Genomic DNA, 72,089 nt, shown 5'->3' with positions numbered 1-72,089 from the left:
TGTGACATCAGAGCATACGAATGCCCTTGGTCATCTCTGGTCTGTGATTGGTGGTCAGCCTCATGGACGTCACAATTCGTGCGTAGGTGTCTAAGATGGCGACACTAATGAACTATCGAAGTAGTAATATTGTAGATTAATGGACGACAGGCGGACGTCCTTGGTGCTTAAGTCTAATTCTGAGTTCGACTGACTGAATACACACAAGCATGTACTGTACACATTCACCCCCAAGCACACACCCACACAAAACCGACATGTGTTCAAACGTACATGACAATATACACACATCTCTCTCTCTCTCTCTCTCTCTCTCTCTCTCTCTCTCCCACGCTAACAGTGCAGCACATAGGATCGATACATGGGAGGCAGGTGTACATGGGAGGCAGGTGTACACGGAAGACAGGTGTACATGGGAGGCAGATGTCTATACGCAAAAGATGTACGCAAATAACAGACACACGCACACACAATAGATGTTTATAGGGGGTGGTGCTGGTAGGGGAGGAGGGTGGTGGTAGGGGGGAGGAGGTGGTGTTGGGAGGGGGGAGGAGGGTGGTGTTGGGAGGAGGAGGTGGTGTTGGGAGGAGGAGGAGGGGGTGGTGTGAAGGGAGGGTGGTGTTGGTAGGGAGGAGGTGGTGTTGGTGGGGAGGAGGGTGGTGTTGGTAGGGAGGAGGGGGTGGTGTTGGGAGGAGGAGGTGGTGTTGGTAGGGAGAGGAGGGTGGTGTTGGTAGGGGAGGAGGGGGGTGGTGTTGGGAGGGAGGAGGGGGTGGTGTTGGTATGGGGAGGGAGGAGGGTGGTGTTGGTAGGGGAGGAGGGGTGGTGTTGGTAGGGAGGAGGGGTGGTGTTGGGAGGGGGAGGGGGGGTGGTGTTGGTAGGGGGAGGGAGGTGGTGTTGGTGGGAGGAGGGTGGTGTTGTTGGGAGGAGGAGGAGGTGGTGTTGGTAGGGGAGGAGGAGGTGGTGTTGAGGGGAGGAGGGTGGTGTTGGTAGGGAGGAGGAGAGTGGTGTTGGTAGGGAGTGGAAGGGTAGGGATGAACAATATATGGACAAGAGATTTAATAGCAGCTTATATGTCATGTTGGGGGAAGGGAGGAGTGTGTGAATGTGTGTGTGTGTGTGTGTGTGTTGTCAGTTACCCGTTCTATATTGTTTCTTCCTCTTCCTTCTCCTCCTACCTGACCTCCCTCTACACTCCTCCCCCTCCCTTCTCTTCACCTCACCCCCACCACCCCTCCTCCTTTCACCACCTTCCAAGAATGGTAAATGTCTTGTGCGAAAAGCCTAGTTAAAGTAACGAGATTGATAACGAAAAAAATCTACTTTCCTGTAAACAGTTCACACAAAACGATTTTTTGTGGGGTACTGTCTAATGTTTCTCACTGTCTCTCACCCGTCTCTCACCCGTCTCTCACCCGTTTCTCACCTGTCTGTCATCAGTACCCATCAAAGTCATTATATAGTGACGTCAACATCTGATGGTCATGATTTGGTGATGTCAGCAGCTGGCGGGGTTAACATATGGTGATGTCAGGGGCTGATGAAGTCATTATATTGACTTCATTACACCATAGCCTGTGTGTGTGTACCCTGACATAACAGTGGCAGGATTCACTGTGTACGTATGCGTGGGTGTACGTGTACATGCTAGCAGGTATGTATGTTTCTACCTGTGACTGTACGTGCATCTAATATACTATCGGACTAGCCGTGTGTGTGTCTGTCTGTCTGTCTGTTCTGGGCAGCCGAAACGGCACAATCGTTTTCATCAAACTTGGCGGAAAAATCAAAACATTCGTAGAGTGAAACAAACCTGGTCCCATGTCGATGGTTTTCTCTAGGAAGGCATTAGTTAACCATTTTATTTACGATGGAAAACGATGCAAGTCTATGGACTTGGTGCACCTAATTAACGATGCAAGTCTATGGACTTGGTGCCCTCATTCGTTGTATGCGCTCACGACGTTCAAACTCTCACAAGGGCACGAAGAGCCCGCGATCACTTATATATGCGGCTATAGAGGCGTCCGTGCGTGAATCATCAAACACTTACAACTAACATTAATCTAATATGTGTGTTGGTGTAGTGAAGGCGGCAGTAGGTGGGGGAGGAGGAGGCAGAAGGGAAGCAGGGAGGGAGGGAAGCAGGGAGGGAAGCAGGGACGGAGGGAAGCAGGGAGGGAGGGAAGCAGGGAGGAGGGAGGAAGGAAGGGAGGAAGTAGGGAGAGAGGGAGATCTTGCGTGTGTCTCTCCTTTCCTCCCTCAATTCCCCTCACCCAGACGGCAGGAGGTGAGGGGAGAACCTTACCTGAGTAGATTGAATAACAGGTACAGGTATATATAGCGTAATGTGCCCCGTCTGTGGCCCCTGGTACCTGAAGGAGGGTTATTAACGTCTCAGGTAGTCTCTCCCTTCCTCAGGTATTTCCAGCCACTAATGTGCAGGGGTCCAGGGGGTGTTCAGGGTGGGGGTTGTTCCAGAGAAGGGAGGAGGAGAGAGGGAGAGAGAAGGAGGGGATAAAAAGGGGAATGGAGGGAGGGAGAGAAAGAGTGAGGGAAGAGGGGACTAGACATCTTTCATACTCCCACACTCTCACCTGGGAGGAGGGAGAGAATATGATTTGATGACGTGACCTTCCATGAATGAAATTAAGAGGATTGGCCTCTCTCTCTCTCTCTCTCTCTCTCTCTCCACCCACATCTTCCATCCCTTTCCTTCTACCTTTAATGCCCCCCTCAGCCCAAGCATCTTAATCTGCACTCCCTCGAGGGCGCAGAAGTGAGGGGCCACATGATAGAGGTGTGTAAATGGAAGTCAGGGCTAAACAAAGGGGACATTACAAAGGTACTCAAACTATCCAACCAGGAGCGAACTCGTAACAATGGTTTGGTAATAGAGTAGTGGATGAATGGAACAAGTTACCAAATATCATCATTAACTCTAATACGCTGGGTAGCTTCAAACACAGGTTGGGTGGATATATGAGCGATAGGGGTTGAGTGTAAATAGGACTACCCAGTATAGACCAATAGGCCAGCTCCTCCATTCTTATGTTCTTATTTTAACCAATCACAAGCCAACACAAGAGGATGTGGGCGGTGCTTATTTTACCTATACTAAATGAACAGGTAATACGCATTACTGCAATACGTGTGTAAAGAGACGTATTTTAAAGATTCCTCCCTGTGGTAAAACACTGTTGGTTAGTCAGTTAGGTAAGACAGGTAAGGAGAGAACTAACGCAGCCTAAAAGCTTTTTGTCCTTCAGGTAATATAATGATTAAACTTACCTGTGATGGTGAGGGGAAGGGAGGAGAGAGAGAGAAAGGAAGGGGAAAACGAAGGGAAATAGTGGTGTGAGGGAGAAGAGGAAAGAAGAGACGGAGAGAAGAAGGAAGAGAAATGGAAAGGGAGAAAGGCGGGAATGATGGGGATGAGGGAGAGAGATGGAAGGAGAAGGGGTATCAAGAGGGAGAAGGAGAGAGAAATGGAAAAAAGGAAAGGAATAAGAAGGAAAATGGTTGGAAATGAGGGATGCTTAGATGAACATATCCACCAATCACCAAGCGTCATGCATTACAGGCCAAAAAATAAACAACCAATCACAAGCAAGGATACAAGCCTTCAAGATGGCAAAAAAAAAAAACCACAGATAATTTTGCCATTCGGACCTTTAAGCCAATCAATAAATATATTACTTAGACGAAGTTAAAGTGTAAAAAAAAAAGAATATTACGGTTTTATTTCGATATATGGCTTCAATAACAGTCAATGACAAGTTCCCCACCAACCAGCATCAGGAGTGTAACCGATCTACCAGCTGAGAATTTAGGAAGATCTGATGTTGAATATTTTAGCGGTATTTAAAGTAATATTCGCTTGAGTTTTGATTATTATTATTATTATTATTATTATCATCATCCTCCTCCTCCTCTTCCCCTACTATCATCATTCTCTCTTTCCTTCAACATCGCGTTTTAATGGTTAAAAAAAAGGGGGGGGGGCAACAAAGGTATAAACAGCTTGTGTATTAAAAGTGAACATTTACGTCTGAGCTTTTTAGATCACTGTCAATAAGCTGTTTGACTCTCTGACGTCACGGACTGGGATGAAAGATGAAAGGAGGATTTGACGGAGGTAGGGATTTAATGAGGGTAGGAATTTAATGGGATTTTTGTTTTGATGAAGGTTAGAATTTAATGGGAGGAATTTAATGGGGATTTTGTTTTGATGGGGTAGGAATTTAATGGGGAGAATTCAATGGGGATTTTGTTTGATGGGGTAGGAATTTGATGGGGAGGAATTTAATAGGGCTTTTTGTTTTGATGGGGTAGGGGTAGAATTTAATGGGGATTTTGTTGACCAAGGAAAGAATTTTATATCGCTTTCCATATTATCATTTCCCTTCAGTCTCTCGATTCAGAAACATTAATAAAGGTAAAATACAGTACAGGTATTAGAGCGACAGGTACAGGTACAAAACAGGTCATATACAGGTACAAAACAGGTCATATACAGGTACAAAACAGGTCATATACAGGTACAAAACAGGTCATATACAGGTACAAAACAGGTCATATACAGGTACAAAACAGGTCATATACAGGTACAAAAATATATTAGTTCAGACACTCATATACGCAGACAATCACACACACACACACACTGATCATTTGTGTGTGTGTGTGTGACCTCTTGCCTCCCTGTGTGTGTGTGTGTGTGTGCGTGACCTCTTGCCTCCCTGTGTGTGTGTGTGCGTGACCTCTTGCCTCCCTGTGTGTGTGTGTGTGTGTGCGTGACCTCTTGCCTCCCTGTGTGTGTGTGTGTGTGTGCGTGACCTCTTGCCTCCTGTGTGTGTGTGTGCGTGACCTCTTGCCACCCTGTGTGCGTGGTTGACGTCAATGTGAATTTGTAACTTAAAATACCACGGTGGGAATAACAAGGCGAGAAGGTTGTCACAATAGAGTTTACTGGGTAGTCGTTTTTGTCCTTAAATCCGCTCGTTAATCCGGATCGTTTGTGCTATCCGCTCATGACGTCATAGCCCTTGTTGTTGTTTTTATGACACTGTATGGATAACTCCCACAGTTCTTTGTTTTCCAATGAATACGTACATAAAAAAATATATATTTTTCTCTTACTGTACAGGTGTTAAATGGTAGAAAGCAGTGATGTAATAGAATGAAGCAAACAATTTCATAGCGAGTCAGTCAAGGGGACCCAATATGGAAGAATTGCAGCTTGTTAAGTGAATCACGAGATAAGAGCTCTAGTGACGTTCATGATTTACGTCAGACGCTCAGAGTGCCACGTATGCTTCTTTAAGAAACACCATTCACCACAGCCCATTACCACCCACCACAGCCCATTACCGCTCACCACAGCCCACCACCTCCCGTAGTCTCCTCAGCGTAGTGCAAAACTTTCTCTACATCAAATAAAATCACTTCATAGATGGGCTGGAGATTCGTTCAACTTGTGATAAATAAACGGTTCCCGCCATATTTCCCTCAGTAGGTATTTACACTGAAGAAGGTAAACAAACTTTCCCGCCATTTCTGTCTGTTTACCGTCTGATAGGAGATTTTTTTTTACGGTTTAATCCGTCAAGATTTTACCTGCCAGACACCTGTATTGGTCTGATATTGATATTAATACAGTAAACCCTCTCAATAGCGGACTTCTCAATACAGTAAACCCTCTCAATAGCGGACTTCTCAATACAGTATACCCTATCAATAGCGGACTTTAATACAGTAAACCCTCTCAATAGCGAACTTTTCAATACAATAAACCAGACTAATTCTTGCAAGCCCTGTCCAATATTGGGAGGGTTCTGTTAATGAGAATATCCGCTATTGAGAAATCCGGTGAGGTCGTTAAGGTAGGGGTCGTTTTAAGGTTATCCTTGAGAAAACATGACCATAAGTACGACCCCCAAGAAAGGCAACCAGAGCGAAAATCCCACCTAACCACAATAAGAAGTTCGACCTTAAAGACACTATTAGATGAGGCTTCCAACCTGACTTCACCTGCCTTACCTATTTCTCCTCCACAAAAGACTCAGTGTTTACCTGGGAACACCTAATTACAGGTACACGCTTTTCCTCGCATTAATTACACGAAATCCAATTTTTTCTCGATAATTTGGGGTATATATATAGGCGAGGGTGGAGGAGGAGGGAGGGAGGAGGGGGAGGGAGGAGGGAGGAGGGAGGAGGGAGGGAGGGAGGGAGGGAGGAGGAGGAGGAGGAGGAGGGTAGAGGGAGGGAGGGAGGGAGGGAGGGAGGGAGGGAGGGTAGGGAGGGAGGAGGGAGAGGAGGAGGGAGGAGGAGGTAGGAGGGGAGGAGGGTAGGAGGAGGGAGGAGGGAGGGAGGAGGGAGGAGGGAGGGAGGAGGGAGGGAGGGAGGGAAGGAGAGTGAAGGAGGTTTTATGAAGTCTGTAATTATTGGATTAAATTCCTGTCTTTCGGCTTCCTAACATTGTGTGTGTGTGTGTGTGTGTGTAATCTACGTCTCCCCTTTCCCTTGGTTTAATCTGTTCCCAAAAATAGCCAGAGAGAGAGAGAGAGAGAGAGAGAGAGAATCACCATCTTTATACATTTGATTCTTTCCCCAACACCACCACCACATCAGAATGGAGGAAACAACCACAAAACACACCCAACCCACCCAAACCACCCAACCTGTGTTTGAAGCTATCCAGCGTAATAGAGTTAATGATGATGTTTGTAACTTGTTCCACTCGTCCACTACTCTATTACCAAAACCAAGGTTGACCTATCTCACGTGGTCATACACCTAGTCAACGGAAAGATGGGGAGACGTGAGGGGGTTTGATGGGGGGTAAGGGAGGTGGGGTGGGGGGGCAGAGGTGGGGTGGGGGGGTAAGGGAGGTGGGGTGGGGGTAAGGTGAGGTGGGTGGGGGTAAGGTGAGGGGTGGGGGGGTAAGGTGAGGTGGGTGGAGGGGGTAAGGTGAGGTGGGTGGGGGCAGAGGTGGGTGGGGGTGGGGTGGGGGGGTGAGGTGGGTGGGGGGGTAAGGTGAGGTGGGTGGGGGTAAGGTGAGGTGGGGTAGGTGGGGTGGGGGGGTAAGGTGAGGTGGGTGGGGGTAAGGTGAGGTGTGGGGGGGTAAGGAGGTGGGGTGGTGAAGGTGGTAATGAACACAAGAAGATCCGCAGACTCCTGACCTAGCCTGACCTCACCTCACCCCACCAGACCTCCAGGTATGTTACGATACATATGGTTAGGTGTGTCTTAATTATTTACCACCATTAAGAAACAGTGGTCATGTAATTTACGCGTCTCTCTCCCACCTAATAAGAGCATAATTATCTCCTCTTCCTCAACTTCTCCTCTAATAATAATGTCCAGGAGACATTATTATGCTTATATAAGAAGCACATAATGAAGTCTAGGTTCCCCCTCATCCCCTCCCCCCAACCCTCGCCGGATTGGTGGAGGTGACGCAAACACGGTGATGACGAAAGTATGACGTCACGATGTAAATAAATAACAGCTGATGAGGGTGAACGATGTCCTCCATGGGATTATTTTTTCTGTCATTTAATTGGTGGAATGGACCTTCCCCCTCCCCCCCAAACACGGTGATGACGAAAGCATGACGTCACAAGGTAAATGAACACTATAATGAGGAGGAAGAGGAAATTACATAGATAAAAAGATTTCTCTCTCTCTATACTATCATAGTGACAATACCGACGCCATAAGGAACAAGACACCTTGATAAATCTTTACATCGATGGTGGGTATTGATTGGTTATCCGCCTCGTGACGTAACAGGACCACCGTGACGTAACAGGACCGCCGTGACGTAACAGAACCGCCGTGACGTCATAACCTTGTCAGGGATGGATGAAAAATGTGATAATTCATTAACCGAAGGCTTCAATAACCGGCTGTAGCGTGTGTTATATGACCCACTTAACCGGATTATCATATATAAGGTGATTACAGTGAGTCTATTCAAGTACAGGATATTATTACAGGTACAAAATATGGGGATCACCTGAAGATTAGACACCCTAGCTTATTTTACCTCAAGATTAACCATCGTAACGGTAATTTAACCTAATCTAACCTAACATAACGCTAAATTAACCCAACGTCATTGGGAAACCTCTTTAGTGTTAATCCAATACCTGGCAACCGTATGTATCCGGTGTTGCCATACAATGAGTTCATAAATAAATGATCTTAATTAAGCTATCACTGTTAAGGTAAAGTCTCTGGATAGTTTCACCGCCATTTTGTATATCAGTTTCTCTTAGCAGATCATTTAACATTGATAAATTAGTCTTTAAAATATTCAGGAGGAAATGGTGGGCTGCTGTGGCTGAGTGGATACTACATTCATGTTCTGTCCTAAGGGTACAGTGGTTCGATCCCAATTAACCCAGATGTAAATGTGGAAGTGAAGGCTGTCGAGTGTAGTGCGTTGTGTACTGAGGGCATAGTGTAGAGTGTTTTATATCTACCTGTACACTCTCCTTAATGACCCGGCAGGTGTATGGGCCCCTCATGAGCACAGGTGTAATCTTACTGATACACACACACACACACACGCAATATACTGTCGTGTGTGTGTGTGTGTGTGTGTGTGTGTGTGTATGTTTAAACATCAGTACCACACGCCCACACCACACAATAAAGAGCAAGAAGAGAACACAGTGCTATCCATTATGGCCCCCAAAATAACCCATAATGCGTGGGTAAATAGAGGCGGTCACTTGAGATATGATTAGCACTTGGCAAAATGTGGAATGACGAGCGGGCTGACGTCATAAGTAAGCAGAGTAAGTCATATTTACGTCACCAGAGAGAGTACTAGCACGAACAGCTGGTTTATATATAGGTAAGATTGTGTGATGTCGCAAGGTGGTGAAAGAGAGAGAGAGAGAGAGAGAGAGAGAGAGAGAGAGAGAGAGAGAGGTTAGGTTGATTCGCTTTATCTGGTGTCATAAATGATTTTGTCCCGTAGTCACTCAACAGATTGTAAATAGATCTGCCTCGGTACACGTCAAGGGGGGACTGGTCGGTGATATTTTTGTACATTCACCCTCGTCACTCCTCTCTCACACAACACGATACTATGTTATGTATCTAAGACGAACACACACACACGGGTACACACTTAAAGAAAGAGTTTGATACGGAAATACTTGATAAATAATAATAATAATCCCCCATTCCCCCCCCCCTACCCTCCTACCCTCCCCGGATGGAAAAACGATCACGTGACATCAACATCAACTACTACTACCACTATCACCATTACCTCAACTACCACTATCACCACCATCACCAACAACAATACTGACTACTTTGCACTGTCGATATTCTCCTGTTACCTGGTTAATGACGTCACTGAGCTGTCAACATTCCTGGATGGTGACGTCAGAGGAGAGGTGCCGGGTTCACCTGAGATTTCATGCAGAACCTCGACACTCTCACCCCCACCCGGCCCCCACCTCTCGCCCTGGATATAAACATTCACTTATATTAGTCGCCTGAATACTTAACTACTTATGAGGGGGAAAGAAAGTGAATATTTAGTAACTTATAAAGGGAAAGGGATGATAATATATGACCTACTTAATATGAGTTGTGTGTGTGTGTGTGTGTGTGTATGTGTGTGTGTGTGTGTGTGGGCTGGTACCTGGAAGAGCTGTCTCTTACCTACCTGGAGATAATTAAAGTAATTCTGTGGATCACCTTAGGGTCCGCTGAGAGTGGATGGCAGGGTAGGAGGATGGTTGGGTGGCAGGGTGGCAGAGTATCAGGGTGGCAGACATCATGGAGAGTGGGTGGAAGACCTCCAAGACTTCCCTTCATATGTGTATCTCATTCACATTTTTTGGGTGAGAGAAAATATTTGTGTCAACAACAACCCACACCCCTCCTCACCCCCACCCCCTCACACCCTCACACCCACCCCCCTCACACCCTCACATACAGTTGACCTACATTCACATCTCCAGGGGGCCAGAGGTCGTCATCATCCCTCGTTCACGCCCACAGCCCTCGTTCACGCCCACCTAACACGCTCTACATCTGTCTGTCTGTTCTGTAACTTCGAATTTTCTACAATAAATCACATAACTTTACGATGGATGAAGACTCTACCTAACTTTCCTCCTCCTTCCTTCCTTCCCTCCTTCCTTCCTTCCCTCCCTCCCTCCTTCCTTCCTTCCTCTTCCGGCTCCTCACCGCCCATCTTCACCAGGCAGCCGGTATAGTCTAGTTCCCTGCCTTAATGCATTCACCAGAGGGAGCTAATGACACCAGCTGGCCTTACACGTGGTCACCTGCTGCCTCACGTGTAGGTAAACCCAATTACAGGTGAGACACAGGTAGACAGGTGGAGGGGATTACAGGTAGACAGGTGGAGGGGATTACAGGTAGACAGGTGGAGGGGATTACAGGTAGACAGGTGGAGGGGATTACAGGTAGACAGGTGGAGGGGATTACAGGTAGAGAGGTGGAGGGGATTACAGGTAGACAGGTGGAGGGGATTACAGGTAGACAGGTGGGGGGATTACAGGTAGACAGGTGGACGGGATTACAGGTAAACAGGTGGATACAGTGACTTACAGATACAGTAATGATAAGAATTATGTTGTGTCCAGGTACAGTCACAATACAGGTGTTACAGTAATGGAGGTAGATTAATTACAGGTCTACAGGTATTCTCATTACAGTAATACATAACTACAAAATCACATACACACGATACTTCATACCTACACACCCACATACATACATAGAGTCGTATCAAAGAACATCACTTCAACACACACACACACACACACACACACACACACACACACACACAGGTGACTCAAGTTAGTTCACACATTGCTGGGTTTACCTGTGTGGCTTCCTGGCCTGTTGTCATGTAAGGTAGTCCACATGTATGATAATATCTATGGTCTATGGTCTATATGTATGTATGTATGTATGTATGTATGTATGTATGTATGTATGTATGTATGTATGTATGTAAGAGGCGTCGTCAGTTGTTGATTTGTCTGAGTATCTCGAGGGTAATCAATGCAGGTGAATTGGATGGATCTGATTGGTTGATTACTTAGTTGTGGGCGGAGCTAGAGACCAGAGAGAGACGTGGTTATGAGTACATGTGAATTAGATGGCTCTCATTGGTTGATTATGAAGTTGCAACGGGAGTTAGATTGATTTCATTGGTTGATTACTTAGTTGTGGGCGGAGTTAGAGAGATAGTTGTTAAAGAGGTAGCACAGGAAGACTTATACTGGAGTGTGTGTAATGCTGACTAAATCCTGTTATGGCTGGAGCGAAAACCTGTCTCTTATAACCAACCACAATCCCTTTACTCATAACACACACAGTCTTGCAATACACCACATCCCTACACCTACCACAGAGCTACACCACACCTACCACAGAGCTACACCACACCTACCACAGCTCTACCTACACCACACCTACCACAGCTCTACCTACACCTCACCACCTACCTCACCTACCACAGAGCTACACCACACCTACCACAGAGCTACACCACACCTACCACAGCTCTACCTACACCACACCTACCACAGCTCTACCTACACCTCACCTACCTACACCATGTACTGAGTGTATGTCTGACGACGTAATCAACTCCTACCTAAACTCTTGTTGTGTTCTTGTGACGCAATGTTGACTGGTCTTAAAGAGTGTTTGTCGATGATTGAATTTTTCTTGCCTAACCTAACCTGACCTGACCTGACCTAACCTGACCCGACCTAACCTAACCTGACCTGACCCAACCTGACCTAAACTGACCTGACCTAACCTGACCCGACCTAACCTAACCTGACCTGACATGACCTAACCTGACCCGACCTAACCTAACCTAACCTAACCTGACCTGACCTGACCTGACCTGACCTGACCTGACCTAACCTAATCTTCATAAAACACTCTATAAAACATTAAGTAGCATTTTATAATGTAGGAAGACCCACATTACCTTCTTCGTCGTCGCCTCCTCCAGGAAGAACACCTGGGGGGCCCCGCCATATATGGACGAGCTCCTCCAGGGCGAGAGTCTTTGTGTTTATCTACAAGAAACCTTTGTATGTCAAGGGATTCTCAACCTAACCTAACCTAACCAAACCTCAGGTAAGAAATAAGGCCAAAATGAGAAAAAAATAGGGTGGTGGTGGTAGTGGTAGTAATAGTAGTAGTGGTAGTAGTGGTTAGTAGTGGTAGTAATAGTAGTGGTGGTAGTAGTGGTAGTAGTGATGGTGGTAGTGATAGTGGTAGTGCACGTTCAAATTCTACTCTATTCTCACTCAACACAAGAGTCACTACTTCAATCAATAGACTGCAACAGCAACAATTTATGCAACAGTGGATCGGCATTTCAATAGTGTTATAATGTCATTGATCTAACATGCAATATTGATAAACATATCAGGCCACGCCCACCTCCTCCCTACCGACCAATAGCATCCCTCGTATGTGTATGGGCTATTGTTTACCTCGTGTTGACTGACCAATGGTAGCTCTCCTATATGTGGATGTATTGCTTACCTGTCCAAACTAATGTAAACAAACAATGTCCTTTACAATAACCTTGACCTTATTTAACCTTTGACCTTTACTATATATGTCATATCTTGTCAATCGCCCATTAACAGATACAAAAAAGAACAGCCAATCAAAAAACGGTTCTCATATTGCATGGCTCGCTGATTGGGTTATAGGTATTTGTGTGTTGGATGTCTTTATCCTGTCACTCTCTTTCCCTTCATCTCACCTCATCTCACTCTCCTCACTTCTCATCCTTGTCTCTCCTATCTCCTCACTCACTTTATCCTCATCCCCTTCACACGTCACCCCACCCCCCCACACCACCCTCACCCCTCCTCACCCCTCACCACCACAATGCAACCTGTAAAATATTCAGTGGAATCGGAGTCAGGAAATATATTGAACTGTGTTTGGCCACTACCTGGGTTCACCTGTAGATTAACCCACCCAAGCTTATTTCACCTGAAGATTAACCCACCCAAGCTTATTTCACTTGAAGATTAACCCACCCAAGCTTTTTTCATCTAAAGATTAACCCACCCAAGCTTTTTTCACCGGAAGATTAACCCACCCAAGCTTATTTCACCTGAAGATTAACCCACCCAAGCTTTTTTCACCTGAAGATTAACCCACCCAAGCTTTTTTCACCAAGGACAAAAAAATTAAAACTATTACAGTGAAACCTCCATCTAACGAACTATATAGAAATGAAAATCCGCAATATCGAGAGTCCGTTATAGGGAGGTTTCACTTTAATGTGGCACTTATGGGTAATGCGAAGATGTAGTGTCTCCTCTATGATAATTTATGGCCCTGTGTGTGACTATTAAACCAGTGCCAACACCTTGAATGCAGTGCCAAACATGTTTGAGTACAATGCCAACATCTTGAGTACAGTGCCAACACCTTGAGTACAGTGCCAACACCTTGAGTACAGTGCCAACACCTCGAGTACAGTACCAATCCCCTTAAGAATAATCCTAATCCCTTGAGTACTTATGTCAATCCCTTGAGTACTTATGCCAATCCCTTGAGTACAAATTCAATATGTGTTGTGTCATCACCTAGCCAATCAGATGATGGGTGAGAACACGTGTTGTCTTGATCTGAATGGAAACAAAAGATCAGGTGTGTGTGTGTGTGTGTGTGTTTGTGTATGTGTGTGTGTGTATGTGTGTTTGTGTGCCGCGATTGACGTCAGTGAGGAGGAAAACCCAAATAAAATATCTTAAAAACATGAGCAATATTCCGCCAGTGTGACGCCGACCTGGACATTGAAGGGAACTTAATATAATAACAATAGCTGTGACGTCTTATCCTAGTGTGACGTCAGTGAGAGAGAGAGACAGACAGAGAAGACAGACAGAGAAGACAGACAGACAGAGAAGACAGACAGACAGAGAGACAGACCCATCCACCAATGGCACGTCACACTAAGCACGACGCCCACCAGCTTGAACACACTATTAAAGCATGACGCCCACCAGCTTGAACACACTATTAAAGCATGGCATGTGCACCACCAGCCAGCTTGAACACACTATTAAAGCATGACGCCCACCAGCTTGAACACAATATTAAAGCATGGCGTGTGCACCACCAGCTTGAACACACTATTAAAGCATGGCGTGTGCACCACCAGCTTGAACACACTATTAAAGCATGGCGTGTGCACCACCAGCCAGCTTGAACACAATATTAAAGCATGGCGTGTGCACCACCAGCTTGAACACACTATTAAAGCATGGCGTGTGCACCACCAGCTTGAACACACTATTAAAGCATGGCGTGTGCACCACCAGCTTGAACACACTATTAAAGCATGGCGTGTGCACCACCAGCTTGAACCACACTATTAAAGCATGGCGTGTGCACCACCAGCCAGCCCTGAGTATGTTATCATTGACGCCAACCTGACACACATACTGTACAGAACATTGGAACTATAAATACGCCTCCACAGAACAGTCTCTCAGGGTGTTAAAAATATATGAGTGTAATGGTGTGTGTGTGTGTGTGTGTGTGTGTGTGTGTGTGTGTGTGTGTGTGTGTGTGTGTGTGGACTTGGTGTATTAGTTTGAGAGAGAGAGAGAGAGAGAGAGAGACAACATACATACATACATACATACATACATACATACATACATACAAAACTGCCTTGGGTTACACTTGAACTTGAGTCCTTCACTTGCAAAAAAACATTGTCAGTCAGGTCAGAAAGGACGAGTGTTTGAGTTGACTTCAGACACATACTAAGGTTTGATTATAATGACGGATCACCTGTAGATTAGTAGCCCTCCTACCTGAGTTTGGTTCACCTGATGATTAGACAACCTAACCTAACCTAATCTAACCAACCCCTCCTCCTCCTCCTCTACGGAAATTGACTCATAATATTGTCTTTCCCCAATTAAAAATAGCCATCCTACACACACACACACACACACACACACACACCACACACACACACACACACACACACACACACACACCCACACACACACACACAGGGTAATAATGTTGCCAGGATTCTTACAGCTGACGTCAAACCTCACACTCCATTATGCTGACGATACGACCGCCACAGACACACGGGAAATGACGTTAACCCAACAGACAGATAAGAAAAACACAATGACACATTACTGCATGGCTGTAGTCCCAAGTAGAACATTCCTATCAATAATTCTTTCAAAATATCCAGTATCAGAGTCGAGTCACGTCGCCATATTTTTTTTTTTTAACTTTCCACGAATAACAACAAACATGGCGTCATCAGCTGATCTGTGACGTCATCAAGCTGAAAGTGTGACGTCAGAGGTTATGAGACTTAACAGCTGATTCATAACAACACGTGATAGTGACGAGGAGAATAGTGACGAGGAGAATAGTGACGGGGAGAATAGTGACGAGGAGAATAGTGACGAGGAGAATAGTGACGGGGAGAATAGTGACGAGGGGAATAGTGACGTGGGATGATGACTACCCAAACAATGTCAACATAACGAGGCAATAATTCGCTAAGTTACCTGAGATGTTGAAAGGTATTTATTTATATGTCTAGATTAAGACGCTAAGCTTACAACACTTAACATATGAATCACCAGACAGACATACAGACAGACAGACAGACAGACAGACAGACAGACAGATGTGTATATGATATCAATCTGCTCTACATAATATCAAATGGAGTGAATATTTTCCTAATTTCTCTTCCATTTCTTCCTTTATCACGATTCTCTCTCCTCCAGAACCAGGAAATTATCGGTTATCGCCCACCGCTCCTACTGACGCCAGACGAACGTTCTCCTGCACCAACGAAGGTAAATATGTCATAGATAGATGGGATATATTTACCCACCCTTGCCCCCACAACAGAAAAATAAGTCACTGGAAATATAAGTCATATTTATAACCAGAATATATCATAAATATTGATAATTAACCTGAAACCATAGCGGAAACAACTGGAATTTTACGTTATTTTGTCCAGTAAAGTAAAAACCCTCTGTTTAGCGGACTAGAGAAAAAGAGAAGTTCGTTATAGAATTTCTGATAGATTTAATAAACAACTCCATCTAATGAACTGTATTATGAATGTCCGTTTTATCGAGGTTTTATTAATTCACAGAAGAACAAGGTTAGGTTAGGTTAGGTTAGATTTTACACTTGTATTTCTTAAGTTATAATTCTCTCTCTCTCTCTCTCTCTCAGACACACACACAACAGACCCACACACACACACACAACACACACACACACACAACAGACCCACCCACACACACACACACACACAACAGACCCACACACACACACACACACACACACACACACACAACAGACCCACACACACACACACACACACACACACAACAGACCACACACACACACACACACACACAACAGACCCACACACACACACACAACAGACACACACACACAACAGACCCACACACACACACAACAGACCCCACACACACACAACAGACCCACACACACACACACACACACACACACACAACAGACACACACACACACACACACACACACACACACACAACAGACGAACAAACACACTATTTCCGTTCCTGGTGTCTCAAAGGCCACTCTTGTCCGGTCTTGTTGACATTAATCAGCTGGTGATGACGTCACGTGTTTTCCCATGGACCGACCCGCCCCCTCCACCAGCCCCCCCAGCCCCTCACTCTTTCCCTCCTATACCACGTGTGTTCTAGAAGGTTCTACTTGTGTTGACTGTTCTATCGTGTTGTTCAGTGTTCTAAAATGTTCTGAAGTTTTATATAAAGGGTTTAAATCGGTCTAAAATGTTCAATATTGGTTTCAAATGTTCTGAAATGTTATGCATTGTTCTACTAGGGATGGAAATGTTATTATTTTTATGTTCTGAGGTGTTATATAATGTTCTAGATTGTTCTGCAAGGTCCTATAATGTTCTGTAACCCTCTATTATGCTCCTCGATGTTCTTCAGAGTTATACACAATGTTGGTCTATGTAAGGTTCTACACATACACACACATACACACACATACACACACACACACACACACACACACACACACCTTGGCTGAGATTGTGTTTCTGAACGTGTGTCTGTCAATACTGAGACGAGTTAATGATAATGCTAGATAACACCTCATCATCATCATCATCATCATCATCATCATCATCATCATCATCATCATCATCATATTGTAGACCCTGAAAACTACTTAAGAGCTTGATGACCTAACACTAACGACCCTAAACTTTAAAGGGGACTCCTCTACCCTGACCAAAATCACTCTATTAATGACCCTGAGAGTTTAATCAGGTCAGGGTCTATAACATTTAGGTCTCTGTGTATGTCTCAGATAACCTAATTTAAGTTATCATCTCAATTACCTGATAACAGTAGGTAGGTGAAGGAGAAGTGTTTTACTGATACTCTTTACTGTACCTGTGTTTGTATTCACCTGTAATATCTAAGGTACTGTATTTTTTTTCCCCGCAAATTCCATTATTTTGTTTTCCTTTTTAACGCCAATTTTAATGATTTTTTTTTCCTTTTTTCCCGCCAATTCCATCGATTTTCTCTTTTTTCCCTGCCAATTCCATCGATTTTCTCTTTTTTCCATGACAATTCCATCGATTTTCTCTTTTTTCCCGCCAATTCCATCGATTTTCTCTTTTTTCCCTGACAATTTCCCCCACAGCGCCAAACCTCCCACTGATTCCCGCGTTTTTCCCCCGCCATAATTCGCCCCCTAAGACAGCGTCATCAAGCACGTCGCTATCAGCTCAAACCGACGCAAATGACGCATAAATAACGCACTTCCGCCACTCAGCGCATTCTACATTACGTCGGTCTTATCTTCGCCTGGCGGAAGATAAAGAAGACCCCCTGGCGTAGAGATAAGACAGTGAGGGAGAAGCAGTGAAGGTCGGCCGTGTTAATCCAAGCTAAAAGCGGATCACTTAAGCTAAAAGCTATAATGTGGATAAGTTTCAACCATGGTGGGGATATTTCTAGCTTGGAGTAAGGCTAACAGCTATATTGGTGATATTTATAGCTCCTAAGGCTATGAAACATATTAAAAGAGACATTTAGCGTCACCAAAAGCTAAGAGATTGGTGGGGAATATATTTATAGCTTAAATTAGGCTAAAAAAACGCTAAGAAATATAATAGTGATAATATGTGGTGAATCAGTGAGTCTTCAAACGTAAGTAGATGAATCAATGAGTCTATAGTCGCCTTAATTAACAGGTGAGTCACTGAGTCTTATTTAAGTACAGGTGTGTGGGCGTGAGGGGTTGCCAGTGTTTATTTTTAAGGTATGAATATATATATTTAGCGACTGCATGACTAAAGGAGTTTATTTCTGCCTTGGTCATGCATTAAAGTTTGTGTGTGTATGTGTGTGTGTGTGTGTACTGTATGTGTGTGTGTGTGGGAGTCAAGTACACACACACACACACGTACTTTGCTTAACCTCACCCCTATATAAACTTAACCTAAGCTATATATACTATGAATATTTATAAATTTCCCGTGTAGATACTGTGGTCGGGGTTATTTTTAACATAATTATGACCATTAGTCGACGTATTTTAAGGCTAATGTTGTTAATTACAGCGGCTATTTTCAGGCCTTTATTTCGTAATATTGTATTTTATGTATTTCTGTTATGTATTATTTAGGTTGTGTTATTAACCCTTTGAGGACGATGATTTAACCCTTTGAGGACGATGATTTAACCCTTTGAGGACGATGGTTTAACCCTTTGAGGACGATGGTTTAACCCTTTGAAGACGATGATTTAACCCTTTGAGGACGATGATTTAACCCTTTGAGGACGATGGTTTAACCCTTGAGACGATGATTTAACCCTTTGAGGACGATGGTTTAACCCTTTGAGGACGATGGTTTAACCCTTTGAGACGATGATTTAACCCCGAGGACGATGGTTTTAACCTTTGAAGACGATGATTTAACCCCGATGGTTTAACCCTTTGAGGACGATGGTTTAACCCTTTGACGACGATGATTTAACCCTTTGAGGACGATGATTTAACCCTTTGAGGACGATGGTTTAACCCTTTGAGACGATGATTTAACCCTTGACGATGGTTTAACCCTTTGAGGACGATGAACCCTTTGATTTAACCCTTTGAGGACGATGAGGACGATTTAACCCTTTGACGACGACGATGATTTAACCCTTTGAGGATGACTTTGAGACGATGATTTAACCGATGATTTAACCCTTTGACGACGATGATTTAACCCTTTGAGGACGATGATTTAACCCTTTGAGGACGATGATTTAACCCTTTGAGGACGATAGATTTAACCTTTGAGGACGATGATTTAACCCTTTGAGGACGATGATTTAACCTTTTGAGGACGATGAACACCAAGGAACACAAACATCAAGGACCACAAACATCAAGGGACTATAAACAAACATCAAGGGCTTTATAAACGCAAACATCAAGGGACTTTAAAACACAAACATCAAGGGACTTTATAAAACAAACATCAAGGGATCAAGGGGACAAACATCAAACTTATAGGGCTTATAAACACAAACATCAAGGGCCTGGACCTCCATCACAAACACAAACATCAAGGGACTATAAACACAAAACCATCAAGGGACTTTATAAACACAAACATCAAGGGACTATATAAACACAAACATCAAGGGACTTTATAAACGCAAACATCAAGGGACTTTATAAACACAAACATCAAGGGACTTTATAAACACAAACATCAAGGGACTTTATAAACACAAACATCAAGGGACTTTATAAACACAAACATCAAGGGACTTTATAAACACAAACATCAAGGGACTTTATAAACACAAACATCAAGGGACTTTATAAACACCCAATACAAGTCGATGTGGCACAGTTTGATAACCTAGGAAGCCACACTGGCACTCTCTGGCATTGATGATCTTACGTAAGTCTCATGTGGCACTAGAAGGCACTATGATAGTCATGGTGTATGCTGACATAAAAAGGGGGGGGGTGGTAGGGGGAACGGGGGGGTGGTGAGGTGGGGTGTGTGGGAGGGGAAGATGGGGTGAGGAGGGGGAGGGTAGAGGTGGGGGGGGGGTTAATGAGCAAAAGAGGTCAATAAGCGATGCAGTTTTCCTGTTGGTTTAACTAAGGGAGTTGTGTGGATATGATCGCTTGTATAGATGATTGTGTATTAAGGTCGTTAGTGTGATGTAATGATGTGGAAAGGTAGTTATGATGATTTGAATAATTGAGTATGATGATTTAACCCCAAAATATGATGATTTAACCTCTTGAGTTACTTGAGTATGATGATTTAACCCCTTGAGTACGATGATTTAACCCCTTGAGTACGATGACTTAACCCCTTGAGTACGATGACTTTATTCTCACCATCACTGTATAAATAACAGCAAATTACAAGTACACATCTGAGTACATGTACTCTATTATTACCCAGACTCACTGTACATTATGACGTCACAACTTGTACACATAACCACCCTAGTTATGCCCAGGTCACCCTAGTTATACCCAGGTCACCCTAGTTGAGTGTGGTAGTGTAAGGCGGAAGTCTGGTGCTGATAAGCTTTGTGTCTCGCAGGAAGTGTGCGTGATGGTGCCGAGTGCGTCACACACCTTCATCCTGACCTCGTCTGCCCTCTCACACCCTGGAGGACGCTCTCTCTCCCCCCTGCCCCACTGACGTCACTACCTCCACATGCCCACCACGTCACGGCCTCGTCATCATTTCCCAGACCAGTGGCCGAGCGAACACTGCCTCGGGGTCGTGACGCCATATGGGAAGCTATCCAATGAGGCGGCGTTGATGATAATGGCGTCATCACCCGAGACGGCCAATGAAGGAGGCGACCGAGAGGCTGCAGCGGGGACGGCGGCTTCCTCAAGATCTGGGAGGGAGGAGGGGGAGGAAGCCTCACCGTCTGAGGAACACCCTGGCGGTGAGTCACGTCCCTCAGATGACTCAAAGGATACCCAGAGTCAGGTATATAACCCAGAGAGTCAGCGGGTCACACATCTCAGCAGGCAGATCCAGCGTCGTGTTAAACTTCTATCCAGGTTCCCGAGAAGTAGAGAGACACAGGCGGCCAGCGAGGCGCCCTCACTTGCGGGGCTGCACATTACTGGCTTAAGTGTTAGAGCTCGACACACCTGGAGACACTGCCCTAAAGAGGACAGCGAGCGCCGTGCCCGACGCTACCTGGTAGAGGTGGATGAGCACCTCAGCACACGACACCGCCGTAAGGAAGCCCCAAGACCGCCCAGACCTGCTGCCATAACGAGAAATAACCAGATCACACCCGCCCGCACGCCCGTGGCCGCCCAACGTGACCACAGCGGCAAGCACAGCCAGAGTCACACAGTAGGGAGGTGTGACACTCAGCCCCGGCCGCCTCACCATCCCAGGGTCAGCTCCTACAACTCTTGCAGCGGCACCAAAGTTCAAGAGAAAGGTTCTGCCGCAGCGCTGTGCGGGGTTCTCCTAATTCAGAACTCCCGGCTGTGTGTGCAGCGAGTACCACGACACAGCCGCAGCGCCCCACCACAGCCTCAGCCAACCCCACAGGTCCCCCTCGCCATCACTCCCCCACCCCCACAGACCCGCCTTCCTACCCCAGACCAGCCACTTGACCCATTCCCAGTCCACCCCGGGACACTGTTCACGGTGACGGTGAGAACTACGCCCACTCATCAACACCTAACACGCCCACTACTTCAAAATCCGGGGGAGGAACAGTTCGCCAGCCACCCCCCAACAGGCAGCCAGCAGGAACCCAGCAGGCCCGCCAGCTCTGCGCACGTGTCAGTAAGGAGGGACAACCCCCTGATCCCCCCGCCCAGCGCCACCTGCCTTCCCGCGTCACCGCGCAGCCTTCAGTCACTCGCCGGCCGTAGCTACAACCACAGCCACCAGCTGCACGACGCCCACCGCTGGTATATAACACCGCGCGTCCCGCTCACAACCCAGTTACACACACAACCTCGTACCGGATACACGTGTTCTCCCGGCCCTCGAGGTCTCCTGCCTGAGCCAAGCCTTGTGAAAGTGGACAGTAGAGCAGTGTTAGGGCGCAGTGACAAACCAGCAGTGAGTGTCGCCACTCATCACTAACTTCATCACCCGCCTTGCACTTTGGTCGGGAGACTCCCGTCACCCCATCACACTGACACCACCAGCAGCGTCCACAGTGATGGCTAACGAGACGGAGAACCAACAGAACCAACTCAACTCTAGCTCTGGTCAGGTCAACGGCCAGGTCAAACACGTCAAGGGCTACAGGAAGAAGGGTCTCGTCAGCGAGAAGGTGCTTCTCGAACGCCTCTCTGACATGAGCATCGAGGACGACTTACTAAACCCAGGCATCACCCTCAGCTCGGTGGAGGACGACGACGATGACTCACCCATGGAGGAAGGCTCCCCACAGCCCGCCACTAAGGGAACCCTCAAGAAGAGTCTCTCCCTGGTCGTGCCCTCCCTCAACCTGGCCGAGGAGCCCAAGAGACCGCCTCTCTAACCACCGACCTCCGCCACGCTCAGGCCAGCCTGAATCTCACCCCTTATCCCGTGAGGGATGTTCGCAGCTCCTTCCTCGTTGTTTATCTCCATGGAGGCCGTCACACCACCCACCCGTAGGACTCCCACCTCTTTCTTGACGCCTCGGCCGCTGTTTTCGCCCGCCCCTGCTGTAGCTGCGTCAGTAGAGGAGCTGCGCCGCTTGGTCCTCCGCTAGAGCACCGTAGGTCGTCGTCTGGGAGACAACTGGTGATGGCCCCCTGGTGGGTACGACACCAGAAACAAAAAAAAATTGGCATCACGAAATTGTGCGCAAGATTGTGATTGTGTGAACTGACTCACGGTGTGGCGAACTGATTCCCGCATGGTGTCCGTGTGTCTGTCTGGACGACTCCGGAAGCAAGTAAGCAAACAAGAGGCCGTGAATGTAGACTTTTATGTGTGTGTGTGCGTGTGTGTGTGTGTGGATCACCGTGACACACACCACCACCCGGCAGTCAAGATGTTGTTGGGATGGAAGAGTCTGCCTCCAAATATCATCTCCCAGTAGCCTTCTCGTACAGCTGTTTGTTTATACAACTTAAGCAGCAGCGAGTCAGTAGACCGGCCAGCTTGATAAACAAAACAACATCGCCCATTACGCTACATCATCACAAAAAGAACATAAAAAAATAAATACTGTCTTAAGATGTCAACATATTGCTGCTAGTCGCCCTTCAGAGACTGTTTATTTCTTTTACATGTAAACACATAATAATGTAGAGATGAAGCTCATTTTTACTGTATATACTTAGGCTTCTCTGTTGTTTTGGTCACAGTATTTGAGGAGCAGTGTTTTGATGTGGTTGAGGTAACGTAAACCAGCCTCTTCCTGTCGTGGCCACATTTTGTACTACCATGATATATATATATTTCCCTCTTTGGGTTACGTGACAGTTTGTGAGTCATAATCTACACTAGACTATGAAGGTCTTTATGTAAGAAATCATGTCCATTCATTTTAGCATTTATTTATCATTTTCATAAATAAAGTCATGCCAAAATATGATACATAATTAACATCGATATTTTAATTATATAACCTTATGGGGTGAAACCTGTCGGGGTGAAGAGAGTGCTAACCCCCTCTATACTAGTAATGCCTATATACAATTTATGTTTACATACCTGCTGTTAATGGTCGTCCACACCTGTCCACTCTACAGGTGACTCTGAAACAGCAAATAAACAATTAAGACCACTGTAGACAACCTTTAGTAGACAAGTTTATCTATATTAAAAAATCTTAGGAGTTACGCCATATTTAGCCCAGGTAGAGTAAAATACCTTTATTTAATAACTCCAACACAACTTATATAGTCAACTGCTACATATGAAGACGAGGTTCATTTTTGCCTTAGATGATTAATACAAACTCCTTAGATTTTTGAAGATTATTGGAAAAAGATGACGACGATATTTGGAGAGTTTTATATCGTGTAAAATAATTAGTGTTGCTGAACTAAGTCACAGGAGGTGTGCTACTGAGTGTTGTCTGGCCCTGGTATGTTACTTGAGTGTTGCCTGGCCCTGGTATGTTACTTGAGTGTTGCCTGGCCCTGGTATGTTACTTGAGTGTTGCCTGGCCCTGGTATGTTACTTGAGTGTTGCCTGGCCCTGGTATGTTACTTGAGTGTTGTCTGGCCCTGGTATGTTACTTGAGTGTTGCCTGGCCCTGGTATGTTACTTGAGTGTTGCCTGGCCCTGGTATGTTACTTGAGTGTTGCCTGGCACTGGTATGTTACTTGGGTGTTGCCTGGAACTGGTTGTGTTATTTTTTTGGGCTATAGTTGCACAGAAGGATTATAATAATTTAGTATTTAACGAAAGACATCCTTACTGCAGCTGCAACTAAGGATAGCAGGAGTTATTGATCCTGAGAACGAGTTATGTTGCAAGCAGATATTGGCAACATTTTGTATCACCTTATGTTGGCAACACTTGATAATGTATCCGTGTAATTTTGTTAAACATAATATATTAAAGAGACCTTACTAGCCCATGTTGGCAATACTTATTATGTAAGATATTTTGAGAGTTTGGTAACGACTTGACTTAGTAATTAATGAGCAACTTTGTGGTAATTAGCAGCACATTACAGTCTATTACGGGAACTAAACTTGAATATTTGGGAAAAAAATGAAATAATCACTGTTGCCAAGTCTGAAAAATTACTGAGAAATAAACTTAGAGAAAACAGAATAAATTAAACCACAAATAATGATAATATAATTGATATAAAAATACAATTATACATAAATTATATCACGATAGAGAGAAACATAATAAAATATATATAACAGAAAGAACAAATTATTATACCTGAACTAAATATGACTGAACGGTATCTGAACATCTGGTGTGGAGGTTGAACAGGTGAACAAACGTTTGACAATGGACTTTAAAACGTTTATAAATAACACGTGAATTATGCCACAAGATATTTAGTTTAAGAACGACTCAGTAGAAATTTATATAAGGTTAATAAGACCAGAGGTAATGAACTAAATTTCGCTTATAATGCCACAAGAAGTATAGCACTTTATTCCCTAACTGAGAAGAAAAAAGACTATTTTTTTCTCAAATAAAAAATATTAAAAATGCTAAAATATTTATAACAATTAACAACAATAATAATTAATAAAGAAAATACTTAAGAATTAAATAATTTTGATCAGGTAAAACAAATTTATAAATGATAAGAGAATTGTTTATTTTTTATTAATTATGAATAAATTTAATCTAAGAATAGAAACCTCCATATAAGGAACTTCTCTCTTCATCGTGGGTTTTTTTTACAGTTAACGAACCCTCGATATAATGGACTTTCATCTTTATATAGTTCGTTAGATGGAGCTTCCACGTCTAATGGACCCTCGATATAATGGACTTTCATCTCTATAAAGTTCGTTAAATAGAGGTTTTGCTGTATTTCCAAAGTAGTTCGCAGTAACCGCTCCAGTGTAGTTAATAACAGCACCATTGTAGTCCAGCAGCACCATTGTAGCGTCATAAATGTATTTCTACCAATATTGTCAAGAAGAGCGCCAATATAGCCCATGATAGTGCCAATATAGCCAAGATTACGCCAATATAGCCAAAAACATCAAGGGATAAATGTTTGAAAAATATAAAGTCACTATGTTTGTTTTTAAATACACTAACAACAGTGAACATAACTAATGTTTCCTAAAACAAATTTTTCCCCTAAACGGATTCGTTTTTCCCTAAACTAATGTATTTTCCCCTAAACTGTGTTACTTTAATCCCTAAACATACAACTAGTTTCAAATTAACTTGGTAGTTGTTTTTCTCCACTCAGGGCCATTAAAAACCTTGTTGCACAATTTGTGACGAATCTGATTGGTCAAGAACTTGCTGAAAGGCTTGTGGCATAATTTACGAACATTTGATTGGTTTGAAATGTTACTAAAAAGCTTGTTGTGAAATTTATGGACATTTGATTGGTTCATCTGTCACTACGAACAAGTGATGTCATTCAGATAGCAATTTTTGTCTTGAAATTACGAACATCTGATAATTTCGAACATTTATTAAAAATTTCGAACAGCTAGTGTTCATATTCGAAGCTTCACACGATAAAAATGACCTTGAACAGCTTCGAATAGTCGTTGTATATATCAATGTAAAGTGTCAGTCATTCGAACAGCGTGTCATTGTCATTTCGAACGACTGTCTGTGTATACCAAAGACCAGAGAGTCGGGATTGAGAAAGAAGCAATCTGGGTCAGTTGCTCTTGTGTGTTTGATGCCCTCACAGTTCGGTACCAGTGTGTCAGTCTTGTGTGTTTGTTGCCCTCACAGTTCGGTATCAGTGTGTCAGTCTTGTGTGGTTGTTGCCCTCACAGTTCGGTATCAGTGTGTCAGTCTTGTGTGGTTGTTGCCCTCACAGTTCGGTACCAGTGTGTCAGTCTTGTGTGTTTGTTGCCCTCACAGCTCGGTACCAGTGTGTCAGTCTTGTGTGGTTGTTGCCCTCACAGTTCGGTATCAGTGTGTCAGTCTTGTGTGTTTGTTGACCTCACAGTATCAGTGTGTCAGTCTTGTGTGTATGTTGCCCTCACAGTTCGGTATCAGTGTGTCAGTCTTGTGTGGTTGTTGCCCTCACAGTTCGGTACCAGTGTGTCAGTCTTGTGTGGTTGTTACCCTCACAGTTCGGTATCAGTGTGTCAGTCTTGTGTGGTTGTTGCCCTCACAGTTCGGTATCAGTGTGTCAGTCTTGCGTGGTTGTTACCCTCACAGTTCGGTACCAGTGTGTCAGTCTTGTGTGGTTGTTGCCCTCACAGTTCGGTACCAGTGTGTCAGTCTTGTGTGGTTGTTGTCCTCAATAGTTCGGTACCAGTGTGTCAAGGTCTTGCGTGGGAAAGCTGTTATGCCCTCACAGCTCGGTACCAGTGTGTCGTCTTTATGTGTTTGTTGGTCCCTCACAGTTCGGCATCAGTGTGTCAGTCTTGTGTTTGTTGTCCCTCACAGTTCGGCAACAGTGTGTCAGTTCTTTGCGTGGTTGTTGTCCCCTGTAGCCAGCTCGGCACCAGTGTGTGTCAAATCTTGTGTTTATTGTCCCTGTCAGTTCGCACCAGTGTCAAGTCTTGTGTGTTGTTGTCCTCATGCCTGGCGCCTCAGTGTGTCAGTCTTGGTGTGGTTGTTGCCCTCACAGCTCGGTACCAGTGTGTCAGTCTTGTGTTTGTTGTCCACAGCTCTGGTATCAGTGTGCTCGTCTTTGTGTGTTTGTTGTTCACAGTTCGGTACACCAGTGTGTCAGTCTTTGGTGGTTGCTGCCCCTCACAGCCGGTACCAGTGTGTCAGTCTTAGTGCTTGTTGTCCTCATTGTGTTCGGCAAAATCAGTGTGTCAGTCTTGTGTGTTTGTTGTCCCACAGTTCGGCACCAGTGTGTCAACTTGTGTGTTTGTTGTCCTCAACAGTTCGGCACCAGTGTGTCAGTCTTGTGTGGAAAGAGCTAGTCTCATTGCTCGGCAAATTGCGGTGTCAGTCTTAGTAAGCTTGTTGTCCCCACAGCTCGGTACCAGTGTGTCGTCTTGTGTGTTTGTTGTCCTCACAGTTCGGTATCAGTGTGTCAGTCTTGTGTGTATGTTGCCCTCACAGTCGGTATGCAGTGTGTCAGTCTTGTGTGTATGTTGCCCACAGTTCGGTATCAGTGTGTCAGTCTTGTGTGGTTGTTGCCCTCACAGTTCGGTACCAGTGTGTCAGTCTTGTGTGGTTGTTACCCTCACAGTTCGGTATCAGTGTGTCAGTCTTGTGTGGTTGTTGCCCTCACAGTTCGGTATCAGTGTGTCAGTCTTGCGTGGTTGTTACCCTCACAGTTCGGTACCAGTGTGTCAGTCTTGTGTGGTTGTTGCCCTCACAGTTCGGTACCAGTGTGTCAGTCTTGTGTGGTTGTTGTTGTGGTGAGGATTTGTTTGCTCTTGACTTGGGGGCTATTGGTCAGATGGGGCCCTAGTCCTAATGGGGCCCTAGTCCTAATGGGGCCCTAGTCCTAATGGGGCCCTTATATGAAACCATCAAGATTGTGGTTCAGTTCTAATGGGGCCCAGTTCTAATGGGCCCCAATTTGAAACCATTAAGATTGTTGTCCAATTTCAATAGGGGACAAATCCTAATAGGTACCCATTAAGACTGGGTACCTATAGAACTATTACCTATTAGAATTGGGGACTCATCTGACCAACAATATTTACTTTAGTATAGAAACAATACGATGATAAATAATGTGGCTTGAGTCTGTGTACCCAGCAAGTGTTCCCATACTCAGAGGCTATTTCTGTTCATGCTTCCACCCAACAGAAAGAACAGTTACAGAACAGAAATACAAGAGAATATCTTTTTTTCTGAATTTTCTGTAGTTTTAAATCAAATAAAAAATACAGAAAATATAATTAATACCCATTATTGTAACTTTGGGTGTCGCTAGTGAAAAGATTTGGACTTTCTGTAATGTAGAGAAAAAATGAATTAGAATTTACGATTGATTCTTCTTAAGGTCACTTCTGATAGGCCACTTTAAGCCATCTACCAGCTTCTAATAAAGGCGATCTGTTCATTAACATTAAGAAACCCTAATTAATTCTCATATAAGTTTATTAAATGCTATTATTCTTCTATACTAATTATATATATATATGTTATTAAACGTATAGACAAAGATATACAGGGTGTCCATAAATGATTAACCTGATTAAGTCATGAGAGTATATTGGTTTTTAGGGGAATAATTTATGGAACACTCTGTATATATATGTATAATAACTGTAGATGTTTTGTTCTTGATGTAATCGATATTTATAATCCTCAGTAAAATGTTTTATTCATGTAAGATTTTTATATTTTTGGATGAAAAGTTGTATAGTTTAAGGAGGTTAGATCCTTCCCTCCTTGAAATACCACAGCAGAGGCTAATCTTCCATGTTGTGTTATCTAAAGCTAGCCGTCAGAGTAAGACCGTTTAAGACCTATTATAGCTTGGCCTCTAATGGGTGTGGGTTACATCCCTTACTCTCCCTGTCTCTCTCTACCCACCTGCCTACCTGACAACCCAACCAACTAACTCCTTGCAGTGCTTCTTTGGACCCACCCTCTGCCCACCCACCACCCCACCACCCACACCTCCTTCCCCGTCTCCCACCACCCCACCACCCACACCTCCTTCCCCGTCTCCCACCACCCACCACCCACACCACAGGGGAAATTAATACTTGTAACCATAAACCACTTGTCCACCCCCCCCCCCTAAAAGATGTGCTGTAGTTAAGATCTTGACCAATCACAGGCCTTTATTCTGATCTCCTAGGACTGGTCGGTGTGTTTATTTATCAGCTCTGTCAAGGATGATTAGAATGACGTGTTTAAAGGTCAACAGTTGTGAAATACGTGTTTCTGAATATGTATAAAGATCTGAATGTACAAGGTATGAAGTCATTGTATTTTGTGTACCAATCAGAATACAGGATGTGAAGTCAGTGAATTTTGTGTACCAATCAGAATACTGGATGTGAAGTCAGTGAATTTTGTGTACCAATCAGAATACAGGATGTGAAGTCAGTGAATTTTGTGTACCAATCAGAATACATGATGATCTGATTGTAAGATATCTTATTTGTGTCTGGGGATATATGGTGTACCAATCAGTGCAAAATGCTGTAAGATGATCTGATTGTAAGATCTAGTCTCTTAACTTACGTAGGGAGATCAGATTACAGTATGTTAGTTTCTCTGAGTGTTATATGGAAATCAGAACACATCAATTCGTGTTGTTTGAGTTGATTAAAGTGATCTGGTTCCCATCATTCCAGTACTACCCATCAGATAACTTGTCCTGATCTACAATACAATCAATAAATCCCTTGCTATACGACAGAACGTAAATAAACCATAAAACATTGTAAAAACGACAACAAATACTACAAAAAAAAACACTTAAACCCGTTTTTTTGGTTTATTTCCGGGTTGTTTTAATATTGAAGATTTATTGTTCAGTGACATATGTTTGTGAGTCGCCCCCTTGTGAGACTGGCTCATAACCCCGTGAGTTTGTGAGTGTTTGTGAGTCACTTGACCTCAGTTGTGAGTTTTTCTATCAGATTTAAGACACGTTGAAAGGTAATCTTGAAACCTTGTCACACATTGCAAGAGTCTGATAGATTTTATCAATTCTATCTAAGTAAATTGCAAGCTCTATGACATAATGCATGAGAGTTGCTTATGGCAGGACTGTTGAATCTTGCAAAAATGATTTTAATTATCAAGGCTTGTAAACTTTCAGGTCTTGGCTTACGGTTTTAAAGGGCGCTAATGGTTACTTAAGACCTAATATTTTGGTCCAGGGGGCAGATGTCCCTAAAATAAGGGTCTCCAGCTAAGGGTACATCTAGCTTTAAAGGGTAGATACACCTTAAGGGTAGATACACCTTAAGGGTAGATACACCTTAAGGGTAGATACACCTTATAGCTGGTAAGGGCGGCTTTAGCTGGTAAGGGCGGCTTTAGCTGCCCCTGACGGCATTATCATGGAAGCGTCTTTTGCTGTTTATAAAAATAATAAAAATAATGATGATGATAATGACTTTTTGTAACCCCCAGTGATATATATGTGAGCCTATTATACATACATACATACATACATACATACATACATACATACCTTTATACGCCTTAATGTGAAAAGTTGTATAGACAGGAAAAAAATAAAAATATTGAACAAAAATCTTGAACAGTTGAACAAAAACAGGATTTAAAAAAATTATATAATGAAAAAAAAATCAAAATTATTAAAAAAAATTACAAATAAAAAACAAATTAAAAAAAATCTAGAAAAAATAAAAAATCGGAAGCAAAAAAAAAAATCCCGGGAAATGAAAAAATAAATAAAATAAAAACTTGAATAATTTAATATGGGAAAAAATAAGTAGAAAAGTAGAGACGAATTATTGAAGTTAAGTGAACGCTGAAAGGTGAGGTAAGTTCATAAGTTATTAAGTAATTAAGTTGATTTAAGTAGAGAAGACAGGTAGATAAGTGAGGTAATTAAGTAGATCTAAGTAGAGACTGAGACAAGGGAGAGGTTTCACTTCCTTTGTTTAAGCCGGAAGCCTCACACAGGTAGGTAATAGTCTCAGCACAAGCCTTAATGGGGGTTACCTGGGTGTCCGGTTCAAGGGTCAAGGTCACCCACCTGTGTCTAAGGGAGGGGAAAGGAGAAGGGGGAGGGGGGAAGGGAAGGGTTTCATTTAATACCTGAGATGGAAGCCTTTAAAATGCACCACTTTAATGGCGTTATTCTATGCTATATATTAATGGAGCTTCACCCCCATCTGACGGATTATATAGATAGAGAAATCCGCTATATCGAGGTTCTCACTATATATCCTATCTTGGTATTAAATAACAACTAAAACATTTCCCTCCCTCATATAACACAGAGACTATAAAGGAACCTCTATATAAAGGGCAGGAAATGGGTGAATTATTTATATTCATGACGGCTTATAAGTTGACGTGTATGGGTAGGTCAATCAATCAGCTGTTCTTTGTTTACACTGGGACATGACGTCATAGGAAACCCCCCCCAACCCCACCCAACCCCCACCCCCCCACCCCTCTCTACAATATTTTTGTTCTTTTGACGTCAATTTGGTTATTTGAGGTCACGACTGTTACTGTTTTCTTGTGGAGGTGTTGTGTGCGTGTGGGTGTGTGTGTGTGTGTGTGGATGTAGGTGTATATGTATGTGTAGTAGGTGTGTAGCTGTAGAAATAAACAGAGAGTTTATTAACACAAAGAAATACAGAGGTACAGTAACTCCCTACAGTAACAACAGTACCTATATAACAAAGACTGTACCTTAATCTAGATACACAAATAACTGTAACCAATATGACGTCAACACCCACAGCATCTCCGGTACAAAAAAAAAATCAGTAACTCTACAAAAGTATATCTTACCGCCTCCCGGGACAAGATACAGGATATTCTGTATCGTCATTGGGGTTTTCCTCCACGTCGTTACAGCCTCCGGATATTACACAAACTCCTGTAACAAAAATGCGCCTCTAGATTCTCATACGCTCGTGAGATAATCCGTTCTGGCTTCCCTGCGGATACAAGAACGCATCATATCCCCTCGTTCTTGTTGACAGCTGAAGTGAAACAGTTAGCTAAACGTTCTCACAGTCACATCAACAGTTATAACGGAAAGCTTAGCGAATTAAGCTTTGATAATTAAGCTGTGTGTGTTTTATGTCCAAAAAACGGGGTTAAATAAAACATACGAACCTATAAGAACTCGTAGAAGGTAAACACAAAACCGAGGAGGAATCTGGGTTGATCGTGTCTGGTGGCCATAGAAAATCTCTTTCCTCCTTGTTTCTTACGGGATCACGACGTTTATAGAGGATTAAATACGGTACAGACGATCGGCATTTGTTTACAAGATGGATTCCGACGCTTCCTGACAAGACTTGATGTTACTTATAGAATACAATGGAAAATAACGTATCTTTACTTAACATAGATTCAATACAGCCCTCCCCGTCACACTACCAGCCCTCCCCGTCACACTACCAGCCCTCCCCGTCACACTACCAGCCCTCCCCGTCACACTACCAGCCCTCCCGTCACACTACCAGCCCTCCCCGTCAGCTCAGCCCCCTGTCACACTACCAGCCTCCTGTCACACCAACAGCCCTCCTGTCACACTACACGTCACACCCAGCCTCCCGTCACACCACCAGCCCTCCCGTCACACTACCAGCCTCCCCACACCACCATCCTCCCCGTCACACTACCAGCCTCCCTGTCACACTACCATCCCGTCACATACCATCCTCTGTCACTAGCAGTCCTCCCGTCACACTACCAGCCCTCCCCGTCACACTACCAGCCCTCCCCGTCACACTCCGAGTACAAGCTGGATAAGGAATCTGGTCAGTGACGCTTGGCCTTAAAAAAACAGCCAGACAGACTGACTCCGTGAATCCGGCTCTACCTTCCGGCTCACCTGTGCTACCTGAGAGAGAGAGAGAGAGAGAGAGAGAGAGACTACATTAGGAAAATAGCTGATAACCGGCCAGTACCCCAGTGAGATATCTTCCAGGTAAGTGGGCGTGGTCAGTGTGCGGGTGTGGTGCAGTGTGTGGGCGTGGTGCAGTGGGTGAGTGGGATACAATACTCCTCTTCAGTCCTAAAGGTCGCTGGTTCGATATTACAGGTAGTGAAGAGTTATTACAAAATATACTACAGGTTACAGGTATTACAGAACGTTTTGTAATTAAGAACAGACAGGTGGTAGTGATGAGAGTGAACACACACACACACACACACACACACACACACACAAGGTGGCATTTCGTCTCAATGATTCTTCACGTCGATGAGGATTTAAAAATTGCCGACATGTCAACAAAGCGGAAGGTGACGTCACTACTGGCGTCAAGGTGAGATCTACCTGGCGGAGAGTTAATTAGGTCTTCAGGTGTTTAAATATTATACATTGGGCCGAGTGACTCCCAGTGTGTGGTGGTGGTGGTGGTGGTAGGGGATAGTAGTTGGTGGTGGTGGTAGGGGATAGTAGTTGGTGGTGGTGATAGTGGTAGTATGGTAGTAGGTGGTGGGGATGGTTGGGGATAGTGGTAGGTGGTGGTGATAGTAGTAGTATGATAGTATGTGGTGGGGATGGTTGGGGATAGTGGTAGGTGGTGATGGTGATAGGGAATAGTGGTAGGTGGGTGTTGGTAGGAAATGATGATGATGATGATAGTGGTTGGATAGTGGTAGATGGTGGTAGGGAAACCAAACCTAACCAAACCAAACTTAACCAAACCAAACCTAACCAAAATACAACCAAGAACCAGAGAGGAACTATTATATCTATCACTGTATCTATCACCTTGAAGACCCCAGCTCCCAGGTATTCAATAATTAATGGCAGGTATTCCGGGGTCAGGTAGACATATCTCCTCCCCACCTGGTGTGTGTGTGTGTGTGTGTGTGTGTGCTTATCTTAACTACTACTTTTTTTTTACGTGGCCTCCAGCCTCCCCCAATAGCCACACCTTCGCCGCCATTTAATTACCTTAATATTAAATATCCTAATACATAAGTAGCTATCATATCTGTGTTTAGTTAGTTGAGCTGCAGATCTATGCGGCATTCAGTGACTGTTGCCTCATAGTCGATATCTGCAGCAGTTGTCAGCCTAGGGACCGATGCTCTCGTTCCTCTGAGGCAGAGCAAAGCCGACCGAAGGAGAGAGAAGGACAGTCGACATCTCATCCAGGCTGTAACATATCTTCTGGGCTGCTGCTTCTGTTCGGAGATCACCTCCGCGAGTCTAGCCTAGAAGCATCTTGCACTTGGTCCCATCCCACCAGAGGTTGTGAACACTAGAGGAGTGAAGCTGCCTTGATCAACGTTCTGAATTCTCTACCTGTATGCCCTTATCTTGTCGTTCTCGTTCCTCCTGTGTGCAGCATCGAGAGCTAAGTTATGGTGACATGCGGCCATGGGATAAACATTTCTGATGTTGAAGAAGGCTCGCTGTCCCCGCGTCCAGAATCCTCGAGCACTGACGTCAACACGGGCTTCGTTGGATGTGTTTGAAGTCCTATGTTGGAAATTCTCACCGTCCAAGGGAAGGAGGGTCGGTTCTACCCTGACATCATGACATATTTCCTTCAACATATTTGCTGTGAGATCCCTTACTTCGTCATGCCTCATGCATATGAAGCCCCCTTTCTTGCACACCATGGCGTGAGCGACGTCATAGGAAGAGCCGCCACACAAGCATTGGGAGGGCAAACCTTCTACTGTCCTACCGTACCTTAGAGCATTGGCATACTACTACTTCTACGACTACTACTACTACAATAACAACAACTACTACTAGAAGATAAGAGAGAGAGAGAGAGAGTTCAGACAGGGTGACTCGTGTGTTGACCTTTGACAGTAATTGGGATGGAGACGCCAGTGATGGAGGTGACCTTATCTAGTGGTCCCGGGGGAGTGACCCTGAGGGAGGGAGGGAGGGAGAAAAGAGGGAGAGGGAGGAAGGGAGCACAAGGAGAGAAAGGGGGAAAGGAAGGAAGGACGGGAAGGGAAAGAGGAAAAGGGAGGGAAGGAATTAGGGAGATGGAAGGAGGGCAAGGAGAGACAGGGAGGGTAGAAGGAGGGCAGGGAGGGTAGAAGGAGGGCAGGGAGAGGGAGGGAGGGAAGGAAGGAGGGAGCAGAGGAGAGGAGCAGAAGAATAGCGAATAGTGGATAAGATAAAAGGAGAGAGAGAGAGAGAGAGAGAACAATAACTTTTCCCTCATACCCGGCAGCACCACCACCCTAGGACAACATGACCATCACTGCCAGACGTATGAGCCACCACATCATCAGCTGTCCATTGGGAAGGTGGAGCCCCGGTAGGTAATTACTCGCTCTCTGGGAGGTTCATTGTTCTAGGATTTACCGCTGTAATTGTTCCTGGAAGCTGTTGTACCACGATTTACCATTGCAACATACAGCTGAATTCTAACTTTTGATACTGCAATTGCAAACCCCGATTGAAAAACACTAAAAACCCGAGATATTTATGCCATTTTTAAGCACTCGAAGGGATTTTTTAAATATATTTCGACGTTGGTGATGAAAAGACGTAATGACAGCTCAATGGACACAAATAGTATCCAAAATGGCGTTATTTTTACACTTAGACTCTTCCTCATCTACAGTAGATACGTCGACTTGATCCCAGTTAAGAGACAAAACTTAAGCACAGAAACTGAGTATTATTTATTACGTGTTTATTGTTTGTTTGTTTTTCATTATTATTCGTTATTAGTTTATTTCTGTCGTTGTTATTATGTTTTCTCATCAGTTTTTTTGTTTTTGCCGCCGGATGTCGTCATGGCCACCATCTTGTGACCCTCTAGTATCATTAACCTCTTTGTTAATATAAGAGCAAATTTAACGCCATTTTGAACACCAATTACGAGACAATTTTATCTTACGAGACTCTTAAGAGGAAACCGAACGAGAGAGATCAAGAGATGTGATTCCCTGTAACCTGAAGCTTGATTCAAAGTTCACCTCTTGAGAGTTCCGAGCGAGGCAAGATGAGGAGGGGGAGAAGGAGGAGGACAAGAAGATGGTGCAGAATGAGGACGGAGAGGAGGAAGAGAAGGGTTATCTCGTGAGAGGAGGAAGAAGAGGAAGAAGGAAAGGGAAGAGAAAGTTCAGGTAAGGTCAGGTAAGGAACTTCAAGATCGTGTACACAATGAACGGAGTGACATCAATGAACGTACTGTCAGATCCAATACTACGTTCAACCACCTCCCCTTTCCACCCATCCCCTCCGAATGTCATAAGAGGTAAGGGAATCTATTCATTTTTTCTAATCAGACGCGTACTAAAAGTTATCACAACTTAATTTGATGTTTTTTTAACTTGTCAGACTCTCTCTCTCTCTCTCTCTCTCTCTCTCTCTCTCTCTCCCTCTCTCTCTCACAGACATACATAGACCCAGCCTCTACATTACCCCGTCCATATATAACTTCTTCAACATTATATGACCTGGACTGAAACAACATCGTCTTCTCAATCAGCTGTTCCTCTGACGTCACAGCAGATGGGATAATAATAAACAGGTTTCCATGGAGACGACACTCAAAGCTTGTACAGGAGACTCAGCGTAGGTGTGTGGGATGGTGGTGTGTGGGATGGTGGTGTGGGATGGTGGTGTGGGTTTAAGTAATAGTGAGAGGTGGTGGAGAGGGGAACTACGTGAGACAAAAGAACGTAATCCCTCTCCTCTTCACCCTCTCCTATCCTCCTTCTCTTCCCCTTCTACCCCCCCTCCTCCCTCCTCCCTCCTCCCCCTCTCTCGCCAATGATTCACTGTTTACGTCAGAGCAGGTAACCTCAGGTGTGTGCTATCTGTGTTTACATACACCTGGGGGCTACCACACACACACACACATACATACACACACACATACACACACACATACCTGAACACACAAACAAATCTTTACACAAGGCTTAAGGCAAGAAAATAGAAGAGAGAGAGAGAGAGAGAGAGAGAGAGAGAGAGAGAGAGAGAGAGAAAATCGAATGACTCACTCCAGCTCAGGACAGGTGTATCAAAGTGAACATGTGTGATAGAGAGAGTGAGTCACCTGGGTCATAACAGGTGTAGGCTAATGGACAGGTGAAGGGCTGAGTTACCTCTATAAATTATGTAGCCCAGAGCAGGTATTGACTTACTGTAGGTGATAATGTACTGTAGAACTATATCGGTGTTATGTGACATATGACTGGGTGGGTGGGTGGGTGGGTGTGTGGGTAGAAGGGTGGATGGATGGCAGGATGAAAGACTAGTTAGATGGCAGGGTGGATGGATGGAAGGATGGCAGGGTGAAAGACTAATTAGATGGCAGGGTAGCAGGGAAAGGTGGAAGGGTGGCAGGGTGGCAGGGTAGCAGGGTTACCTAAAAACAACATTAAATCACAGTCATAGCGTGTTGTCTACTCAGCTCACGTGACCTATCTACCCTGACTTAATTACGTGACCTTGACCTAGCCTAACCAAGATCACGTGACCCAACCTAACAAACCCAACGACCTCCCCCCCGGCCCCCCGCAGACACTACAACTCCTACTGGTATCCTGTCATTCTCTTCCTTCTCCTTTCCTCCACAGGACCTAGTAGAAGGAAGAAGGAGGGAGGTGAGGGGAGCAGGGAAGGAGGGAGGGAAGGAGGCGGGAAGGGAGGGAGGGAAGGAGGCGGGAAGGGAGGGAGGGGTAGGCAGGAAAGGGGGTAGGTAGGGAAGAAGGAAGGGAAGGGGAAGGAAGGGAGGGAAGGAGGGTGCGAGGGAGGTAGGGAGGGAAGTGAGTCACGCCTCTACCTCTATCTGCTGGCAACAGGGAGCACCTACCTCAGCGACCATCGTCAGGAAGGCTGAGACTCGCCCCGTGTATGCCCTCATCTCTGCACACCTTATTGATTCTTGGACACACGGGGGGGCGTCGCCTTCAGGAGTGAGGTCGTCTCTAGAAGGATTTGAGGGAGGGAGGGAGGTGTTGGAGAGGGGGAGGAAGGTGTTGGTAAGCGAAGGAGAGAAGGAAAGAGCTGTTGGAGAGAGAAGGAGCGAGGGAAGGATTTTTTGGAGAGGGAAGGGAAGGGAGGGAAGGTTTTAAGAGAGGGGAGAGGGAGGGAAGGTTTTAAAGAAGGGGATAGGGGAGGGAAGTTATCTCACGAAGGCCAAGATGATGTTACCTGAAGCTACGACAGATAAAAGGCCACCTTCACCTCTCCCACATGGCCACCTTTACCCCTTCCACAACATTGCCACATTCACCTCTCTCACGTGGCCACTTTCAACCCTCCCACAACATGGCCACCTTCACCTCTCCCACATGGCCACCTTTACCCCTCCCACAACATGGCCACCTGCACCCCTCCCACAACATGACCACCTTCACCCCTCCCATATGGCCACTCTCCCCCCTCTCACATGGTTATCCTCACCCCTCCCACATGGCCACTCTCACCTCTCCCACATGGCCACCTTTCCCTTTGCCATTACAGGACCATTCTAGTGCCATTTACGTACAGCGTCATCAACAGAAATAGAAAAAATACTGAGTAAAAATTCGTCCCAACAGATAAATGTCAAATGTTTATAAATATTACACCAAAATGTTCTTGGTGTTAGTGTTACTGCAGGGCGGAAGGGGAAGAGGGAAAGGTGGAAGGGGATGGGTGATGGGGAAGGGGGAGAAGGAGGGGATGGGTGATGGGAAGGGGGAAAGGTAGAAGGGGATGGGTGATGGGGAGGGGATGGATGGATGAGGGAAGAGGACGGGAGTTAAGGTGGAGGGGGAGGAGAAGGGTGAGGGGGATCGGTGATGGGGAGGGGGAATGGGTTTGAGGTAGGGGTAGGTAGTGGGGAAAGAAATATTTTTTAGGACTGGTTCCCTTTCAAAGTTGTTATGGTGCTGGATTCATGTAAAGCTTGAGTAAAGATGGCTTGATATTTTTGGTTGTTGATTACGTGTGAAATTTGGTGAGATACTTGTATTCGTTCTGGTTCAGTGTGAAAGTTATATAGAGAGATGTAAATATTTTGATGATGGTTCCATGTGAAATTTAGATAGATAAAGCCTCTTGTTTTGGTTCTCGTTTGTGTGAGTGTTAAGTACAGCGAGGCCTTTGTTTTGGTCCTGGTTCTATGTGAAATTTGAGATGGAGTAAGTTGTTTTGGTGCTAGTTCCGTGTGAAAATTAAATTGGGTGTGTGTGTGTGAGGGTCAAGTATAGATAGATCTTTGTTTTGGTTCTGGTTGAATGTGAAAGTTAAATAGATAAAGTCACTGGTTTCGTGTGAGAGTTAAGCACAGAGGAGGGTATTAATTCAGGCGTTGGTAACCTGTGAAAATAAACCAAGTATCCCCCCACCCCCCACCCTTCCAAGAAACGGGAGCTGTGATGTGTCTCTTCCTGTTGATATTATCTCTGTTACTCCTCCAACAGAGCTGAGGTCAACAAGGTGAGTTGGTTCAGTTGATTATAACACTAACACTACCTGTTTCACATTGTCTACATGCCTCTCAGTCAGTCAGTCAGTCAGTTCAGTCAGTCAACCAGCCACCCAGTCACCCAGCCACATAGTCAGTCAACCAGCCAGCATCACTATTAAAACAGCAGTGGATATTTGTGGTTTCGGTAATTACAAGAAAAAGATTAACTTCAAACTCCGGGACCAGAAGAATTACCACCTACACAAGTACACGTCAAATTCCACAGAATATAATACTCCACTTCCGCCATGGCTCGTTATAATAGCTTAATTTTCTTCTCCAGTGCTGAAAATAATTGTAGGAAATATAAAAAAAAAAATGGCACATGATTGCTGAGTTAGTGTTCCGTTCGAGGAGTTTACGTCATACACTGGTGGCAGCGGTGGGATCCTCTCTCAAGGCCTTCTGCAACCCGTAAACAATGGAATTAATAGGTCCTAAAGATAAATTTCACAGAGACTTAACCTTCCACTCCTCCTCCTCCTCATTCTCCTCTTCCTCATTCTCCTCTTTCTCCTCCTTTCCCTACCTCCACTTGACCCTTCCCCTACCCCTATCTACGCTCCCCCTTTCCCCTTCATCCTTCCCTTACCCCTCCTCCTTAACCCCCCTGACTCCCCCCCCCCCGAATTAATAGAAAATATTAATGTAAAAGACCTCTATGAATCTGACTTGTAATTAGCATGGATTTTTTTCGCTTGTTTACATGATGTGTTGACAGTCAGCTTGTTGTTCTCTCTCACTGTCAACAAGGGAGGTGCATCACTGTCCTAAAAATGAATGATAATAATAATTTATGAGTCACAACAGCTGGTGATCAGTCACTGCCGCCTGTGTGTCTCCAGCTGAGAATCTGTGTCCCATAAACATGACGACGCGACAGCCCGTTAGGGATCATGTGGCTACAGCACCTGCACTGTACTTGACTGCCTTCACTTTCCCAACAGTATAATTTGGTACCCATTCATGTTTCCAAGTTACTACAGGTCAGATAAAGGTCACCAGGTCATAGTATATCAACAGAATAAAACACGAGTATAGAAAGTGCTACACTGTCCATAGGTCTCATAAACACATTCACTAGAAACTGTGCATTCACCCTCACGACCTCTACAGCTGCCGTGTTTCCTGGACCAACAAGCAGAAGGTCAAGGTAAGATCAGGGTGAGTTGGCGCCTTCCTTGAGCACAGTGTCGTCGCTCAGTGAGGCTCTCTGGGACCCCTCCAAACACTCGTATGTTTGTAATCAGCTTCTTCAGACAAATAACCTGGAGATTATTCCCTTAGATTATTTCACCTGATGATTCAACACCCTAATGCTACCTGGAAGGGGGTTAGGTTAGTATTAGGTCAGGTTAGGTTAGGTTAGCGTTAAGTCAGGTTAGCGTTAGGTTAGGTTAGCGTTAAGTCAGGTTAGCGTTAGGTTAGCGTTAAGTCAGGTTAGCGTTAGGTTAGTATTAGGTTAGGTTAGCGTTAAGTCAGGTTAGTGTTAGGTTAGGTTGGCGTTAAGTCAGGTTAGTGTTAGGTTAGGTTAGCGTTAAGCCAGGTTAGCGTTAGGTTAATATTAGGTTAGGTTAGCGTTAAGTCAGGTTAGGTTCGATTGGCATTAAGTCAGGTTAGCTTAGCATTAGGGTGTTTAAACTGGGGGGTGGTAAACTTCAGGTGGTTCCTACAGACACAAACAGTAAGTGATACACAATTCTGATATGTCCTCCCGACCTTCAAGAGTATCGTATTTATAACAGCGTCTATCTTCAGCTCGACACGCCGCCCCTGAGTCCGTTTGACCTTACCTCCCTCTTATCCCCGTCTCCAGAAAGCGAGGAGGAGAGAGAGGGAGGGAGGAGGGGAGAGAAGAGGAGGAGGGAGGAGGGGAGAGAGAGGAGAAGGGAAGAGAAGAAGGAGAGACGAGAGGGGAGGGAGAGCGGGTGTCCTTGATGGTAGACGAGAAATACATCCACAAAGCTCAATAATTCTATACCTCAGTTTCCACACGCGGCTGGGGTAGTTTTTCTCCGGTATAGTTGAGTCTCTCCTTGTCTCCTCCTTTATTAGCTGTCAATCGTTTTCTAATTGGTGTAACAAATGGGTGTTATGGTGTCTCCCCTTTCCCCCACACACCACACACCCCTACACCACACATCCCTACACCACACATCCCTACACACCACACATCCCTACACCACACCCCCAACACACGATTTCCTGGTTGTTAAATTCACACCTGTTTTTCACTCTCCCATATCCTTCTCCATCAAGATGTAAACTTTAACTGGACTTAGGGAGTAAACACAAGCTTTTTATCCTTCGTTCACTGCCATTCCCTCTCTCTGAACTGTTGCAACAGATGTGTCATGTGGCAGCGTCTCACACACACACACACACACACACACACACAACAAGGTCGATTTTATCTTGTCCTGCTGCTGCTTCACATTATACAACCCTCACCCATTACCATCACTATCGTCCCTATAGTCACCATCATCACCATCACCACAACAACTACCATCACCATCATCACAACAACTACCACCACCATCACTCGGTTAGATCAAATACTACTTTTCTCCCCAAGTTCCAATAGATCTATATACCCATCAGGTTCCTCCCCTTCTTAACCTCCCCACACCCCCAACCTACCACATCTCCTCCCCTCTGCCATCCAGCTTCCCCTTTCTCCCCCATGTGACACCCCAACACCACCTCTTACCTCTCCCCTCAAGTCATATCTGGTAAACTCCTCTCTCCTCCCCTCCCCTCCCCTCCATCATTTCCCAAGAGAGACATCCCCCCCCTCTCTCTCTCTCTCTCATTTTTGACAGGTGAGAAAGGGGAAGAGAGGAAAAAAACAAGAACAGAGGAAGATAACAGACTGAAGATAGCTTACAGGTGTGTGTGTGTGTGTGTGTGTGTGTGTGTGTGTGTGTGTGTGTGTGTGTGTGCAGGGTCTTGAGATGTGGAGGAAGCTAGGTGGTTACCCCCCCTCACCTTCCCTCTCTCTCTTCCCACATAATGTCCCTCATTTTTCCTTAACATGCCCCTTCCTCCTTCCCTCCCTTCTTCTCTCCTTCCCTCCCTTCCCTCCTTCCTGCCCTTCAGAATGTCCCTCTTTCATCCTCTCACCATTTCTCTCTTTCCTTTCCCCCCTCTCACCTTTCCCTCCCTCCTTCCCTCCCTTCACAATGTTCCCTCTTCCCTCCAATCACCACCATCTTCACATCGTGGGTCAACATCAGAGGGGACTAAATTTAGCCCCTCGTTATGTGCATTATGCCCGAGGGAGGCTCTTCCATCTGTCGGGGTGAGGCTCCTCCATCTGTCGGGGTGAGACTCTTTAAAGCTGTCGAGGTTAATCTCCTCCATCCCTCGGGGTTAACGAATCAGCTAAATCGATATCAATCATAGCTTTAGCTGTGACGGCATTAAGCGAAACTATCATTCTGTACCTGTGCCACACCTATCACCTCTGTACCAATACTTACAAATACACTCATAGCAACACTTAAACAACACGTAGTAGCATAAAAGTGTAGTGAATCAAACCAAAAAGACACGCATAAGTAAACAAATCCAAAAGTCACATCAAAATATAACAAACTGTGTCATCCTCTCACCACCAGATCCACCTCAACCGTCTAGGGCCAACTGGCTGACTCGCCGCTTATCTAACGGGCTTAAATATTTCCTCTGGGCGTCAACCAGTCTAGATTTCAACTGAGAGCCGTGAAATTATTATAAGCTACGAGCTTATCGTCCCAAAGTGAGCAACAAAGGAAGAGAAACAGTGAGGATTTTATTAATGGTATCTCGCTGCGGTATGTTTATTTCATGTGGCTGGCTCTTGGCCTTCCAGCACTGTTTCATATTTTGCCGCGATTTTGTGATTTTGTAGATAAGTCTCTCTCTCTCTCTCTCTCTCTCTCTCTCTCTCAATAATATTAGCATACAATAAAAAAATTGCTACATAATCAATACAAATGCCCACACAATCTACCTATATATAACAAAGAAGTATGTCTGTTTGTATGTTTGTGTGTGTGTCTGCACCAGAATCTCGGAAACTACTTTACCGATCTGTAGTGATGATGGATGGTGTTATATGTAGTGATGATGGATGGTGTTATATGTAGTGATGATGGATGGTGTTATATGTAGTGATGATGGATGGTGTTATATGTAGTAATGATGGATGGTGTTATATGTAGTGATGATGGATGGTGTTATATGTAGTGATGATGGATGGTGCTATATGTAGTGATGATGGATGGTGTTTTATGTAGTGATGATGGATGGTGTTATATGTAGTGATGGTTGGCCTAAACCTGGTGTTTCCTTGCTTCTCTCATAGACAGTTCTATGTTGGATGCTCCAGAGTGGGAACTGACAAAAATCTGCACATACTTGCTGCTAATGGCAAAACCAAAAATGTGGTCTACCTTCATGCACTACAGTGAGACAATGTGGAGCCTCCCGGAGGGTGGCGTCCTACCATGGCCTCGCGTTTCTGCTAGTCAACAATATTTGCAACATAATCAACAAATACGGCCACAAAATCAATAAAGTATGCAACAAAAAACTCAACAGTCTTCAACAAAACCCGACAACACTGATCTATTGGCAACATCAACAAACACTGCAATGAATTGAAACATAAATTTACAAAAACACCGATAAGCCTTCACCACTAAAAATGCAAACAAGAACTGCAGTAATCTCACTCTTATCTTGCAACAATCTGCAATATTTATCTCAACGTGAAACTGCAATTGACTACGATGTTTACACGAGACACTAAACATCAGCCATGTTTACCTCAATATATTTATCCAATGAGTGTTATTTTCATGTCGTGAGTCATACCTGTGTGAGGTTGATTAAGAATTATTACCTGTCGAGTTTAAATAATATAAGCGTCCCTCCTCCCCCTTCCCACCCACCTCTCCCTTTCTCTCCCTTCCCTCCTCTCCCCCTTTCCCTCCTTACTCTTCCTTCCTTCCTCCCCCTTCCCTTCTCCCCTTCCATCCTTCCCTCCTCAGTGTGTACGAAAGATTAATTAAGTTAGATTAGGTTAGATGAGGTAGAAACTAAAAAAACCCGGTAGTAAAGACGCCCTCGTTAGACAATACCTTTCAAATAATACCTCCTGCTGGTGGCCTCACAGAACGCTTCCTGGAGCACCGTCAGGAGCTCGTAAACGTCTCAAAGATATTCTAACAAACATCTTCCAGGAAACACACTTACCTAAGGACATTACAGGGAGGCGTCCAGCAGGTAGTTAAGTTAGGTTATTGGTGGCGGGAGACTAGATTACAGACAACACTCGCAGGTGATTGGTCAAATAGGGGCTAAGTTCTGGTAGGTACAGTTCTAATGGGCCCCAATTCTAGTACGCTTTAATCCTGATGGGTCCTGGTCCAGATGGGTCGAGTTCTAGTAAACGTCAGTCTTAATGGACCCCAGTTCTAATGGACCCCAGTTATGATGGGGGCATAGTCCTGATGTGGCCCAGTCATATTGAATCACAGTCCTTAATTGGCACCCGTCCTAAAGGGCCCCGCTCCTAATGGCCTGAGTCCAAATGAGCCAAGATCCCTTACGCTTCAATCCTATTAGACCTCAGTTCTAAAAGGTCACAACCTATTCTCATCATTAGGATTGGGGTTAAAATGTAATGTTGTTTAATCTTATTATATCAAGTATTACTTCAAGCTATTACTTCAAGGGTATAGTTCAAGGACGACCTCTCACTATACCCAGTGAAGGCCAGCTTAACAAAACACCATCAGTATATAAGCTTTAATTAATGACAAGCTGACTGTAGGAAGCTTAAATGTTGGTAAGAACAAAAACCTTAAATAATCACCCAACAAGACACTCTATAACGAAACATTTTAAAAGATGTTTATTAATGTTGTTTTTAGTCAACATTCCTGGAGGTTATGTGTGTAAAGGAGGTCACTTAATAGTCGCTAAAGATGACATATTATTGGGTCACTTTCAGATGAATTTAGAAAAGGTCTTCTCATAACATACTAGCATGATAGAACTCCCATCACACTATAGTAATACAGGGAGGGAAGGGGAGCCGAAGGGAGGGAAGGGGAGGGAAGGGGAGGGATCCAGCACCCTCTGACATGCTCAAAATACCACCTGGGTAGTCAAGATCCTTATAGAAATAACTTCCTTCCCTCTCTCCCTCCCTCCTACCTTCCATCCCTCTCACCTTCCTTCCCATGTACCTTTCCTCCCACTTTCCTTCTCTCATACCCTCCCTCCCTCCTTCCATCCTTCCAGCATACCCTCCATCCCACCCTCCTACCTACCTTCCTTCCTTCCCTCCTTCCTTCCCTCCTACCTTCCCTCCTTCCTTCCCTCCTTCCCTCCCTCCTTCCCCGCTGCTCTGGATCTTGGTCAGGTCTCCCTAGTAAAGCCGACATGACAGACACTCATTGCGAGGTGCAGTATATAAAAATACACCAACTTGGACCTCAACAGCAAGGGGCCACTACACTTACTTGGTCTTCGCCTGGCTGGTCTGAGTTGGTCTGGAGTAGTCTTGGAGGGGTCTGGGCTGGTCTGGAGTGCTATGGAGTGATGTTGCAGGTGGTTTTGTGGTCCCTGGAAATAAAAAGAGTGGTCTTGTGGTCTATTGTAGGAGATACGAGCGCGCACGCACACACACACACACACACACAAACTTTTTTAATCACCCTGAAAAGAAAACAATGGCAATAAAACACACTTTCACAATTCATTCGGTTTTTTTCTTATTCAAAGGGAGAAAAAAGCGCCATTACTCGCTGTTTGTGTTTGAAAGCCAAGATAATGCATTAGTAGGCACATTAAATCATTTTCATATTTAATAAAGTCACAAAAAGATTTAATCTCACTAAAACGTTATAATTACAATCCCGTTATTTTATTTGGAATTGTGTTTTAAAAGTCGTAATATCATAATGCACTTTTGTCTGGATATTTTTGTAATGTGACGTCATATAATGCCTGTTATGACGTGAATATGTATGTGTGACGTAACGTGGAATTAATTTAATGTAACTTGCAATTTGTTTTGACGGAATTATTATTTTATTTATCTGTTTATTTATCTAGTTTGTTTTTGTTTTGCATAAGCTGGAATTTTATGTTTTAGCTGGAATTTATTTTGAGTAACTTCGAATGTTTTGATGTAAGCTGAAAAATAATTGGGAGAATAATGAACAAATTACTTCCTTTTTTAAGTGTTAGAAGCGCAACGGGTGAGTGAGGTGACCCCGCGTCGACCCAGCTGAAAAATGGATCTTCGAGCACAAGGGATCGAATCTCACCTCACCTGAGACAATCTCTACAGGTATAAAGACTTCACGTTCCCTAATATAGACAGGTAAAATGCCTCTCCCACCTCATCTGAGACTCTCAATGGAGGTGAGTTAAGGACTATAGCCTCGAGCTGGGAAGGAGGGGAGGGGGTAGGTAAACAAAGAGAGGGAGGGGGAGAGGGAGAGGTAGGTAAACAAACTCTACGTTCTCGGTGGCAGCATGTTAGCCTTGAGGGGTTGTTTACTGTACAGTAGCTACTTCAATCTGAGTCCCGGATGTTTCTGTCTCACCACACACACACACACACACACCTCAAGTATCGAAGGTGTATTACTCAAGCATAATTCCAAGACACCCTGAGGCACTTCATTGTCCTCTTTAACCTGACCAAGTGGCTGACGAAGAGATGGTATTGTGGTGGAGGGAATACCAGAGGATAATAATACCCCTTCAGGTCTTCCCCCTTCATTACCAAGTGGCTAAAACAGGGAAGGAGTCAGGTATCCCCTTGAAGGACAATAAATGATTCCTCTCATGCATCCCCCTCCCCCTGTGACAGCTCCAGTGCCGGATTTAGACCTGTGGAGGCCAATGGGCAGCCTCTTTGTGGAGGCCCATGGGCAGCCTCTTTGTGGAGGCCCCCCTCATTATAACTACCCAAGAGGGTGGGGTCGCGAGTGAAGCAAGCCTAAACATCTGGGAGTTCCGGGGGGCGCTGTAAGCCCCCCCCTCCCCCCCCCCGGGGAAAATTTTGAAATTTGAACACTTCTTTGGAGAATTTTGAAGCCATATGCAGTTATATTGAGGAAATTAGAACATTGAGAACTTTTTAATTAACTGTATATTTATTGATAGTGTACAAATTCCCAACACACACACACACACACACAAAAGTGAGACATGACTGGAGTCATTCAAGTCGACCAGCCCTGATATAGCTACTACCGCACATGTCAAAAATTTTCAAGAGACTTCACAGAAAAGAATATATTATTAGTTATTACAGAGAGATGATTCTTTGCATTATTCATGAATTTCAAGGAGTAGCTAGCCTAATTTCTATCACGCTTCTTGCTGAACATAGTTTTACGTGTTGGAATAGATAAACATGAATTTTAAAGAATGAAAATAAAAATAATCAAATAAATAAACAAATAAATTAAATATTATAATATGTGGAGGCCCCCAGATTGTGGAGGCCCCTGGGCAGCTCTACACACCAAGTCATTATTTCTCCATATACTATAATGTCAGTTGTCAGATGTCTATTTATAACATAACTAAATAAAAAAAGTATCCATTTATTATTATGATTTATTCACTTTATTCACGTGTTATGAATTACGAAACATTAAGACTATTTATTCAACAAATATGGTGTTAGGTTTCGAAATTCGGTCTATTTTTAAGAGAACATTTGAGACACTCGTTCTCTCTCATCTCTCCCTCGCGTGACGTCATCATCCACCTGGGTAAATGAGAAGATGCTTTTTGTAGTAACTCTTCTGAACAGCACACACGCACGCACACACATACACACACACGCACACACACACACACACACGTCTTCCTTCACCCTCACAGCAAGCAAACACACAATGGTGACCTGAGTAGCCCCTTGAGGTGTGTTCAGGGCTAATTTTAGACCCCTGAGGAAAACCACTGTATTAGACTCATCAAAGGGCTGATAGTGAGAGGTAAGGGGAGGAAGCAAGGGGTGAGGTAAGGGGGTTAAGGGGGGGGGGGTGAAAATTCCTACTATCGTAAAATAAGGTTCGTTTCATTACCTTTTGAGGGTGTCCCGTATGATGATGATGATGATGATGATGATGATGATGATGATGATGATGATAATGACACACCTCCATAACATGACCAATAGATCTAGGAACACACAACAAACGTCACTATACCCCTGTAGTAACGACTTGGTCACCTACAACACCTGCAATTAACAGTCAACACCTGTCATCACCACAGGTAAACTACACCACACACAGGTACTATCACCACAACAAGCTTACCTCACACTATTGCGTCCTGGGTTCACCGTTTGCGTCAGATTTGAGAAGAATGATGTCCAAAGGTGACGCAACTAACAAGGTAAATATTCTCCATAGTATCACAGTCTTCCCTTCAACACGTATATAATTAGCCAGTGGTAACAGAGATTCCCCTCATTATAGTAGTTGATTAGTTGGATGAACAGCATTTCGGGTATAACTGGTAATTCTAGTGAAATATATATATATATATTTGTCTGCCTTTATGTATGTATGTATGTACAGTATGCTCATAATCAATAAAAAGACGTACTTAAATTTAATACATATAAAATACACAGTCTCTCTCTCTCTCTCTCTCTATCTCTCTCTCTCTCGTAAACAACCTCGACCCTTTACACAAGAACAACCATTTTAGCGAGGAAATTGTGGACTCATTAGAGACACGACACCTGACACCTGCCACAATGGTCTCTATGACACTTACACACAGACTCTAATTTAGTGTGTCATGCTCAACGTACTGGAGTGACACTTTGGTTAGGTTATTGTCGCGCGCGTGTGTGTGTGTGTGTGTGTGGACAAGCAATAGCAATAGCAGTTATCAACCACAGCAATAGCCACACTAATAACCACGGCAATAGCCACACCAATAAATACCTGGTCCATCACAGGTGTTCCTCGTTGCCAAGTAAACCCGACCCTTGTGCCTCCTCCTACACCAGGGAAGGATTTATACTGCATCACATCCCTCCCACCCCTCTCTTCCCATTCTCTTCTTCCATTCCTTCCCTTCCTCTCTCTTCTCATCCCTACCTCCCTCCTTCCCCCCTCCCTTCTCTTTCCCTTTCCTCCTTTCTCCCTCCCTCCCAATGTCGTTCTCCTCCCCCTTCTGTCCCTCCCTTTCTCCATCTTCCTCTCTTCCCACCCGTTCCTTCCATCTCTCCCTCTCCCTCTCCTCACTCCTCACCTCACAGCCGACCTGCAAGTTGCAACCTAAAGACAACACAAGCTCCTGCATAGCAACCTGTGCCCCCCCCCACCCTTCCAGACTAATATCTTTACTGTGTTGGGCTAACGTTGTGCGCAGGGCAACGAGGTGGGATGTTGCGTTCTGGCTGGAACGTTGTCTGGAGGTTTTTTTTTAGCCTTGAATAATTGAACCCGTGTGTGTGTGTGTGTGTGTGTGTGTGTATGCCGTGGAAACAAGATAACGAAGGTTTTTTTGTGAGTTCCTGCTTCGAGTTACAAATCTGAATGGGTAGTACCGTGGCATAGTGGAAACGAGATGGATCGTGTTCTGAGAGGTCCTTGGTTCGAAGATATTTAGTGTTTCCAATGAATTCTGACCTACAGGTGTTATGTAGAGATGGAACTAACTGTGTTGTGGGTTCCTGAGTTCTCGTAGCTGTAAGTTTACTCTGTAGAAATTCAAACGGTGTATAAATGTATTTGAAACTCTGCTCCAATATCTGTAGGAATCGGAAACTGCCTTAAATAAATCAGAAGTTAACATCGTAAATCGGACACCACACTCTGTAAATCGGAAACTAACATCGTAAATCGGACACCACACTCTGTAAATCGGAAGCTAACATCGTAAATCGGACACCACACTCTGTAAATCGGAAGCTAACATCGTAATTCGGACACCACACTCTGTAAATCGGAAACTAACATCGTAAATCCGACACCACACTCTGTAAATCGGAAACTAACATCGTAAATCCGACACCACTCTGTAAATCGGAAGCTAACATCGTAAATCGGACACCTACACTTGTAAATCGAAGCCAATATCAACGGACACCACACTTGTAAATCGGAAGTTAACATCAAATCGGACACCACACTTGCAAATCTAAAACCAACATCGTAAAACGGACACCACACTCTGTAAATCGGAAACATCGTAAAACGGGTCACCACACTCTGTAAATCGGAAATAACATCGTAAAACGGACACCACACTTGTAAATCGGGACACCACACTCTGTAAATCGGAAGCTAACATCGTAATTCGGACACCACACTCTGTAAATCGGAAACTAACATCGTAAATCCGACACCACACTCTGTAAATCGGAAACTAACATCGTAAATCCGACACCACTCTGTAAATCGGAAGCTAACATCGTAAATCGGACACCACACTCTGTAAATCGGAAGCTAACATCGTAAATCGGACACCACACTCTGTAAATCGGAAGCTAACATCGTAAAACGGACACCACACTCTGTAAATCGGAAGCTAACATCGTAAAACGGACACCACACTCTGTAAATCGGAAACTAACATCGTAAATCGGACACCACTCTGTAAATCGGAAGCTAACATCGTAAAACGGACACCACACTCTGTAAATCGGAAACTAACATCGTAAATCGGACACCACACTCTGTAAATCGGAAATTGCTCAGCCATACACAGACTAAACAGCATGATACACACACTCAAATTTCAGATCAAAATTTTAGCTGCGGATTTCAACTCAGGAAATACCTTAACACGAGGCACCGATTTTCAGATTTCTCAAGTTTATAATCCATCCCGAACTGATGCTAAGTGAATTATATCTATTTGAGACTCGGTATAATTTTCATTCAATTTTGGGAGTAATTTTGGTGTTTTGGGTTAAGTCAGCCATTGAAATATGTTCTTATGCTTATAGTTAAGAAGAAATTTCACGGCGAGAAGTTCTGTGAAGGTCAAACTTAATGGATAAGTTCTGAGGAAAATCTTACGTTCATAAATCACTGAAATTTCAAACGTTCGTCAAATTCATTTCCTCGTGTTTGAACTTGGGTATTTTCAGAGCTTTATACCTAAACTTTATTACGTTCGAATTGATAGATTAATGAAAGGTTTCGAATAACCAATTTGTTATACTTGCTATGAGGAATTTTTCAAACCTTCTTACCATAAATTTCACTTGTAAGAATTTATAGATTTTTAAAACATCGGACGTTCACTTTACAATATTTTAATTTACGAATTCTTAATCCTTGATAAATTCACTTCCTCCCATAAAATAAAATGGCGTCAAAACTCTCTCAAGACTCAACCAAGACCCCCCAAAAATATATATATATTCTAAAAAAAAAAATTAAAATACTGAAGCCAATAAAAATACAAATTAAAAACCTCTAAAAGATTGTTTCCTTGTTGTTGTGAGCCGTCGGGGTCTAATCACCTGTAATTGGGTGATTAATGGGCCAATTATCCACCAATTATGCCCCCCTCATTACCTGCCAATTATTTGATCACTCGCATTGTTATTTCACTGCATTGGAATAATTCGTGTATCGGCTGTTCCTTATGTGATAATTAGTGATGTTCCTTATGTGATAATTAGTGATGTTCCTTATGTGATAATTAGTGATGTTCCTTATGTGATAATTAGTGATGTTCCTTATGTGATAATTAGTGATGTTCCTTATGTGATAATTAGTGATGTTCCTTATGTGATAATTAGTGATGTTCCTTATGTGATAATTAATGATGTTCCTTATGTGATAATTAGTGATGTTCCTTATGTGATAATTAGTGATGTTCCTTATGTGATAATTAGTGATGTTCCTTATGTGATAATTAATTAGTGATGTTCCTTATGTGATAATTAGTGATGTTCCTTATGTGATAATTAGTGATGTTCCTTATGTGATAGTGATTAGTGATGTTCCTTATGTGATAATTAATGGTGTTCCTTATGTGATAATTAGTGATGTTCCTTATGTGATAATTAGTGATGTTCCTTATGTGATAATTAGTGATGTTCCTTATGTGATAATTAATGGTGTTCCTTATGTGATAATCCACTTCCTGGTACTGGTAGCAGATGATAGTGGTAGTGATGGTGGTTGCCGTGGTGGTGGTTGAGGATGCTGGTGGTGGTGGTTGTTATCTTGGTGATGATAAAGGATGGTGGTAGTAGTGGTTGAAGGAGGAGGAAGAGAAAAGGAAATACAGAAAGGAAGGAAGGAGAGATGAAGGAAGGAAGGAAGGAAGCAGAGAACAGGAAGAGAGAGAGAGAGAGGAGACGGGAAGGAAGGAAGGAAGGTGCAGGTGGTGGGGGGGGGAAGCGGGGGGATGCTAAGATCGATAGTGACGTCACGCCCGTCATATTGACCTCACACATCCCGTTCCAGCCAATCACATTCGTTCACACATTCTGATCCGACCAATCCCGACCCTTCTCTTATTTCTCTTTATATTTACCTTATTTATTGGATCTTTTTTTACTGTTTTAATAATAATAATAATAATAATAATAATAATAATAATAATAATAACTTACAAAATAAAATTATTAATAAAACAAATAAAAACTTACAAAAAATAAATATAAAAATAAAATATTTTATCCTTTTTTATGAATACAAAGAACGTAAGCATGGAGGAGCGGGCCTATTGGTTCATAATGGGCAGTCCCGTTTACACCCTACCCCTATCGCTCATATATCCACCCAACCTTATATTTGAAGCTACCCAGCGTATTAGAGTTAATGATGATATTTGGTAACTTGTTCCACTCATCCACAACTCTGTTACCAAACCAGTGTTGACCTATTTCAGGCCTAAATCTAAATTTGTCTAATTTAAAACCATTGTTACGAGTTCGCTCCTGGTTGGATAGTTTGAGTACCTTTGTAATGTCCCCTTTGTTGGAGATGGTGAGGATGATGATGATGAACACACACACACACACACAGACACACACACACACACACAGACACACACACACACACACACACACACACACACACACGCCGTTTAGGTTGTCATCCCTTGCTCAGGCTGTTGACGTCATCGGGTCGGGAACACGTGCCGCTGGGCTTTGCCAGGTAGTGGTAGTGATTGCTGTGATTGTGAAGGTTGGGATGGTGGTTATTGTGGGAGGGCTGGCGATGGTGGTAGTGATTATAGGGTGTTGTGTGTGTGTAGTGTGGTGGTGGCTGGTGGGGTAGTGGGGTGGGTGGGTGGGTGGTAGTAAATGGTGGTGGCTGGTGGGGTGGTAGTGTGGTGGCAGGGGTGGGTAGGTGTGGTGGTGGCTGGTGGGGTGGTAGGTGGTGGTGGCTGGTGGGTGGTAGGGTGGTGGTGGTTGTGTGGTAGTAAGTGTGGTGGGCAGGTGGGTAGGTGTGGTGGTAGTTGTGGGTAGGCGGTGTGGCAGGGGTGGTGGGTAAGTGGTGGTGGCTGGTGGGTAGTAAGTGGTGGTGGAGCAGGTGGTGGTTGGTGGGTAGGAGCAGGTGGTAGTGCGGTGGTGGCTGGTGGGTGGCAGTAAGTGGTGGTGGCTGGTAAGTAGTAAGTGGTGGTGGTTGGTGGGTGGCAGGGGTGGTGGTGGTTGGTGGGGTGGTGTGTGTGTGGTGGCTGGTGGGGTGGTGTAGTAAGTGGTGTGGCAGGTGGGTAGTAAGTGTGGTGGTGTGTTGTGTGGTAGCAAGTGGTGGTGGCAGGTGGTGGCTGGTGGGGTGGTAGGGGTGGTGGTGGTTGGTGGGGTGGTGTGTGGCGGTGGTGGTTGGTGGGGTGGTAGTAGTGACAGGTTAGTGGGATGGTAGTAAGTGTGGTGGCTGGTGGGGGTGGTAGTAAGTGGTGGTGGTTGGTGGGGTGGTAGTAAGTGGTGGTGGCTGGTGTGGGTAGTAAGTGGTGGTGGTTGGTGGGGTGATAGTAAGTGGTGGTGGTTGGTGGGGCGGTAGTAAGTGGTGGTGGTTGGTGGGGTGGTAGTAAGTGGTGGGGTTGGTAGTGGTACTGATTTTAGGTTAGGTTAAGTTAGGTTAGGTCCGGCAGGCAACATAGTCAGGATTATCCCTTAATGTTACTAATAAACCCGCCATTACGACCGGCCATTATCCTGTTCAACACCAGGATGTAAACAAAGCCACAGGATGTAAACAAAGCCACAGGATGTAAACACATACACATAGAAGAACACATACATACACGCGCAACACACACATAGATGAACACATACATGTACACCTACATACACACACGCCCACTTACACACATGTACACCTACATGCACACACATGCAAGCCCACACACATCCGCACTCCCTCTCTTTCCACATTCATTTTTTCCTGCTTCCCCTCCCCTCCCCCTCTCATTTCCTCCCTCCTCTCTCCTCCTCCCCTTGTGACCTTTGGCCGGGCGGGTGACCTTGAATTTGGCTGACTGGCTAAAAAGGGCGCCACCATCCCCCCCAACCACCGTCACTACCACCACCACCACTACTACCCACACCGTCCCACGCCACTACCATCACTACAACTTAACCTAACCTATTTAAAAGCAGTGTGACCATTTGTGTGTGTGTGTGTGTGTGTGTGTGTGTGTGAGGAAGGTCAAGAGATATTTTTTATTTGCTCCCGAGGGGGTTAGTTTATTGGGCACCCCCTTGTCATCCTGTGCAAAGGTGAAGCGCAAAAGCGTTTACAGCGCCCATCTGGGAAGCATGCGTAGTTCATGCTTGCCTTCATGACTCGTGCATTAAGGGCGTAAAAGCCTAAGGGGTCATGGGTTTTGTCAGCAAGTTACATAAAGTGACAGAATGATGAGTGTGTGGGGGGAAATTCTCGGTACAATTCATCTGTTTATGGCAAAGTGTGGCAGGTCCCTAGTGCCGGGCCTAGGAGGAGGGGTATCTGGTCAGGGAGGGAAGAGGTGTTGGTAACAGTGTCATCAGTGGTTTGTGGGTAAGAAAGTCAGGAGTTACCCCGGGAGTTTGGGTAGGGCCCCTGGGAGCAGAGACTGGGGTGTCGGGCATTGAGGTCCTCACAAGGAGGGTGGGGGTGGAGGTGATATGTTGTGGTGGGACAGGTACAGTAGAGGTGGAGGGAGGGGCATACCTTTTAGTGTGATTGTGATGGCGTGTACGTCGGTAGTGTCGGCTTTAAGGGGGACATCGAGAGGTTGGTAGGGGACGTCCTTCTTGGCGTAGATACGTAGTCCACGTGCATGTTCTCTTGGTGATCCATTGATGCGGAGAACTGGAGTGGATGGGCCCCAGATGCCGGCATGCCGGTGGGGGACGGGGAGCCGGGGGTGGTGTCCTCGGGTCCAATAGGGGCTCTGGTGGAGACAGCTCAGAGACATGAGCAGGCGCGGCTTGCTGTGGGTGGACAGAATGAGGCTCCACGTGTCGTGGTGATGGGGCGGGACGTGGCACGGGGGCAGCAGGGCACACCGGGGCAGGCCCGGTAGGTGCCACGCCAGCAGTGATGCCAGGAGGCGGTGGAGTAGGCCGTGAGCATGAGAGGCACACAGGGGAGAGAGTTCGCCGAGTCATGGAACACAATCAAGGGCCACGTTAGGTCACGCTCAGTCAAATCGTCTCGTGTTGGTTCATAATATTTTTGTTGTTGTTGTCTGTCAGGTCACGAGATCTTCACTATAAGCTTCTTAGCCTTTGACCTTTAACCATGACTTGAAAGTATGACCTCTTGGGCAAATTAAAGGTTACCAGAAGATTAGACACCTCAGTTTATTTCATCTGATGACTTAGATACCCTAACGATACCTGGTGAGGTGAGGTGAAGTGAAGTTGGGGTGAGGTGAAGTGAAGTTGGTGTGATGTGAAGTGAAGTGAAGTTGGTGTAATGTGAGATGAGGTGAGGTGCGTGTCAACATCAAAAAGATCAAAGCTTATTTATCTATCCTGCTTCCGGCCGTGTCAGTTCCCGCCAAGCGACAAGAAAGAGTTGGGAGGGAGGGAGGTGGGTGTCATTGCTAGGTCACGTGATGAGGTCAAGTCAAGTCACGCCATGTACTGACCAGTCACGGGAGATCATGTTAAGTCACGTCAAGGGTCAAGTAAATACGTTTTCATTCACGTGAAGATCAGACGCGATTCTTCTGTTTGTGATAATTGACATGCATGCTCACGTCTAGTCATATTAGGTGAGTTTTTTGGTCATTTCTAATTAACGTAGGTCATCTTAGGTCATGTTCAGTCATAGCAGGTCATCTTAGGTCATCTCAGGTCACGTTCAGTCATGATAGGTCATCGTAGGTCATAGTTGGTCACTCAACTTCCCCTCACAAGACAACTGTGTCCCCTCACTCTCCCCTCACCAGCTACTTGTGTCCCCTCACCAGCTACTTGTACCCCCTCACTCTCCCCTTAGAGTAACAAGCAGGCGGTAGTTTGCATGCGTAAGGCGTCATCCAGGGCCCATGGCGTATATCATTAATGTTGATGAGGAGAGTTGTCAAGTTAACGACACGGTGAGGGGTGAAGGGTGAAGAGAAGTGAAGTGAGGGGTGAAGAGAAGTGAAGGGTGAGGGGTGAGGGGAAATGAAGGGTGAGAGGAAGTGAGGGGAAGACTAAATGATGGGAGCATAATAACAACCAAGAGAAGTATATTATCAAGGGAGAATACTATCAAGGGAGCATATAACCAAGCCAAGGGAGCATATCGTCAAGGGAGAATACTATCAAGGGAGCATATAACCAAGCCAAGGGATCATATCGTCAAGGGAGAATACTATCATGGGAGCATATAACCAAACCAAGGGATCATATTGTCAAGGGATCATATCGTCAAGGGAGAATACTATCAAGGGAGCATATAACCAAGCCAAGGGAGCATATCGTCAAGGGAGAATATTATCAAGGGAGCATAAGAAGCTGATTAAGCCCTAAAGAAGCTCTGCTATAAGGTAACGTGAGACCAACAGGTGTGTAAGAGCTTCCTGACACTAATTAACCTGAAGCTTCACTTTTACCTGGGTGGTTATATAGGTCCAGGTACAGGTACATCAACAGGTAACAGTACATCAACAGGTAAGAGGTACATCAACAGGTACAGGTACATCAACAGGTACAGGTACATCAACAGGTAACAGGTACATCAACAGGTAACAGGTACATCAACAGGTAACAGGTACATTTTCAGGTCCAGTTCAGGTCCAGGCCAGGTGTTGAATATTTCACTCACTCAATACTATAACCTTTATCTCTCCTTTCACCTGAGAGAGAGAGAGAGAGAGAGAGTGGGTGTGTGAGAGAGAGAGAGAGAGAGTGGGTGTGTGAGAGGATTGTACGTGAGAAAAGATCAGAGGTGAGAGTGTGAAAGGTGTGTGTAGGGGGGGTGAGGGGAGGAGAAATTACCTTAGTAGGACCATAAAACTCTCCCACACACACACACACACTCACATACACACTCTCCCACACACACACACACACACACTCACACACACACTCTCCCACCCTTATTTTAATTATTGTCATCAATCAGTTAATCCATCCATCCATCCACCTATCCCCTGACTCACCCACTCTTCCATCCATCCATCCATTAACAAACTCACTCATCCATCCATTAACAAACTCACTCATCCATCCATCCATCCATTAACAAACTCACTCATCCATCCATTAACAAACTCACTCATCCATCCATTAACAAACTCACTCATCCATCCATTAACAAACTGACTCATCCATCCATTAACAAACTCACTCATCCATCCATCCATCCATCCATTAACAAACTCACTCATCCATCCAACCAGCCCTCGTGTCGGTCGACCATGGCAACGAGATTATTTATAAGTGACGAAGCTCCAGCAAGGTTGTCCTGAGCTGCTGTGTGTGCGAGAGGGAGCCAGACAGACAGACAGGGAGAGAGAGACTGATAGACGAGAGGTTAATCAGATCCTGTTGTGTGTGGGCAAGTTTCTTTATGCCTTTTGTTTCTGTCTACCCAGCGATAATTGGGGACCTGTATTTTAATAGATTTGCGGTCCGGTCTTCTTTGGTTATTCCTTGACGCTGGACCATATTGTACTGGCGACAGGTTCTGCACCTTACACAAATGTACGCCTTGGTGATCCTTGGGCAGTCTAACCTCGAGGAGCAACCATTGTGTGTGTGTGTGTGTGTGTGTGTGTCTTGACGCATGTGTAATCAAGAGTGATCTGTGCAGTGGAAGGGTTGTCAAGAGATCCATTATCCCAGCACATCACAAACACACTAACATCGTCTGAAGACCTGTCCAACGGGGCGATCCACACACACACACACACACACACACACACACACGAATCTCTATCCTACGCAGTATATATATATATAACCCACACCGGCTCTCACACAGTCGACCACACAGCCGTAAATGAGCCGTCAGCACTACCTCAGGACCCGGATGAATATATACCCCGAAGGCTAAATAAAGATCACACAATCACACACCTCGAAGTAGAGTCCCTAAAGGCGGGTGTCTCCCCCTCACCATCACCAATAACATCAAGCGGCCATAACTCTGTACTCTAATAACACAAAGTAATTATTATCACAGGGATTTGAGATCATGTTATATCTAAACTATATATCAAGTTTGGTTAAATTCTATTGTTATTTCTTAAGAGTTTGAGGGTTAACAGTTCCCGGATGTACAAAAAGGTAATCGACATTCTCAAGGTCCCTTACTGGAACTTGTAAATGGAGACCTTGTAGCGGGTTTCCGGAGGTGTTAAGTAGCGTCTACTCTGCGTGTGTTAGTCTAGTGTCTCCTGTAGGTGGGTTTATGCGTCCGTCTGTACGTCCGTTTCCCTGAGGAGGCGGTGTGTTGATTCATCACCGCCAGACCCCCAGAGGAGTCCTGTAGACGATGCTTCCTTGGGGTCTGATGTACTGAAGAAGTAGAGTGGAATGTGTGAGGAGGAGGGAGGAAGGTAGGAAGGAAGGTAGGGAACGGAGGAGGTAAAGGTAGGAAGGAAGGAAGGTAGGGAACGGAGGAGGGAATGAAGGAGGAAAACGAAGGAATGAAGAAGGGAGGAGGGAATGAAGGAGGGGTGTGGAATGGAGGTCAGTAGGAGGAACGGAAAAGAAGGGAATGGAAATTAGTTAATGGAAGAGGGGGAGGGAAGGAAGAAGGGAGATGGAGGGGGTGGGGAGGCGAAGGAGGAAGGGATGGGGAGGCGAAGGGGAAAGGGGGGCAGGCAAAGGAGGAAGGGGAATGGGAGGGAAGGCGAAGGGTGAATGAAGGGGGAGGCGAAAGAGGGAATGGGAGGGGGAGGCGAAGGGGGAATGAAGAAGAGGGAGGCGAAGGGAATGAAGAGGGGGGGAGGCGAAGGGGGAATGAAGGGGAGGCGAAAGGGGGAATGGGAGGGGAGGCGAAGGGTGGGGGGGAAAGGTGAAGGCGAGGGGGGAAGGGGAGGTGGAGGAGACACCATACACATGAACAATCAGCCACTATTTATATAAACTTCCTCAAGAAACAGTAAGCGTATTTCACCATGTTATCAACTACTTGTTGGCTGACCACTTTACAGAACGGGACTCGACTGCTCGTAACAAAAACCAAGGTCTCTCTCTCTCTCTCTCTCTCTCTCTCTCTCTCTCTCTCTCTCTCTCACACACACACAATAATGGCAGTTTGTTCTTCTTATGAATTCTCTATGAATAATCTATCAACTTTGTCTACCTGTTCGTAATTAGTTTTGTGAGGCAGGTAACTTGTGTGTTTTCAGGTAGTGTGTGTGTGTGTGTGTGTGTGTGTGTGTTAGAGAGAGAGAATCCTTTATTATTTCTCCTAAATTAATGAATCACTCTACCTGTATCTACCTGTAACCGTATACCTGTAATCAACCAATCAGATATATACAAACAATCGGTACAAGAACAACACAACCCACCTCAACGACCCCAAAACCGCATGACGTCAGTACAGGGAAGCCATGACGTCACTACTACCCTGTGACGTCACGCGACCTCCTCTACGGATAATTCCCGAGATGAATATCACTTACAGTAGTCGAACCATTGTCCTCGTGTGGGATTAAGTGAGTTAGGGAGCCGTTTATCCACTTGAGACGAGCACTGAGTTTATTTTTTTTTCTACAGGACAGACATAGTCACAAACAACTCTATTATTGACCTGACATAACCCAATATACGAAAAGATTCTGGAAATTCGGTATTCGCCTCTTGAATCCGCGTCCAGAGAGCTGACACCCGCAAAACCATCCCGAGGTGGAACAATACTAAGGACCTACTTGACTCACTCTCCTTAACAAGGCTTTTGGCCACGTTCACGAGCACACCTTGAGAGAACACCTGCTGACTGAGAGAACACCTACTGACTGAGAGAACACTTACTGACTGAGAGAACACTTTGAGAGAACGTAACTCATATATAGGCAGCAGAACACGTTTTCCTGAGTCTACCTTCAAAGAAAACTGAAACAAAGGGAAACAGGTTGTAACATATATAAAGTTCAACAGAATAACAAATAAATAAAGTGAAATAAAATAAACGACCCGAATAAATTGCACAAAAGAGCTCCGATACAATTTCTTTTATCTATTTTCACAAGAGTTTATTGATACACGGAGATAAGGTACAACAGTTCGTGAAGGTCGAAGCCCCTCACTTGGTCAGAAAAAAGAAAATATTGGAACACTATTTTCTTTCTTTTTTCTGTCAGTGACGTGTGAGACTTATGAAAAAAATAGGGCGGTGAGGGTTAGGAGGAGGGATATTTTCCACTTTTTTGTCTAGTCGAAGGTGATCAAATATAACCTGGCAGGATTATACTGAGACACTGTTAACAGACTTTCCATATACCTTAACGAATTATAGTTACATCAATGGGTAAGGTGGTAAGGTGGATACGATACTCACCTCCCGTCCTAAGGGTCAATGGTTCGATCCTGGGGGCAAAATTCCATATAAAATACACACTTACACAAACACACACATACAAGAACTCAGAAACACACACACACACAAACACTTCGGAGAAATCATGATTGAATCTGTTTTTCCTGATATTACAAAACCTGAAAAAATCCAATATTTACAAATGAAAAAAGACTCTCTCTCTCTCTCTCTCTCTGTCTCTCTCTCTCTCTCTGTCTCTGTCTCTCTGTCTCTCTCTCTCTCTCTCTCTCTTTGTTCCATTCTAATCGTACACCTGCCAACAGAGGGATCCCGGTTATCTAACTATCGTACACATTGAGAATTGCGACGCTTTTGTGAATATTCAGTTCTGTTTGGAAACTGTATTTGGAAAAAGCAAATTTTATTCTTTTTCCCCCGTGTAAAGGATATTGCTGTAGTGTGTATCGATTTCAGTGTGAGAGAGCGAGAGAAAGACAGACAGACAGACAGACAGGTAAACAGAGACAGACAAATAGACAGAGAAACACAGATTTTTTATTTGTTTTCGGTAAAGTTTTTATTTCCTCCACCTCCCATGACGTCACAAACCTCCCATGACGTCACAAGAGGGAAAACGACCTATATTTTGTTTTATTTATAGTAAAAATAAATTATACTATTTATATAAAACTCCATTCATATAAAATCACTTCAAGAAACTTCCTTTACACTAAGAAGATGTATTTATATAATGTTTATATATTAAATATTTATTTTTCACGTACAATATAAATTTTGAATAAAGTAAGTCTTAGCAACTACCAGAATAGATGTCCAGGTAGGATAAACGTAAGCAGGTCAGGTTAGGTTAGGTTAGGTTAGGTTTAATATGATTTATCTAAGATATCTACTGCTAACGTCACCTCCAGAAAGGTTGTCTGGTATCAACTTTCACAATGTCCTTTTATGTTTTAACTAAACCTCCATCTTTTGTTTTATTTTTTTTATAAGTTGAAACAATGGCACAATAGAAAAACGAACTGTGGTTGACCTTTAAGTATACAGTGCAGTAGAGGAGCGGTGGTCGAGTGGGTATAACACTCATCTCTTAACACAAAGGCCACGGGTTCGGTTCCTACAGTCGGGTATTCAGTTAGTAGACGCCCCCTTTTCACCGTAGTTTTAGAATAGGTCCCTCATTTTCAGTTGAGGAATTAAAATACGGTCATGTTTAGTACCAAAGACATAATCAGCAGTATGATATATTCACACTGCCTCTGATGGAACCTATTTTTAAGATTTCATAGACAAATTAACTTCCATGTGATGGTGTTAACTTGTAGATGGTGTTTTAACCTCAATGTGATGATGAATGCAACTAAATATTCGTTAATTCGTTAATTATGTAGTTATGGATTCATTTTACTTCATATTGTCTCGAATACTAAGCTATTTAATGAACCTGCGTCAATAAACACTTCAAACACTGACTAATCAATCATCCTGCGTCAATAAACACCTCAAACACTGACTAATCAATCATCCTGCGTCAACAAACACGTCAAACACTAACTAATCAATCATCCTGCGTCAACAAACACCTCAAACACTAACTAATCAATCATCCTGCGTCAACAAACACCTCAAACACTAACTAATCAATCATCCTGCGTCAATAAACACCTCAAACACTGACTAATCAATCATCCTGCGTCAACAAACACGTCAAACACTAACTAATCAATCATCCTGCGTCAACAAACACCTCGTAAGCAACATATATAAAACACCACATTAATAATCCTCAACAAAAAGAGTACCCCCACCACGAGTAGACATGGTCAACAAGATGTCCTCTGCGTCAGGAGAGTAAAATAGACGCCATCCTTACGAGCAGACACACAAAGGGGCGCTGACGATGACAACAACAACCACCACCCACAGAGATTTTTTTTATTACTTATTATTATTATTAAAGAAGAAAAGGGATGTAGTGTTGGTCTTATTATTATTAAGTCTCTCTCTCTCTCTCGCGTAAAGGCGGTACTCAGGGTAAAATCGAATTCTCCTTTTCACTCTCGTTCCTTCATCCAATCTTCCTGGAGATGGTATTGACCTCTTGGCGGACTTGTGACGGACTTATGACGGACTTGTGACGGACTTGGACGGATATCTTCCTTGACTTTTACTCATTTTACTCACCCTCCATTCTTCCCTCCCTCCCTCTCCCCCCACCACCCTCCTTGTCCTCCTCCCACCCCACCTCCCTCCTTGTCCCCCTCCTCCTTACCTCCTCCTCCCACCCCCACCACCTCTTCCTATCCCACCTCCTCCTGTTCCAGCCTCCTCTCCTCCTCCTACCCCACCTCCCTCCTCCTCCCCCACCTCCTCCTCCTACCCCCCCCCCCTCCTTGTTCCCCCCAAGGTAGCCATAGGTGAGTCAGGGCCGTGACCGCCAGGGCTCATTAACCTTACCTGATGTCCTCATGACTTGTGGCGCCAGGTGTGTGACCCCTTGAGTACGTTGACTTGACCCCTTGAGTACGTTGACTTAACCCCTTGAGTACATTGTCACCCTACACACGGGAGTCGGTCATCGTACTCAAGGAGTTAAGGACCAACCCAATTACCCCGTCACTTACCGCCGAGACAGACAGACAGACAGACAGATAGATTATATAGGGAATGGAAGGAGAGAGAGAGAGAGAGAGAGAGGAGAGAGAGAGAGAGAGAGAGAGAGAGAGAGGAGAGGAGAGAGAAGGTCTGTACAGAATGGGTGGAGGCGGAGGAAGAGAGAGGGGGAGGGAGGGGTGAGGAGAGGACGTGGCACTGCTGACGTCACTACCAATGCCTGGGAAAGTGCCAAATAACCCCATCCTCCCTAATCGTCCCTCCACCCTCCACCTTCCACCCTCTTCCCTCCATCCTATCCTATACCCTTTTCCCTCCATTCCACCTGTAACCTCCAGCACAACCTAACGTAACGCCTAAAGGTTTACTAAGTTCTCGCGTGTAACTTACGTAGCCTCTGTCTACATATTGTAAACTAATGTACACCTGATAATAAACGTCTGTCTAACACACACACACACACACATACACACACACACGTGACAGTATACACAATTTAATACGTACATACACACCGAAATGCACAAAGCTAAGTACAAACATATTTAAACACAGCTAAGGTACACATAAAGCTACGGTACACAAATACAACATACAGCTAAGGTACACAGCTATAAGTACAATATACATACATACATACATACATACATACAGGGCTAGAGGCTCTTACGTCACCAGGATAACAGCTATGTAATCTATTCAACTATAGTGCCAAGAGTGCCAGGTAGTGCCAAGCCTTGAGGGTGTCGCCTGGATGTTATGATGAGGGGGAGGAGTGGGGGAGGGGAGACGGTGATGGGCAGGATGTGGGAAGAGGGGGTGGGAATGAGGAAGAGAAGGCGGGGAGAAGTTAAAAAAGAGGAGAGAGGAAGAGGAGGAGAGAATAAAAATGGAATGGGGAGACAGAAACAGACAGACAGACAGACAGAAACAGACAGACAGCCACAGAGCACACACCCTGCCTCACGTCCACCACCCCTATGTGTTAATGGTAACATCCGCTGCATAATGACGATGTGAAAAGAACTATATAAGTCTCAATGGCATTAACAACACCTTATATACAACCTACAAACCTCTATAACACCAGATTATAGAGAATTAAGCCTATAATCCACCTTCAATACCCGTCTATAATCTCAAGAGTCTTCAAAATATTTTCAAACAAAAATCCAATCACTTCTTTTCTATAAACGATTGAATCCTCTATCACAGGGACAAAAGATAGGGTTCGATTCCTTAATCAACGACATTCATCTTTTTGGCGGAGGATAAAACAGGGAATCCAAACCTCCAGAATCTTATTAAATTTTAGGGTTTATACAAAGGGTTTGATTCCATTTCTTTGCCTCCGTGTTTATCTCCCGGGAAACAAGACGAGATAGAGTGTGTGTGTGTACATATTTTTATTGAGTTTGAGCAGATATTAACATAAGTACGTAGTTATGTTTTCACGCACCGTATGTATGTATATATGTATGTATGTATGTATGTATGTATTAATATGTATGTATGTATGGCGAAGTTAACTCATTCCCACCTCCACTTCCTCTTCCTCCTCCTATCCTTCTTCTTCCTCCAATCTCTCCTTCTCTCGACCAAAATGTCAATGATAGGGTCAAAGAACTCTCTCTCTCTCTCTCTCACTGCCTTAAAATTTACCCCCAAAAACATTAAGCAGGAATCGAACTTTACAGGTAAGAAAGTATATAAATTTTTACACACACACACACACACACACACACCACCACACACACACACACACACACACACACACACACACACACACACTGTAATGGTGAGAAATACCTGTAATTTTTCAACACCTGCCGACCATAACACCTGAGGGTTTAATCATTAGCACAGGTTTGTTGGTGAGGGGGTGGGGGGAGGAGGGAGGAAGAGGCTCTTGCTAAAACCACAGGAGCCAGCATGCAGCTTCGAGGCTTCACACAATCTCAAGCTGAACGAAGACCCACGAGAGGAAATAAGCTCGTATTTCCAAGCTGATGATAATGTGATGAGATTAGGTTAGGTTAATGGGATCTAGTCTTCATGGGCCCTAACCTAACCATTCAGACTGGGGGTCCACTCTTAGGTATTGGGGGCCCTCTTGACCTTGATGATATACTTAATGTAAAGCCAGGTGGAGTTAGTTATCCCCCCACCCCCCAGAGGCTCTTAAAAACACACACCTCACTTGTTTTGATACCTTGAGGTGGGTTAAGTATTAAAACACTTCAATATTTACGAAGGAATATAAAATCAGTTTATTTTCCTCCTATCAAAGGTAAGGTGGAAGAGGGAGTGGTGGGTCGTGTAGGAGTGTGTTAAGCCTGGTATGGGAGGGAGAGGAGGAGAGGAAGGGAGGAGGGAGGGAGGGAGAGGGAGGAGGGAGGAGGAGAGAGAGAGAGATGGAAGGGGAAGGGGAAGGATAGAAAGAGGAATGGGGATGCGGAGAGAGAGGAGGAGAGAGGGGAAAAGAGAGGGAGAGAGGGAGGGAAATATAGAGGGAGGGGAACAGGAGGGAGGGTATAGAGAGAGGAGACTGAAGGAGGGAGGAAGAGGTAAAAAGGGAGAGAACGAAGGAGGAGAGAGAGAGAGAGAGTGTGTTATGATGCCAATATGGACCCAAGTGCCATAATATATAATTACTTACAGGTGTTGACTATATTACGTGAGGCTGTGTCAACCATGGCGAGATACCGTGTGTGGTCAAGGTAGTGTCTCGCTCATACAATGTTTATATATGAATCATTGTAATATTGTGATACAAACACACACACACACACACACACACACACACACACACACACACGGAAACTGTTAAGCAAGCATAAAAAATAGTTCCCACAAACTCAATGAAAAACATTAACCTAACCAACCTAAACCAACCCAACCCTAGCAACCTAACCCAATCAACCCTACCAACCTAACCTAACCAATAGCACCTAACCAACCCTACAACCCAATCAACCTAACCAACCTAACTTAACCTAACCAACCTAACTTAACCTAACCTAACCTAACCTAACCAAACCTAACCCAATCAACCTAACCTAACCAGCTACCCCCTCCTCAAGGTACCTTTAAAGTTGTTTAATCATCAGGTAAAATAATGCTGGGGTACCAAATCTTCAGGTGATACCACTAATTAAACACTAAAGTCAGGTACAGGGCAGAGACAGCCAGTGTGTTCATAACCACACCTGTTCAACAATACCTAATTGCTAAGCGCGACATTACACATAACATACGGTGTTATACATACTAACACACCTGGATGTACTTAGCACACCTGACATTACAAACAGGAACACCAAACAACACCGAAAATAACACCAAAACAGACAAAATAACACCAAAATAACAGGAGAAATAACACACATATAAGGTAATTCCTGTGTATATTAATGCCCCGTAAGACACCGGTGAAACTATATGACTGTGGCGGGGAATAATAAAAATCTCATTACGTTTTTACCTTTCATTTTTTTCCCCCACAAAGAACCATTTATGACGTCATACTGGCACCCACATAAGTGTTGATGACGTCATAGTAGTTTTTTTTTCTAGTATGTCCGTGAAGAGGAGTTAAATTGACTCAAGATCCAGGACGAACATGGGTAGAAAAACAATATCCACACACACACTTACACACACACACACACACACACACAGCAGTTACTAAACCAAGGAGAAAATTAAAAGAAAAATCAAATACCCTCTCCTCCCAAACACCACTCTAAATACCCTCCCTCTCCCCTAATCCCTTCAAATACCACTCCCTCTCCTAATCCTTCAACTCCTCTCCCAATCCTTCAAATACCCACTCCCTCTCCCCTAATCCTTCAAATACCACCTCCCCCTAATCCTTCAAATACCCACTCCCTCTCCCCTAATCCCTTCAAATACCCACTCCCTCTCCCCTAATCCCTTCAAATACCCACCCTCTCCCTAATCCCTTCAAATACCCACTCCCAATCCCCACCAAGCACACGGGGAAACATATCGTACGGCACTCTTGACAGCCTACGACCCCGGCAGCGTCATGGGTCAGACGTACGATACATCACCAAACAGACACACATTTTCTAAATAAAATTCGCGTGTATCGTGGGTTTTTAATTCCGTGGATGAGGGTAATTTAGGAGTTTTTTTGGTGTTTTTTCTTTAAATATGTCGGTTTTTTAACGGATATAGTAATTACGGCATTTATTTTTAAGCTGGAAAATAGCGTCATTATATACGATAAATTGGGGGGAGTGGAGGATAATGGGCTGCCCTGAGGAGGAGGAGGGGAGGGGGAGGGGAGGAGGAGAGGGAGGAGGAGGAGGAGGAGGAGGAGGGGGAGGAGGGGAGGAGGGGAGGGGAGGAGGGGGAGGGAGGAGGAGGAGGAGGGGGAGGAGGAGGGGAGGAGGGGGAGGGGAGGAGGGGGGAGGAGGAAGAAGAAGGAGGGGACGAGGAAGGAGAGTGGGGAGGAGAAGGAGAGGAAGGAGGAAGAAGAAGGCAGAGAGGTGGAGAAAAGAGCATAAAATGACGTAAGGAGGAGGAAGAGAAAGAAGAAGGTAATGGAAGAGAAGAGGAATTACAGGAGCAGCAGAAAGAGGAAAGGAGAAGATGAAGACAGTACCATAGCACCACACAGCACCACACATCACCACACATCACCACACAGCACCACACAGCACGCCACACACCACACAGCACCACACAACACCACACAGCAGCACCACACAACACACAGCACCACACATCACCACAGCACCACACAGCACCACACAGCACTACACATCACTACACAGCACCACACAGCACCACACACAGCACCACACAGCACCACACACAGCACTACACAGCACCACACAGCACCACACAGCACCACACAGCACCACACAGCACCACACAGCACCACACATCACTACACAGCACCACACAGCACTACACAGCACTAAAACACATGTATCCCTTGATGTAATATTCAGACTGCTCTCATATTGGCAGACTGATGAAAGATTCAGCCTAGCAGGGATGGCCGAGGGTCACACCGTCCATTAAAGCATCTCTGCTGTGGACTCTGTCGAATTACATACATCAACTTCCAATGAGAACAGAGCATCCTGATCTAACAGCCAATAGGAAAGTAACTCCGAGATCCAGCAACCAATGAGGATCTCAGAGTTGCACTCTTATTAGCTACTGGAACTCGGAACTTCGCTCCCATTAACTGCTTGATCTTGGAATTCCGCCTCAATGGTTGAGGGATGACATCAGAGAAACCTCCTGTGACGTCATTATTACATCAGAGGACCCCCTGCATGATGACCTCATAGGAACTAAGAGGTTTAGGGTTCATGAGTCAAGACTCTCGGGGTTCACACCTCATTGAGAGGGTGGATTGACAACGCTGAGTGTACCAGTCGGAAAAGTCCCCAACTGTACATGAGAGAGAGAGAGAGAGAGAGAGAGAGAGAGAGAGAGGCAGTAAACACCAGTGACAAAGGTCTTCTCACTCTCATAATAACAGGCCTAAAAATATAGTGGGGCGGTGACGGTGGCGCGAAGAGAAGTGTGTGATGGCTGCTTGATGGGGGTGATTGTGCACGCCCTCACCTCCTCCACCAGTGTGAGAGAGGAAGAGGGAAGGAGGGGAAAGGAAGCACAGAAAGAGGTAGAAGATGGGAAGTGAGGAAAGGATAGAAGGAGGGGATTGAGTAAGAGAACTAGGAAGGGGATGAAGGGAGGGAGAGAAAGAAGTATTGAAATGAGGAGGGATGGAAGGATGAGGAGAGGGACGGAAGGATGGAATGGGTGAGAGGGACGGAAGGATGGAATGGGTGAGAGGGACGGAAGGAGGAAATGAGTGGGAATGGATAAGTGTGGTGGTGTATGTTAAGTTAGTTTAAGTGATTCTCAAGTCACTCATTTTTGGATACAGTAATTTAGGTCTACTTTACCAGACTTATGAATGACCTGTTAAGAGAATCTAGCATTACTCACAACACCTCCTAGAGCCCTGCCAGGTGTGTGTGTGTGTGTACCTGCCAGGTGTGTATGTGTACCTGCCAGGTGTATGTGTATGATGATTTCTTGGACATTTTTGTTGAACAGGTGTGTGTGTGTATGTGTGTATGCGTGATATGTGTATGTACCTGTATAAATCACTCAGTACACCCTTCTATGTCAATGCTTTCTGGGGTGTGGGGGGTACAGCTGGTGCAGGTAGGGAGGCAGGTGGTGGCGGTGGAGAGGGAGGTGGAGGCAGGTGGTGAAAGAGGAGAGAAGGGCGTGGAAGAGAGGGGGGGGGCTTTTTCTCTCACCTGCCTCACCTGCCTTCTTGCTAAGTGATCCAGTTAACTGAGTCACGGGGTCTGTGGCGTGGCTCCACCTGGCCGTGGCTCCACCTGGCCTCACGTTGGCTCCCACGAACGGCTATAGACACGTTCAACCTTCTTGCTTTCTTTCCGCCTTAATGATAATGAAGCTGACCAGGTGGTGAACGTGTCCGTGTGTGTGTGTGTGTGTGGTAGATGTCGATGTCTTTGTCTGTCTTAGTGTCTACATTATGTCTGCCTGGCTGTGTGTAGTTACTTCCTCGGGCAGCGATTGATGATAAGCCTCGTGTGTCATCTCTCTCTCTCTCTCTCTCTCTCTCTCTCTCTCTCTCTCTCTCTCTCTCTCTCCCCAGGTGACTACGCCATAATCAGGTAAACACGTCAGCTAATTGCGTATACCTGATAGGACTATGATCAGCTAACAACAACGACCATCATAACCACATGCCACCTACCTAGCATCACCTACCACCACTACCACCTACCACCACCACCTGCATGTTCATTAAGGTAATTTAAAACCAACCTACACAACATCGACCCGTGGCTTAACCTTCTTCACCACAACACAACACAACACAACACTACACAACACAACACAACACAACACAACACAACACTACACAACACAACACAACATACACTTTCCTACACCTAAATGTGCACCCCACGTGAGAGTTTACTACTGGGATGAAACACAGAGGTGTATTTGGGAGCCATAACACAGGTAAATGTAGGTTTAATTGAGTGTAGAGAGCGCTGAGGTGTGATGGAGTGTGGGAAGCCTGGAACGGGGTGTACTCAGGCTCAGGGTAAACGAGACTGTGGAGGAGGGTGTGTGGGTGTGAGGGATGTGAGGGTGTGTGGGTGTGTGGGTGTGAGGGATGTGTGGGTGTGTGGGTGTGAGGGATGTGTGGGTGACCTATTTAAACCTCTCGTCTGATATGGAATATAGGGAGAGGCCACCCCCCCTCCTACCTTACACCCTCTAACACTCCCCCCTTACACACACACCAGCACTGACTCTTGCCACAAGCCACCAACCCTCTCCTTCCCATACACACACAACACCCACAGGCTCTTGCCTGAAACTTCAACCCTCCCTCCTTACACACACACCAGCACTGACTCTTCCCCTTACAGAGCACTAACCCTCCCTTCCCCCTTACACCCCCTCCCCAGGACATCAAACACAAGTCGACCCAGTTTCCCGACGTCCTACATAGCCTCCCCGGGGTGATAAGGTCCGCCAGCTGAAAGAGGGAGAGAGGGAGGAAGGGAAAGAAAGGAAGGAGGGAAGAGGCAGAGAGGAAGGAGGAAGGAAGGAAGGAGAGAAGAGGCAAAGAGGAAGGAGGGAAGGAGGACCGTCAGCTGAAAGAGGGGGGAGAAGGGGAGGGAATCTGTCAGCTGTTGGGGA

General features: G+C 44.8%; 1 protein-coding gene across 1 annotated transcript; it reads right to left on the bottom strand.

Annotated features, from left to right (window-relative positions):
• Positions 1–22,829: 22,829 nt before the first annotated feature.
• On the bottom strand, positions 22,830–56,264 carry LOC121863107. Its single transcript, XM_042361605.1, has 3 exons — positions 55,947–56,264; positions 46,299–46,401; positions 22,830–22,908 (listed from the first exon to the last, which is right to left on the bottom strand). The coding sequence occupies exons 1-3, from the start codon at positions 56,191–56,193 to the stop codon at positions 22,830–22,832; spliced, it is 429 nt and encodes a 142-aa protein (XP_042217539.1). The 5' UTR covers positions 56,194–56,264.
• Positions 56,265–72,089: the final 15,825 nt, after the last annotated feature.

Source organism: Homarus americanus, unplaced genomic scaffold (genome assembly GCF_018991925.1).
Source record: "Homarus americanus isolate GMGI-L3 unplaced genomic scaffold, GMGI_Hamer_2.0 scaffold54679, whole genome shotgun sequence".
Lineage (NCBI taxonomy): Eukaryota > Metazoa > Arthropoda > Malacostraca > Decapoda > Nephropidae > Homarus > Homarus americanus.
This window is presented reverse-complemented; position numbering and strand designations above follow the sequence as displayed.

What these genes read in the sequence shown, in the direction of transcription:
- LOC121863107 (XM_042361605.1), bottom strand. Translation starts at nt 56,193, where the DNA reads ATGTCTCTGAGCTGTCTCCACCAGAGCCCCTATTGGACCCGAGGACAC. An exon ending in CATCACAATCACACTAAAAG is followed by an intron (nt 46,402 to 55,946) that starts GTATGCCCCTCC and finishes TTTTATTTCCAG; the next exon opens with GGACCACAAAACCACCTGCA. An exon ending in ACCAGCCAGGCGAAGACCAA is followed by an intron (nt 22,909 to 46,298) that starts GTAAGTGTAGTG and finishes CGTACCCACCAG; the next exon opens with GGGGCCATCACCAGTTGTCT.